This window comes from Lucilia cuprina, chromosome 5, assembly GCF_022045245.1.
Source record: "Lucilia cuprina isolate Lc7/37 chromosome 5, ASM2204524v1, whole genome shotgun sequence".
NCBI classification, from domain to species: domain Eukaryota; kingdom Metazoa; phylum Arthropoda; class Insecta; order Diptera; family Calliphoridae; genus Lucilia; species Lucilia cuprina.
The window spans coordinates 54,692,184-54,764,272 of NC_060953.1; the positions used below are offsets into that span (position 1 = coordinate 54,692,184).

The following is a 72,089-nucleotide window of genomic DNA, read 5'->3' on the forward strand; positions in this document are numbered from 1 at the left end:
TCTATAGTATAGTCTATAATATAGTCTATAGTATAGTCTATAGAATAGTCTAGTCTATAATCTAGTCTATTGTCTAGTATATAGTCTAGTCTATAGTCTAGTCTATAGTCTAGTCTATAGCCTAGTCTATAGTCTAGTCTATAGTCTAGTCTATAGTCTAGTCTATAGTCTAGTCTATAGTCTAGTCTATAGTCTAGTCTATAGTCTAGTCTATAGTCTAGTCTATAGTCTAGTCTATAGTCTAGTATGTAGTCTAAAGTCTGGTCTATAGCCTAGTTAATAGTCTAGTCTAGTCTCTAGTCTAGTATGTAGTCTGGTCTATAGTCTAGTCTATAGTCTGATCTATAATCAAGTCTATAGTCTAGTCTAACATAACAATTATAAGAGATCTCTTGATTATATATTATAGCTGTGAATATCGGTTGCATGGATTCCAAATAACAATTTAGTTTATAACTTTAAGCTAAATTATTAACTATTTTCGTATCTACATCTTAGTCATCATTTATGTGTTGCACAGTAACTATTCATAACAACATTGATAATGCCAGATCACTGATCTGCATCAAGTTTCCTGAAAAATTATGAACAAATTGTTTGAAATTTATATTTTTTTTTTGTTCCTCTAAATGTCACGTTCACAAAGACCCACAAATATGAATATGAACAAGAGCCAATAAATTAATAGAGATTTTTCATTCGCAATTGTCAAACACATGTCAACAATATTGAAAAACCACTACTGTCGCCATCTATGTTTTACAGCAAATTGAAACCAATTTAATAAAGCGAACAAAAAAAGAAATGGCAAAACCATCAAAATGAGTGTGTTTTCTAATGCAGAAGTTTCCTTTTCTTTAACTATATATGCATGTATGGATCTATGCTAAACTCTCTTGTCAAACTATTGCAGTTTTACAGTTTAACATATAAATATGGACATGGATGGGATTTTGCACAAATGCAGCTGTTCAATTGTAGACATCAATAACAGCAAATAGACTATTATAGACATACGTATGTACATATGGTTATGTTATTATTTTGTATGTATTTGTAAGTTTATTTATATTGATAACATGGCGTCAACCGGATGAGCAAGTGTAAAATTGCAATTTGCCTTCATCTTGTTGCAGAGCTTAGTTGCACTGCTGTCCACTTTAACTATGAAATTCTCTAATAAAGAGTGTAGGAATAATTGTAGGCTTGAATAATCAAGAAGAAAAACCCACACGTGCATCATTTGCTTCATTTTTTTTATGGACTCGGATAGCAATTAAAACAAAACCAACTACAAGTAAATTAAAGTATTTTTTCTTAAAACACATACTTGTACTAGTTGACTCCTAAATAAAGTATGGAATGTACAGGGGTCGTTTGATAATGATAATATGAAAGATATGTATCTTATAACATTTAATTCTCAGAACTCCTATGAAATGTTTTTTTAAACTTTCTGATCTTTGAGGATGCAACAGAAAGGTTGTGATCGTGAGTTCTTCTTTCTTAATTTTATCTTATTGAATATCTTCTACTGTTCCTCTCAATCAATAGTGATTCAGCTTAGTATAAACTTGACAGGTGAAATTTTCAATAACTCTTCCAAATTGATCTGAAAGATTTTGAGCGTTTTGTATCACGTCACATTCGCATATCGTGTTATTAAGATTTGAAGCTCTTTTCAAAACCATAGATTTGCAGGGACCCGTCAGGTCGGACGGTAATCAATCTAGAGCGATTCATGTTCCTTAAATGATCATGATGAGTTCCTCTTCCTTAACCTCTACTTATTGAATAGCAACTGTTCCCTCAATGTAAACGTTTAAAATAAAAATGTTTTCCTATTCTCGGGACTCCTTTTCGGAAACATAGATTAAAAAGACGTTTTCAGATGGCACGGTCATCAGTCTGGTGCGAATTTCAATTTTGCCTTGTTGTTGACAGTCAATAAACAAATTTCGGATGGATGTGTATATCTTTCTTAATACATGAATATTACTAAATGTGAATCGAATAGTGCAGTGCCGATCATTAAAACGATTAAGGGATGATAAATTTGCAAGATTTCGATACAAAATGCATTAAGAATGTTTAAAGCAGTGTGAGTGTTATTTCCGGAATAACATCGCTCTTTTGTTGCCGACTACTTCCGAATGGTTTGGTCGAGAGCATTCAGTTGAAGATTACTTTCAGTCCAATGTGGCCTTGGAATGTACTGAAGGCAATTAGGGCGATTCCTTCTGGCTTTTGTGGGCGTAGTATTCTTATTTATTTCTGTTTCTGGACTTTCGATATAGAACTCTATGGCCACAATGTCTCCCAATTAAGAGCCTTCCATGTAGCAACATTATCCTAAGACATTCCATCTGGAATCTGCATTTTAAAGTTTCCGACATATCCTGTGTATGAATGTCGAGTGCTTTGCGTGTGTAGACTTGACTGGGTAGAGTTGAGAAAGGGTCTACTATCGTCACTGAATCCTTCAATGAAGAACTCAGGTGGCAATTTTTGTACATGGATTGAGCCGGTTCATGTACAAGCACTTGCGAGATGATGAAAACATCTCTTCCGTTTACAACCACGAAGCTGAGATGGCCTCTGTTGATTCGGCAACTGCGCCTAGAGAGGTGACCGGTGGACCGAAGTACGAATCCATTAAATAAACCAAGGACTTTGTTCTTACTCACAGGGAAACACTGTGGTAATTCTGATTTGAACAGAGTAGTACCAGATTATGCGTCCCGTAGTACCAGATTATGCGGTGCTCTGGTTTGACCTCTTTTCAATCTATGCAAAGACTAAGCCAGGCAGTAGACCGCATCCAATTTTTTAATCCCGGTCAGACTTGAGGTATTGGCCACCCCTTTATTCCCTGGGATTGCAATAACACCAAGGTGAGGGCATCACCAAGGTAACATACACCCGGGGGGGGGGGGGGGGGGGGGGGGGGGGGGGGGTTATCCTGTGTGCGATCAGGCATGATCGATGATTGTGTATAGTCTTCCAAAGTGACGAGTATAGATTAAAGACGTGTCCTACAATCAACGTCGTATACATAGATCATATATAAACTTTAAATCCCTCGCCTAAGAAATTCCCAATCAACCCACTCATACCAAACATATGCATTTGGTCATTTATTAGCCAAACAAAAAAAATAGTCAATGAAGCAAAGCAAAAAAAATCGTTCACAGATTGTCGTTATTTAAAGCTGGAAATCATTTTCACTTGTGCGTTGTTTTCACACACAACACTTAACCGATCGTTAGACAGACACAGACCAACACACGTGGAAAGACAACATCTCATGAATGTGATCTAGTTTTATGAAAAGAGAGAGAAAAAAAGTTATAGATCGCAGAAAAAAAGCACTAATGAAATGAAACGAATGAAAAGAAAGCAAATGTTATTACTTGTAGATCGTATTAGCAAACGATTTAGTATGTTGCAGCTGTGCATAATGTTGTTGAATGCTGGCGATGCCGTTTTCTGTGTGTTTTTCTAAACGGCTGCCGTTACAAATGCTAATATTTTATTTTTTTTTGCTTTCTTTTGTATTTCATGTTGCATTTTGTATTTGCTGCAAGCATTTGAAAACCACATGCTTTAGTTTTATTTTATTGAAAAAAAAGCACTCACTCACTATTGTTGTACGAGTAGTATGATCGTACAATGATCTTCGGTGTTTATAGACTGTTATTGCAATATGACTTCCAGGTTTTATTAGATGTTCGCTGTTACTGCCTGCCTGGTTATTAACTTCAATAATGCTCTACAATTGTCGTTGAAATATTAGTTTTATTTGTCGACAACACTTTTTAGCTAAAAATTATTTGAAATTGTTGTAAATCTTTTGAATGCAGTACTCACACAAACACTTTCTTTTTAAGAGGTTAGATATTTATATGGCGATTTCAGCAAAATATTTATGGCAAAATACATGTAACTATGAAATTATTTAGACTTTCATATATGTGTGTGTGGTAAAAATTACTTAAATAATAGTTTTCTAAAGATTTCGAACTGAAAATTGTGTATGTTTAGTGAGTAACTCTCAGCTTTTTTGAAATCAAAAACTAACAACATGTATTCGAAAATGACGTAATGATGTAAGTTTATTTAGACAGACAAGCAATATATCGAAAACTTTGTTGATAAATTTGATGTTAACAAATTTATCAAACGTGTATAAGTCGCCGCAGTTATTTCGTCAAAGCAGCGTTATTCCTTTGGCCTGATCTATAGCAAAAACGATATTGATTTGTTTTTCTCTGATCGATGTAAATGTAAATGTTTCAAATGTCACAACAAAAAATCGGCCGATTTGATATCTCTCTTTTACTCTTAAAACAGCCTGGTCAAGCGCAATAACGGATCAAATCCTTAGAGAGTTAACTGTCAACTTTGTGATGATTTTTCTCTCTTTTTTTTAACGGATCTAAACTTAATGTACAGAGTATCGCTATCTTTATGAGCATCGTTACAAAATATGGAACTGCAATAGCAAATGATAATAAGAAAACATCTGTGCAGTTATTCATTACAACTAAGAAGTCCTGATTGAGAGCATTAGCAATAGAGATCAGTGCAATCTAATAAACACTCAATCAATATGAACAAGTTTAAGATGTAGACATTTTTCGATAATCGTTCGCAAACTCAAACTAAGATAACTCTTTCACCAAGATTTTTTATATTTTTCTCTAGTTAGAGCATTATTTTGATCTTACAGCGAATGGTTATATTCAAGGAAAATATATTAATTTACTTATGTCACTATTATTTATGTTACTACATACCAAAAACTATAACATCCTACGATGTCCTTTGAAAACACTTTTTTCCATTTTTCATCAAAAATGATCGATATATGTCAAAATAAAGTGTGTGGTGAAGTAAAATCCACAAAAAGTGCAGCGGTTTAGTTTTGTGACTGAAAGGGTTAAAGAGTGTCAGAAGTTAAGATCATGATTAATGGAAGATTTAGTTGAGCAACAGATTTTGAAAATATTATCGAAACAACAAACTGAATACAAATAGATAGGAAGGAATGCATCGGCTTTATCAACTACTTAAGTATAATCCGAGCAATAGGTACGACTAGAATAGAAATAGTATAGAGTTCGCAAGTTTTTCGGCTATATGTAGTGGTGATATATTTTGAGAGTCATGCTGTCATTATGATCGATTCTTCCAAATATAGAAGTGAATAAAAATAAGTTGGAAAGGATGCATTGAAGACGAACAATTGATATGTTTAAAAGGTGGTGTGTCATAATGTCCATAGACCTTATGACACACTAAATACAGTCATAATGTCCATGGACATAATGACAATTTCAAAAGTGTCACAATGTCCATGAGCAATGCGACAGAAAGTCCATGGATTTCAAAGAGTCCATTTATTAAAAAAGGCTTATTTTAGCGAAGCCGGTATTCGAAATTTCCCAGAGTTTAAAACCTTTGCGCCCGGCAGAATGCCGTCTATCCAGGACACTTTAAAAAAGGAATCTAGAATGCAACATACACCAAATATAGGAGCAATTCTTTTCGGGATAAGTGAGGGACACACTCTTAAAAGTTTATATTTTTAATTGTAGATGATACATGCACTCCACGCCCACAAAGATATTAGAAATTTTAGTTATATATGCAGAAGTGAGATGTGTCGAAACTATGTTAAGAATGTGAAAAAAAACTTCAGTCCAAATATGGAAATTTGGTCAATTTGGATCCTTAATCGGACTTTGTACTACTTCACCCTGAAAGATGTTAGGGATATTAGTTAACTTTTTCTTATAGAGAAATGTGTGGAAACTATGTTATTTTTAGAGTTTGAATAACTTTCGGGTTTCTGGGAACTATTCCTCTCCTATACCTAAAGAAAGGTATTGATATATCCCAGCAATCGGACAACACGACCATACTGAAGTCGGGAGTTTATTTAATTCCATATCTTCATTATTGGATATGTATGATGTTCTTATAAGGGCTCAGTGGTCTGCGTTATAACAGAGGTATCAGTGAGGTTAAATCTGAGGTGATTACAGTCGCTGACAGTATGAAAGTACCGTCTTGATTGACATCAACATTGAGTTAAAGAGTTCTTCGGCTATTGTATTGCATCTTCATCAATGAAAACTGTTTCTGATATTGAAAAAGTTGAATTTTGATTTCAAAGCAAATGCTTTCATAATTTATTCACCAGAAAATACATAGAATATTTTGGAGTATTGATCGTGTATAAGATAACGGGTTTTTAAAGGGTTCTGAAATGTTCGATATGTACATATATAACACAAAGGCTCCACATCTATAATGAAAATATCAGTTAAGAAATCACAAGATCGTTAACCTTAAGTTTATATACATAAAAACATATCTGTACATGATGATCTATACCAATGTAAAACCTCAAATATAGATAATACATAACTTTTCCAAATGTACAGCTAAATACCATACAATAATATAATTTCAGGACACCATGCTAATTTACAAATATCCTTAAAAACCCCTAATGATTAGAGCCTCTTGTAGTTGTAACAGTATAAAATAGTAAAATAAATGTAATAATAACAATATTAATGCGGCATATGTCACCTCTATTGATGGAAATACAAAAAAAAACAAAAGTTAAAATATAAATGTTGCACACATGTCCTTTATCAACAAGCGATCAATGCAGTTGTTATCCTTTATTTTTCCAAAATTAAGTATTTCATTTTTGTTTCCAAATAAAACGCATGTGCGTCTCTTCGTCCAGCCGTATATTGTTGTAAATATGTTTGTGTATATATATTTTTTTTTGCTTAACAACTGCGTTTAATAATCGTAACCCTCTAAATGCCGTAATGCAAGAACCAACTCACAACCATAATAATCCCTAAAATCGTAGTAACACAGCAACTGTGAACTTTGTTGTTCTGCTGTTTTTGTACATTTTTTTTTTAATTCATCACCTGGTTTTGCATTACAAATAAACTCAGAAACACACACTCGCTCACCTTTTATTGCAGCGTTATTTAAACAGCTCGATTAATAGAATACAATTACATTTAGCTGCTACTGCGCCGGCTGCTGTTGTTGCTAGCAAACGGTATGAGTGTGTTTTATTTTGTGGCGGCTGTTTTTTCCTACAACCTAAAAGAATTGATACTTTTTTTCATTTTGGTTATAAGGACTCTCTAAAAAGAGCATGTGTGTGTCTGTGTGTTTTTTTTTTGGTTTACAGAGTTTTATTTGTTTTCAATAATTTTCTTTTCATTTTTATTTATTTGAAGTGCAAATTATCAGGGTTGATTTCGTACAATTATTTGATTGTTGATTTTGTCTGCCTTTTAAAAGGATTCTTTTAAAACAATCATTAGTCGTTTTTTTCTAATGTTTTGTTTAACTATTTTGACATCTATGCGCCGAAAAAACACCCCAGTTTTCAAAAACGTTTAGTAGTTGACATTTGCTGTTCATTACTTTCAATTTGATTTCAGTGTTGAAATATTATTCTTTCAATTCCAAAGATTTTGTTGTCGTTATTTAATCATTTATCTTTCAGTATTTTTACTTTCATTTTCGTTAGTGTTGTTGTTGAAAAGTCGTTATGGGTTTGTTGCTTTTAAGTCATTTTATATGGTTTGTTGTTTACATTTTCATGGTTATTTTAGAGATTTGTTTAATTTTTCAATGTGTGTGTTTGTGTGTTTTTGCACAAATGATCAATTGTTTAAGATTGTTTTATATTTTATTAGATTTAAATTAATATTATTAGGTTTTGTTCGGAATCCTATAGTGTTTAAGGGGTTTAGTTTATGTTCGAAATTTAAGACATACTTTTGATTTTGAAAATATGTAGTTTTGATCTTGGTCAGTATGTATATTAGTTGCGACTTAACTCAAATTATATTATATATATGTTAATTTTTTATTTACATTATAAAACTATTTTGGGGTGTGTTGATTTTGACAGAAGTTGTATAAGTCCTTTCTTGATCTTGCCATGTACGTCCATGTGTCTGTGAAAGATACGCTTATGTTTCAACGATTTTTATTTACTGATAAGCTTTTTTTTGAAATTACATCCGTATTATTGCACAAATTAAAACTTCAATTACTCTTGTCAGATCTTACAGTGTTGTGAGAAAATTTTTCAGAAAATGTCTAATCAACGTGTCAACTTACAATTTTTTCTTGGAAAATCGTCAGAAATGCTCATTCTGAAAACGTTTCAAACCAAACAAGCAAGATATTATAGTCGGGTGAGGCCGACCATAAAATACCCTATATCTGTTACAAAAAGTAAAATGTGAATTAGTTTTCATAATAAAACATTGAAGTTGAATTGTACAAGGTTTACATGGACAGACAGACAGACGGACGGAGATTGCTAAAACGACTCAGAAAATGATTCTGAGCCGATTGGTAAAAGATCATTTGCACAGAAGTTCATATGCCAATTTGTATTGGATTTTATTCAAAATTGCGTCTTGTTTGATTACAAGGTTTATATAGACTGACGGACATAACTAAATCGACTCAGAAAATGATTCTGAGCCTCCCCACTAAAGTGGTGTAGTGTATAACAAATAGGAAAGTATTTTCGGGCATGGCTTATCATATGATCGGTCCTACAACAATCATTATTTTAAAAAATAATAAATGGAGGTAGGGTTAAATATCGACCTATCCTTATACATATTGCTATAGCAATTTACATCTACTTCAAAGTCATTTATATCGAACTTAATTGCGATATATGTGTTTATAGTTGAATTTTGATCTTCGTTTTCTGTTACACGAAAATCGACAGTGTCGTTTAAACTTCTACTTTCTGTGTCGATTTTTTTAACATAATCGACACAGAAAGTGATTGTAAGCCGATTGGTGTACTTAAAGGTTTGCGTATTTTGGATGTTACAAGCCAACCAACTCGAAAGCACAATATCCTCCACACTTAAGTGGTGTAGGGTATAAAATTTTTAAGTCCAAAGACATAGAAATGCCAACGTTGTAAGATCTGACATTCGTGCTTCATTAGCTTAGTTAGTTAGTTTGCTTGTTTATCAGTTAATTCGTTAGTTTGTCAGTTAGTTAGTTTGATTGTTAGTTAGTTAGTAAGTTAATTAGTAAGTTAGTTTGTTAGTTAGTTAGTTTGTTATTTAGTAAGTTAATTAGTTGGTTAGTTAGGTAGTTAGTTATTTTGTCAGTCAGTTCGTTTGTCAGTTAGTTAGCTAGTTAGTTAGTTTGTCAGATAGTTAATATTAGATAAAAGCATAAAAAGGGGGATTTTTTGGTACTTTTTCGTTCTACACAAGGTACTTTTTCCATAATAATAAACTTAGAAATATGAAATTAAGTATGAAGAGTGTGAAATAGGTAAGAATCCATAAAGGGGAACATATGGGTACTTTTTCGTTTTTTAAAAAGTATCTTTTGAATTTATATGGAATTTAGATACATGAAATTAAGCATGTTGACCCCAAGTAAGTGATGTAAAAGAGGACTTTGTTTTTTTTCAACAAACCATGGTGACGGATATATAAGATTGGACGCAGCCAAATAAACTTGTTAAAATAAAATTTTTCGATTTTTTGCATGAAAGAAATTTTCTTTTTTTAATAGTAATTTAAACACTTAATTTAATTTAATACCAATAAAAAACCATCAACAGTCTGACCTTCAATTTTACACATTAACAAAATAACTCTAACATTAAGATTTTGCTAAAAAAATCATCACAGTATAAGTATTTGAAATATAATAAGTAAAGTCTATATATATATGATGGAAATAAATTTCACTAATTACTCAATAAAAATAAATACCTTATTTATCCACACAAAACAAGTTATTGAAGGCACGAAGACAAATTGCAAAGTGCAACCAAGAAGGTGACAATAAATAGACAAATAAAAACACATAAATATGCAAGTAATTAAAATCACATTAACAAATACTTAAGTAGCGGCGACAAAAATATTAAACATTTCATAGAACGCCTTCTGAATTTCAACACACACAAACAAAAACACTTGCTTAGAGACAACCACACATATTAACAACCAACAGAGCCTGGTTATAGATTTGTGGCAAATAAATACACAAGTGTCATTGAGAAAACAGGCTAAAACATATAAAAACCCAAAAATTGGAAGAGAAAAAAAAGAACAATCAAATGAAGACCACCTGCAAGGTAACACACATTTTATGGGCTCTGTTTCTTAGTTGGGCTATAATAAACAACAACATTTTTTTTGTTACCTGTTATTAGCAACCAAAACTATAATTTCCCAACTACTTACCACTTAACAATCATAAACATTTTCTTAAGCCTGTATGTGAATTAAGAACATGTGCATGCATGTCCTTTTTCCTGTCAGACAACCTTAGTTGGTTCCTTTATTTATTTATGAATTTTTTTTAACAACTCAATTCAAAAGTGTTCTGTTGTTTCAAAACAAGGTTACAATTTTCTAAAAACAAAACAATATTTTTAACCTTATTAAGTAATTAGCAAGACTTAGTAAGTAATAGCAACAAAGATCAGTAAGTGAGTATGAAGAGTGCCCGACTAATAACCATGTATAGTCTAAAGAATATGGCAATTTTCTTTTCATAATAATCAAAACTGAATGAATCCTTTTGTTTTGCATTTCACAGAACAATTGCATAAATATTGTGGCGCCTTATAAATGATAATTTATTGGAATTTGAAAGACTTACAAGGTTGTAACTCTTTTGTAATAATATTTTTTTTAAAGGAACTTAATATAGAAATTCTAAGAAGTTTCGACAAGATAAGAAAATTTAACATTTACTGTCTTTTTTAGTAAATAGTTCTTAGAAGATCCGAATATTAAAGCTTAAAATATTCTTTGTAGTCTTGAGTGTTTTGATCAGTCATAACATACATGGGCCGAGATTTGTGTAGTTATAAAAGCACTACATAAAAAACTTCTTTCGATTTTTAGAAATGTTTTGGAAAACCTTCGATATTAATACAGGTTGATCAAATCCATGTACATTTTCTTTTATATCCATATTGCATATTTTTCAAAATCGACTCTCAGCGCTTCCAGTTGTAATCATCACGTCGTCTAATAACACAATTGCTAACGTTTCTAAGCAAATTATTTTGTCCATTAAATACGAAATTACGACACTATTATGACGACACATTAATAAGGACCCAAATCCACACCAAAATCTCACTGTCTCTAGATATATTGACCATTCCACGATGATATACTATATTAACGATTCACATACAAAGCCATATACAAAGGCCCTTTCTAAGTACAGCATTCAAATTCATTTCGAAAATACACCCATATAAATACATATCGGTTTAGAGATTTATCTCAACTACGATGTCAAATATGGATATATTGTCTACGATGATGTACGGTATTAACGATTCACATAGAAAGCCAGCCCATTTTAAAAAGAGGCCTTCAAATTCAAATCGAAATCACATCCATGAATCCAAATCGGTTCAGAAATTTATTTCAACTACGATGTCAAAGTATGTATATGTTCAACATTTTGATAATCAATTCAGAAATAAAGTTTATCCTACAGATTGCGTTCTGCATTGATCGAAGCAAATAGTTGTTTGACTGGGCAATGTCTAGGCTTTAAGGCTGATAAGACAACACTGGACTTTTTTCGTAAAACGTTTATATTAAAATGAACTAGTTGGTTTTAGAAAAGTTTATTTTTGCAACAGTTTAGCTAGATTTCCACACCGCATAATCGATCAATTTAGATCTTTAGTTCGCCGGATATTTTGTGTCGATTCGTATGGTTGTGTGGACTGTACATACGTATCGATCAAATTAGATCTTTAGTCGCATGTAACAATTTGATGCAAACATTGGTGGCGGTTTACCTCTTCCTATCGGGGCTATAATGGTGTTCGGTTGACTTTGGACATTTAAACATCCTCTATCATACCATATGGAGAAGAATCAAAAACTTTTACGAGAAATTTCCCCTGATTCGCAGAAAATAATGTTTGCATCGAATCGTTACATGTGACGATCTAACTAAAGATCTAATTTGGTTGATTAAGAGGTTTTGAAATCTGGCCAAACCGGGCAAAGAAACTGATCTGTAATCAATTAGTTAGTTTTAAAGTGGATATTTACCGGAAAAAGTGTAGTGTTGCCTCATCTGCCTTAAAGTCCAGACATGATTTGTTGGTGGTTGGACTTTAAATAAATGATTAGGAGATGGCATTGCTAAGGTGTTGCTTATAAAAGTGTTGGATTCACTGTCATGCTTGTTAGAGCTTGTATGAATCCTAATCTTGGCAATTATATCAATTTTGTCAAGGTTGGGCTTATGCTGCCTGTTACTCCGTGATAATATGGCTTGATTAGATTGCTTAAGTACTTCAAAGAAATTATGCCTGCAGAGTCGTGTACAAAAAAGTACTGGAGCAGTTAAAGTCCATCCAGTTGAGATAGTCACACTGACTACAAAGCACATTGACATTAATTCTTCATTTATCTTTTAAGGACTCTTGCTTTCAGTAAGTAAAGTATCTAACTATTGTCAGATAGCCTTATTTGATTGTGGTCTTTTCCAACCACTGGGAGAGCTTTCACCACATCGCTTCCTCCACATCCGTCAAATCCATCCAACTAACCTCAGATACTACACAGAATACAACTCAGGTACACCAAGATATCGTATACACAATCTTTGCATGATCAGCAACCTACATTTTATTAAGACACAGTCATGCACTGTAGTCCTAGAATCTAAGAACGATAACAGAAATTTATTATGAAAATCATATTTTACCGTGTATCAATCTTTTAACCAAGCTCCCCCTTTCTGTGAGTTTAGGTTTAAACTACTGCCACTACGTGGATAACGAAAGAACCCTCAACCAACTGATCAGTCAGAACACTGTTCTGCGGGCAACTGATTACCCGTAGTACCAGATTATGTGGTGCTGTGTTTTGACCTCATGTCAAATTATACTAAAGTTTAGACGAGGTTTGAAATGACATCAGCAGTTTATAGTCCCGGCAGATTGGAGATAATAATACTACCACTTTACCCCGGAAATCAAATACACAAAGATGCGAGTTGTACAACATGTTCCGGGGAGACAATTGTCAGACAATAAATTTATCTGCGAACAAAAGTTGTCAGTCCACACTGTCGTCAGGTTATTGACAAACGTTCCTCGATCTTAATTTATCTGGCAATATAAAACAATTGTCTGCCAAGGATTCCATTGTCAGATGCATAAAATTGTCAGAAAATTATCTGGTAATAGCAACGTTACGTGTTATATAATATAACATTTCTAAGAATGTTGCAAAGACTTGGAAGTTAACTTGGGTGTTAAACTTGGAAGTTAACTTGGGTGTTAAACATTATCTGAAATATTTTTTCTTCCATCGTTGTAAGATCTGACAACCTTGTATACATAACTTGACATTACTTTGTTTAAAAAAAGGTTTACCAAAAAACGACTATTAGATTAGATATGTAACCTGTTGTTGTGTTGTACGTTCTTTAAACTGTCTGTTTCTCAATCTATAAATTTGTTTATTGTTACAGCTCATTTGTCATTCTTTTTAAGTACAAGTCGTAAAAATTAAAAAATGAAAAAACGTAAAATAATTCTTAAGAAAAACATTATTTTTTTTTTCATTAAAACAAAAAAGTATTTTACTCTTTTTTTTAAAAAAACCAAGTTTCATTAAGCGTTCTACTCATTCACACATTCGAAAGATTCTTGTCTTGTAACCTGAACCTGGGTGTTTTTTAGTGATTTTTGGAATGAATTTTTTTTTGAACAGAAATATTCTTATTTTTTATGATTTTGGTTTATGTTTTCTGCTGTATTTTTTTAATTTAATTTTTTTTATTAATTGTTGTTGCTGTTTGAAAAAAAGGTGTTGTGTTGAGATTGCTTTCAAGCATATAGACAATTTCTTGAGTTTTTACACGTCTGTACGATTTCATGTTATTGGAATCCAAAATTATTTGCATGTTTCAACAGTTTTTTTCCTTATTTTGTTTTAAGTTTTCAAATTCTTTAATACGTTTCTCAAGTATTTGGATTTGTTTGGGTTTTTACCTTTTTAGTGTTTTCTTTAATTTGAATTTTTTTTAAAAGAATTTTAGTTGTAATTAAAAACCTGTCAAGTTGTCTTGTAGTTTGTACATACATACATATACATGTATGAATAAATACCTAAATACCTTCATATATACATGTACCCAGCAGTTCGACGGGACAATCCTGAACTGACCACTTAACCTACCACTTGTGTTGGCCCCTAGCAACCTGCCTACCCATGTGACCAATTATTTTAACATGGGCTTGTCCTACGAGGAAGTCAATCGTCACTCTACACCCTACAAAGAGACAGTAAAGAGACGATTGCCTCTGCTCTCGCTTACAAAGGTGGCACTAAAATGACGACTATCTTCATTCTCGTTTACAAAGAGTTTTGTGACGAAAGACCAAAAACATACGAATTGGAGTCAGCCAGGTGGTAAGATATAAGTTTGAGTCAACCAGATGGTGGCATATTGGTGGAAAGTAATAATCATTTTTCCAAAAGATGGATAAAATAGTTACGTTCGGAAGTACAACAAAAAAAATACGTTTAAGTTTATAATCTCTAAGTTACTTGAGGACAGTAAAGAGACGACTGCGGTGACGACCCGCTTACAAAGAGGACACTAAAGTGACTGTCTTCATTCTCGATTACAAAGGTACATTCGCGACGAATGACCTAAAATATATGAGTGGAAATTACTGTCTTTTTCGTATGCATTGACTCTTTGTCGAACTGCTGGGCAGTTAAAAGTGAGTACATCGATCAGTTACTTATTAATACAAACGTAAGATTTATTAAAATTTTTATACATTTTTCAACGATTAAATTACGCAATTATTTAACAAAACTCACGTTCGACAACTAGACAATAAATAACAAATGATCATTATCAAACGCAAATATCTAAAACTTAAAAAGACACACGGCAAAAGGTCAAACTTACTGCATTCATTTATAGAAACTGCAAAAAGGCGTTATATGTATAAATATATGTAGTAAAAAATATCTATTACTTTTTACGAAAAAAGTAACATATGCATAAAAATGTCATATTTCTAAATTATTCCCAATTCCTCACTTAGTTCCATTTACTTACAGCAGCTCCCCCGCCTTGAAACAAAGTCTTGAATCTGTTAAACAAATGTTTGCATTTATAACCATCATTTCATTTCAGAACAATGATCTCAACACATACATAGTAATAGTGTGTCTTAAATGTCACATGCACATGAGGGCGGTAATTATTAAAGATGTTTTCAAGTATCAATTGTAAATAGTAGTAGCTAGTTCATATTCAATAAATATTCATTTTCGATACAATTTTTCATAAATGTATTTTTTTTTGCTCTTCACTTCTTCAAGTACTTGTGTGTATCAAATGAAACATGCCACAAAATTGTGTGTGTGTATATGGCTGTGTTGTGTGCAGCAGTCAGACTATCAGTTAGTTTTGCCTTGCATGTGGCCAGTGTGGCATATGCAGGCGTTAAATTAGACCAGATGTATTCCATAATGACTAAATGATGAGTTTCTAACACGACAGTCTGACATTTGTATGAATAAATATGAAAAGAAACCTAATAGAAACGATTAGAATTTCTAATGGCATCTGGATTAAGCAAAAACACAGTGGCATGCTTTTAACTAATTTTAATAAAAGTTGATAACAAATATTATTTGTGTGATAATAGAATCTAAACGATAGTTCGATTGTTGAGATTTTGCTCAAATAATATCGTTTGCTATAAATATATTAAACCACAGAGTTTAGTTCGTAATCAATGCCTGAAAGAGAAATGTGGCCAACAATATAGAATAGACTATAAAGTTGATTATAGACCAGACTACATACTAAATTGAAGACTAGATTATTGACTAGAATATAGACTAGAAAATAGTCTAGACCACATACTACACTACATACTAGACTATAAGCAAGACTGCAGACTAGACTTAGGCCAAACTATAGACTTGATTATAGAGTAGACTAAAGACTAATCTATAAACTAGATAATAGACCAGACTTTCGACTAGACTATAGACTAGACTATAGACTAAACTATAGACTAGACTATAGACTACACTATAGACTAGACTATACACCAGACTATAAACTAGACCATAAACTAGACCATCAACTAGACTATAAACTAGACAATAGACTATAAACTTGACTATATACCAAACTATATACCTGACTATAGACAATAGGCTAGACTATAGACTAGACCATAGACTAGACTATATACTAGACTATATACAAGACTATAGACTAGACTATAGACTAGACTATAGACTAGACTATAGACTAGACTATAGACTAGACTATAGACTAGACTATAGACTAGACTATAGACTAGACTATAAACTAGACTTTAGACTAGACTATAGATTAGACTATAGACTAGACTATAGACTAGACTATAAAGTAGACTATAGAATAGACTCTAGACTAGACTATAAACTAGACTATAGACTAGACTTTAGACTAGACTATAGACTAGACTATAGACTAGATTTTAGACTAGACTATAAACTAGACTATAGACTAGACTATAGACAAGACTATAGACTAGACTATAGACTAGACTATAGACAAGACTATAGACTAGAATATAGACTAGAATATAGACTAGACTATAGACTAGACTATAGACTAGACTATAGACTAGACTATAGACTAGACTATAGACTAGACTATAGACTAGACTATAGACTAGACTATAGACTAGACTATAGACTAGACTATAGACTAGACTATAGACTAGACTATAGACTAGACTATAGACTAGACTATAGACTAGACTATAGACTAGACTATAGACTAGACTATAGACTAGACTATAGACTAGACTATAGACTAGACTATAGACTAGACTATAGACTAGACTATAGACTAGACTATAGACTAGACTATAGACTAGACTGTAGACTAGACTATAGACTAGACTAGACTATAGACTAGACTATAGACTAGACTATAGACTAGAATATAGACTAGACTATAGGCTAGACTATAGACTAGACTATAGACTAGACTATAGACTGGACTATAGACTAGACTATAGACTACACTTTAGACTAGACTATAGACTAGACTATATACTAGACTATAAACTAGACCATAGACTGGACTATAGACTAGACTATAGACTAAACTATAGACTAGACTATAGACTAGACTATAGACTAGACTATAGACTAGACTATAGACTAGACTATAGACTAGACTATAGACTAGACTATAGACTAGACTATAGACTAGACTATAGACTAGACTATAGACTAGACTATAGACTAGACTATAGACTAGACTATAGACTAGACTATAGACTAGACTATAGACTAGACTATAGATTAGACTATAGACTAGACTATAGACTAGACTAAAGACTAGACTATAGACTACACTATAGACTAGACTATAGACTAGACTATAGACTACACTATAGACTAGACTATAGACTACACTATAGACTAGACTATAGACTAGACTATATTATGGATTGAAAATACATACCGTAGTTCTCTTAATACTTTGGCCAAGTGTTAACAACAAGTGTTAAGAAACTGTAAAATCGTTCAACAGTTATTTTTGTAATAATTTATAAATTATTTTTGTAACAATTTAAATTTTTCAAATAATGTAAACAAAAAATCTCTTTTAAAAAATTAGCTCATATTAAGCGCTTACAAATTATTTATTATCTCTTAACAAAAGTAAATGTCAAGAAGAATAAAAGAAGTCAACAAAATTTTAACAAAAAAAACTAACCCCTTATAAAAATTATCCACAACAAACGATAATCAAGCCTAAAAGTAACAACACCTTAAAATACCATTAACAAGAACACACACATAAGGATTTAATAGAAGCGGTTCAATGAATGCTATTCAATTCCTTTTATAATTATAGAAAGAAACCTACTTAAATAAACAATTAACACTCCACATAAGTACAAAACCCCGGATGAACCAGTGTTTGTATGTATCTTTGAGATACAAAAAATAATAAACCATAAAAAATTATAATTAAGAACGTAAAACGTTATACATACAACTAGAAGGACAGACATATATACAAAATAGTTATCATTTAAACAACATCAAGAGACAGAAGTAAATACTAGAATACTATTTAAACAAACAATTGATATAGGAAATCATACATGCTTTCATAGATTCATGTATAATTGATTACAGTCACACATTATATTCACATACATATATATTTTCATTCAGAAAATTGTTCAATCAAAAATATACAAAAACACTAATATAAACAAGGAGAAGATACAAATAAGTAAACTCTGAGATACATTTATTAAGCATATAGGAGATCCAAGAGATACATTTTAAAAAAACCCCTTTATTAGTGTTTATGATAGGAGAGGAAGAGAAAAACTTGTAGATTTTTCTCCTTAACGTTATGAGGGAAATATCTCTTTTTCTACTTTATGGGATTTTATGTTTGTAGAGTTTGTTTTTATTTCCCCAGTTTATGTAGAGTTTTGTTAATTTCCCTTAAAGCGTTGTTTGGATTCTTTTGTAGATTTTTTTCTAAATTTCCCATAATATGAATCATTAAGAGGGGAATTTTTGAAAATATTGAAAATTTTTTTTAAATTATACATTTCCCCTGATTTCCCTGTTCATTTGAAATAGTTGAGTACGAGCAATATGTTCTCTGTGTATAGTGATTATATTGCCAAAAGGAGAATTATTACGTTTTTTGTTTTTACGTGTAGAATTGTAAGGTAGAAAACCGACCAATCAGCTTGTGTTTAACCAACGAATGGTTAATTTACGAAAAGGTGTTTTTATACATTTTCACCCTACAATTGCCCAACATTTACCTAGAGTTTAAAGCACAGCTGTTTACTTTTTCACAGGGATTTTTATTTTTCGCAATGTGAGACATTTTAACAATAACAGCACATATGTTGAATGAATTTCAGAAATTTTGCCTAAATAAGGGATTTTTTAAATTCTTATAGGGAATTTAAACCATAACTGGGTTTTTGGGGAAATATGTTGAAGATTTATTTTAAGGGGAAATGGGTAAAATATGTTTAGGGATTTCAAAAGGTAAAGAGTTAGGATTATTTTTTATGAACGTTACATACCAAATGTGGGGAAGAATAGATTTGTGTTGCTGTGAATTCAAATAAAAAGGGGATATTATTTATAATGGGGAAATTCATAAATGGTGATTTCCTACAGTAAGTGCTGAAATTCGTGGGGAAACATATTAAAGGAGGGGAAAATAAATGGTATATTTTAAATAAACCATTATAAGACATTTATCAATCGGATTAGGGATTTTCTAAGGAGAATATGGATATCTTTTGCAAAAAAAAAAAAACATATTCTCTGGGATTTTGTCCATCTTGATATCAATATAAAAAGGATAAAATGTGTTTATTGTGGGTAATTTGTATAGGATTTTTGAAATATTTCCATAAGTTTGTGTTAAATTCATGCAACATTTTAACAGTTGTTTGGATTAAGTAACTTTATATACAAAATTATACACATTCGGTAGGAAAAACTTAAGGGAAATTTTCTGAATGATGCAACTGATGTGAGAAAACATGAATATGATGGAATTTTGGACTATAAACTAGACTACAGACTAGACTATAAACTAGACTATAAACTAGACTATAAACTAGACTATAGACTAGACTATAGACTACATACTAGACTATAGAATAGTTAATAGACTAGACTTTAGACTAGACTAATAGACTACACTATTGACTAGATTGTGGACTAGATTATAGAATAGACTATATACTGGACTACAGACTATAGACAAGAACATACTGGACTGTAGGCTGGACTATAGACTAAAGTATAGACTAGACTTTAAACTAGACTAAAGACTAGACTATAGACTAGACTTTAGGATAGATTTTAGACTAGACTATAGACTAGGCTATAGACTAGACTATAGACTAGACTATAGACTAGACTATAGACTAGACTATAGACTAGACTATAGACTAGACCACAGACTAGACTATAGACTATAATATAGACTATAATATAGACTAGACTATAGACTACACTATAGATTATAATATAGACTAGACTATAGACTAGACTATAGACTAGACTATAGACTAGACTATATACTAGACTATATACTAGACTATAGACTAGACTAGAGACTACACCATTGACTAGATTATAGATTGGATTATAGACTATAGACTACACTTTAGACTCGACTATATACTAGACTAGAGACTAGACCATACAATAGACTAGACTATAGGGCAGACTATAGACTAGACTATACTATAGACTAGACTATAGACTAGACTATAGACTAGACTATAGACTAGACTATAGACTAGACTATAGACTAGACTATAGACTAGACTATAGACTAGACTATAAACTAGACTATAGACTAGACCACAGACTAGACTATAGACTAGAATATAGACTAGACTATAGACTAGACTATAGACTAGACTATAGACTAGACTATAGACTAGACTATAGACTAGACTATAGACTAGACTATAGACTAGACTATAGACTAGACTATAGACTAGACTATAGACTAGACTATAGACTAGACTATAGACTAGACTATAGACTAGACTATAGACTAGACTATAGACTAGACTATAGACTAGACTATAGACTAGACTATAGACTAGACTAGAGACTAGACCATTGACTAGATTATAGATTGGATTATAGACTATAGACTACACTTTAGACTCAGCTATATACTAGACTAGAGACTAGACCATACAATAGACTAGACTATAGGTCAGACTATAGACTAGACTATAGACTAGACTATAGACTAGACTAGACCATAGTCTAGATTATAGATTGGATTATAGACTAGACTTAAGACTATACTATAGACTAGACTATATACTAGACTATAGACTAGACTATAGACTAAGCTATAGACTAGCCTGTAGACTAGACAATAGATTAGAACGTAGTCAAAACTGTATATTATACTTAGTCCTGTTATTTCATATTTTCTCTAAAATAACCCCTTATTAAAGCAACATGGTGAAATAATTTTGTCAATATACAGATAAATCTCATTGTGGTCCCCCGAGGAATTTGTTATTCAACGCAATTTGATGGTGAGAACAGAAGGTGCTAAATCTTATAAAGGAGAACATTTGGAACTTCCGATATTATTCAAATTTCTCCAATCTTTTGTGTATACTTTGAAACATGTTTCGTGTTGGTAAATAACTATGTTCCCGTTTTTTATTTTTTTTGGTGAGTTGGGCTTTAAGGAGAGAGATCAGGAAAAAATAATGTAATTTCTTTTCATTATATGTCTAAATTCCACTCGAACTAAATAAATTCCTTTCCCTTTTGGGGATAATTTTAACAGGTGTATATATCGTTACTGTGATTAACAATGAGTTATTTTTTTTTTTTTGAGTGTGCGTTGTAAGAATATGTTTTTTGAATAGATTTATATTTAGATATTTTTTTGATAGATATAAATCTAAGATCTATTTCTATTTTACTCTAATCCTTATTTCTGTTCATTCTCATACATTTTAACTATATTCCAAATGATTTATATATTTTTAAGAATAATATGTATGTGATAACTTAGCGTCAATTCCTAAGAAAATCGATCTAATAAATTCCATAATAGTTGGTCCATTTTAAATAATATTTATTAAGATTTTTTAGTATTACTGCTTAGTAAGTAGAACTGTTCTGTATTTTTTGTATGTGCATAAAATATAATATTAACTACAAATATAGAATAAACAATTGTGGTTTGTTTAAAACAATATTTTCTACAATTCAACAATTAAATATGTATAAATAAATAAGTAATTTAACTAAAAGAGCATATATGCGTCAAAACTTAAAATATACAAACTACTAATAGTATGTACCACCTTCTAAAAATAATGTAGAATATAATAATAAAACTAGTTACCTATTTTGTTTAAAAATTTTTATAATTTCGAGAAATTACGAAAAGAATTGATTTCAGTATTAAATAGTCAACAGGAATAAAATGTTAATAAAGAGAAGAGATAGTAAAAGTTTTTTAAAATTAAATTTTCACATGAGTCCAATATATTATTTATTTTATAAAGTCTTAAATTTGAATTTTCGACAACAGTTAAGTGAATAGTCCATTTATTTTAAAGTCTCAAATCTCACTAAACAATCTACGGTAGTTTCGACTTATACTAGCCCAGTGGCCAGTGAGGTCTTATACTTATAGAGTTCATGAAGGTCATTAAGGCTAGTACAGAAATAGTTTTTGCAGCTTTTTGTCGAGGGCTAGGTGAAATAATGGACCGATCTTAACCAGAAGATTATGTACCAAATTTCAATGAATTATCTTTAAAATTGCGACCTGTAGTTTGATTAAAAGGTTTACATGGACGGACGGATGAACATAGCTAAATCGAACCAGAAAATGATTCTGATCCGATTGGTATACTTTAAGGTGGGTATAGGACCATTATTATTATGCGTTACAAACATCAGCACAAACCCAATGTAAAAGACGGTATAGGTCTGTTGGAGAGCGAGAGAGAGACCAAAGACTTTTCAGATGTCCAGTCCATTCGGGGATAATCTTTAACGAACAAGCGAAAGTATGTAAGAAAGGGGATTTCAATTAACACAATGCAAGCAAAAATCGTTCGACGCAAAGTGATATTGATGAAAATTTTTGTCGAGGGAATCCTCTAGGTAGAACCACAAACTTTTATTTTGATTTAATTAAAGGAACAATCCATCAGATCACTATTCCAAAAACAAAAACTATTTGCCTTATTCATAAACATTTATTAAAGGTTTATTGAATAAATTTTGTATGAAAATTTGATTTATAAAACTTTATGAATAAGACCCTTAGGGTCAATATAAACATTTGATAAGTAATTTATAACGTTTTAATAAACTATCAGAATTCTTTTAAGAGTTCAAAATTTAAAAATCTGATCAAAAGTCTCGAGAAATCCTTCAGTATTATCGCTTTTAAAACCCGTCTAAAGGCCTTATTTATAATTTTACAGTTTACAAACACCCCTTATTAGAATTTTAATCGAAATGAAATTTTGTCAACTGCATTTCTTAAAAAATACCAAACTATTACCGATATAAAACATATTATTCCAAAATTCCCCCCATAGCAATTTCTTAATCTCTTTTCTTATATTAAACTCTTTCTTATCTCTTTTAGTAAAACCAAAAACTCTCCAACTAAAACCAAAATTGTATAAAACACTCTCATTACAAAAATACCCTCATTTATTTACAATTGAAGGCAACAGTAACAACAAACACACAAAATATTGAGAAAAACACAAATGAAATACAATTTTTTTAAAAAATATATAATTTCCCACGAAATAAAAATGCATTGATTTTTTCCCATGATGACACACAAACACACGTGTTCCTCCATGGACTTATCAAAGCGAAACCAATGAATTGCTCTCCCCTTGTGCTCACTATTTGCGCTCTTTGCGTTAGGTAGAAGAATAATTATCACTGAGAAACGAAACAAATGTTCAAATATGCTCTGTGATAGGCGGAGTTTGCTGACGCAGGTATAAAAGGCTGTGCTCTGAGCAGTAAGAGCTCATAACGAGTTTGTTACTCAAAGCGTAAAGAAGCTAGAAAAAGCAGAAAAAAATACATCGTGTTAAAATAAATTTGAAAAATTATTAAAAAAACAAGATTTATTTTGAATACAGAAAAAAATCTAAAAAATAAACAAAACCCAAACGCTTAATAAACGGATTACGGTTTAAAACCTTTCGCAGCAATTTAAACACACAGTGGATTACCAAACAGTGTTTTAAAAGAAAAATATTTTAAAGAATTAACAAAAAAAATTAAGTTTTGATAACTTGATCAGAAAATAAGTGCCAAGCAAAGAAAATTAGTAAAAAATTATTTTACTAAAGAAATATTGAAATTAAAAAAATAATTTCAAAAAAAAATTTTTCTCAAACAAAACCTCGCAATACTTTTTGGTATTTTTGAAAATAAATTAAAAATAAAAAACGGTTTCTACACTTGAACGTTTGCAATAAACAGCCTTCAAAATTCTACTAAAAGAACGTAAAGCGATTATTTCTAAAATGAAATCTTTAACGGCCGTCTGTCAAACCGGTGCCTCTATGCCCGCCATCAATCCCAATGGACGCATCAGCCGTCATCCACCACATCGTGGTGATGGCGAAAATGCCGAAATGAAAATGTATTTGTCCAAACTTAAGGACTTAGTACCGTTTATGCCTAAAAATCGTAAACTTTCCAAATTGGAAATCATACAACATGTTATCGATTATATATGCGATTTACAATCGGAATTGGAAACACATCCTGAAATGAGTAATTTTGATGCTGCGGCTGCTTTAAATTTCACCGCAAATTTGGAAAGAGTACATCATAATGGTCAGCAGCAACATCATGATGAAGATGGTGATGGCGGTGAGGAAGATGATGAAATGTATGAGGGTATACAAGAACGTTTAAATGGTTCCATGCAACAGTCTAGTCCGGCACAACGTCAACCTTTGGTTGATCGTCAAACACCAAATACTATTTTACCCGCCACACAACAACAGCAACAACAGCAGCAACAAATGATTGTATCAGCAGTTAATAATACAACAACCTCCAATTCCATAACCAACAGCTCCTCGCCCAACACTTTAACAACTATAAGCTCATCATCATCAACAACAACAGCTGCAGTCACAGCAACAGCTGCTGCCACAAATTTATCATCACATACGGTAGGTTTCCATTGCAAAAAGAATATGGTTTTGTAAAGAAATCACCCCCTACCCCACTCCTCACACATCCTCATACTGAAGAAATATTTTCTAAGGAAAATAGAGATATTTTTTTGTTGTTGTATAAAAAGTATGAATGAGAAAAAACAAACCAAGAGTTTTGCTAAAAACAAACCCTTAACAAGTACTTTCGTGGGCCAGCAGAAGGCCTCGTAAAATTGACTTGTGTTTCTAGCAAGAAATGACTGAAATATTAAGCATCTCTAACTTACTGCAACTACACTTTCGTATACTTAAAGAAATGCTGTCTTTCTATGTATGACGAAAATTTATTAAGAACAAAATTAAGATTTTGTTTTTTTTTTTTTTGTAAAATGTATAAAAAACTTTTTAAAATACCACCAATTTTCTTTTTTTTTAAGATCTAATTATTTTGTTTGATTGTAAAAATTATAATTTTAAAACTTAACGAACAAAGAAAAAAAAAAGAATTTTTTTTATAAGAATCTGTAAAATGTATTTGTTGTTACTTTTTTAAATGAGGGTTGCAACACTTTAAATTAAATTTTGATTTATTATTATTTTTTTATATTTGATCATTTTTAAAATGTGATATTTTCTTTTGTGTAATTAAGCTTTGTTTAAATATTTATAAATATATTAAAAAAAACTCTAAAATTAAGCTAAAACTAAAACAAAAAATTAATTAAATAAAAAACATTTGTTATAAAAAAAATTTGAAAAAAAAACTTTAAAAATCTTTTCATTTCGAATATAAAACCAACAAATATTAGGAAAATCTAATTTTTTAGTTTAGGAGATTTAAGGGCAAATTAGACTGAAATTGTTGATTTATTAAGTTTTTAGAATTGTTTAAACTATTGGAAAACGGGGTTTTATAAAAAACGTTTAAAAGAATCAATGAACATTAAAAATATTTTTAAAAATTTTGTTCAGGGAACAAAATTACAAAATAAATTTCAATTTTTTTTGCGAATATAATTTCAAAATTTATTTCGAAATTTATTTCTTAGTTTCTAAAATCTTTGATAATTAGTAAGGAAAAAGTGTTTTCGAAGGATATCGCAGGATATTGTATTTTTAAGCATGTAGTGACATCAAATTCTATAAAATAATTTATTTTTCTTAATAACCGTTTATTGTAGCTGAGAAATCAAAATGAAATAAACATAAATTATCTTGGGACACCGATGTCCCGTATACGTGAAAGAGTTAATTGATATTTTTTACAAAAATGAGATAAATAAAGCATTTACACGAAATGCTCAATTTTAAAAATCTTAAGATTAAACAAGTTAAAACAATTCTATGTCAACAGGAATTCTAAAGAAGAATTCGAAGGAAGTACTTCCAAAAGAATAACATTTGTAACCACTTCAAAAATAGCACTTCAATAGTGAATTTGTTTTAACCATCTTTGGAAGTGATTGATGTTCATTGACTTACAAAAAAGCAAAAATAATAATTTGTTTTTTAAAATGAAAATATATTTGTTTGTTCTGACATGTTTTATGTTAAATTTATAATTTATGTCTCATTACAATTCCACTTCCCAATAACTTCCAAAAAACCAACGAGTATTAAACATAACTTCTTGAGAAAGATTTCAGAAGTAGTTAATTTGAAATCAAATAAAAAGAACATTTCTTCTAAGACAAGCCGGTGTTAAAATTATCACTTATTCAAGTCTTTTTCAGTACTTCCATGGAGTAAATTCTACTTCTTTTTTAGCATCTTTGGAAGTACTTTTTTGTTGTTGGAAAGTTATTGCTTGTAAAATTATAGCAGTTATTTTATAAATAAATGTCGTTCTTTTTTAAAAGCTGATATCTAACATAAAGCATTCGCTTCTTTTCTCAGTACTTCCATAAAGTAAATTCTACTTCCTTTTATGCTTCTTTTGATGTTGTTTTTTGCCTTTTTGTTGAGAACATTAGTTGTTTTTTGAACTTGGGTCATGAAATTTGAAAAAAAAAACCCTTTTTGGTCGTATTTGATAGGGCAAATATGAGCTTATATATAAAACTTTTATCTCCAATTTGTCGACCTTAACATTGAGTCTTAACCACATTTATATCTTCTTTTTTCTTCGAGATATTTTAACCTGAAACCAAATTCGTATTCAGTACTGCTAAATATACTTTAGAAAAGTATATAGTAAAATGTGTGTAATTCTTATGTTAATGTTAAGATAATTTAAATCTAATTACAATTCCACTTCCCAATAACTTCCATAAAAAAGAGCATTTTAAATTACTTCTTCTGAATGATTTCAGAAGTAGTGAATTTGAAATTAAATAAAAAGAACATCTTTTGTAAGACAGGCCTGTATTATAGTTATTATTGTGTAAGAAAATTTTAGCATTTTAACACTTTACCTCTCAATGCAAAACATATTTTAAAGGAGTTAGTTAATTTAAAAGGAGGATGTACGAAGAAATACACCTAGGCCTCTATAGGGACTGTTGTGTGCTCCTCAAGTAGTGCCTAAGGTGAAAATCGAACCCATTACGTTCAGTGGCCTTCAGGAGGCCACTATTTTAAAAAAAGTTTGAAAAAAGTTCAAATAAACATTTTATAGAAATATACTCGGACCGAAAGTGTATTTAAATAGACTTTATTTAGAACTAAAGTAAACAAATGAGGTACAGATTGAGCCATAGCCATTTTTAGAAGTCAGGAGAAAAGAGCTATTTTACTTTTACATAAACAACGTCAAAGCAATAGAGCTCTTTGCATATACAACTGATTACTAAGTCTTATTCTATCGCTTAAAATATAATAGTTAATACCTTACACTTTGTATAAACTAGTGCTTACTTTTTATACAACAGCAAATCCTTGTTATTTATATATAAATTTATGAGAAAAAAATCTCACTATTTAAATTCCTATAAATGTTAACATTTTCCAAATTACAAATTTTAATAACTCTTAGATAATATTTCTAAATATACTTAAAACTTATTTACAAAAAAAAAACACATCTAATAGACCCTATAAAAATATTTAAATAAAATCCATAAATTATTTATTCCGCACCTGTTTGTGTTCAATAATATTTTAAAGAAAGAAATAAACTTGAGAAGACAGCAGAAGAAAAAAAACTGTATAAATCTCATTTTTAGTAAAAATCCCCCCATCATATATAATTAACACAATAGCAACAACAACACTACGAAAAAACCAGATTTCACCTAAAATATTTACAGAAAAAAATACATATAAATATACAAAATTGTTAAACTTGATTTTTGTGTTAAAATATAAAAAACAAAAAACATTTAAACATTTAAACAATATAAAAATAAGCGGCAAATTTTTATAACAAGAAATAAATAAAATAAAATATTAAAAACAAAATTAACGATAACCTTTAAAAGGGAGGTGAGGGAAAGCAAAAAATATGCAACAGAAAACATGATGAATATATGAAATTAATCTAAAAGAATAAAACAATCAACAAAAATTAAGTTTAAACAAAATAAAAACAATTAACTAGAGAGGCTTTACACAGTTTGGGAGGGAAAAGGGAATTTTAGAAAAAATTTAATTTTAAAGAAGAATAAATGTTTAATTTAAAAAGCTTTTTAGACTAGACTATAGGTTAGACTATAACCTGTCATATAGACTAGTCTATAAACCACATTATATACTATTAACTAGACTACAGACTTGACTGTAGACTACACTGTAGGCTAGTTATTTAATTACATTATAGACTAGAGTATAGATTAGCCCAAAGACTATAGACTAGACTAGACTATAGACTAGACTGCAGACTAGACTACAGACTAGACTATAGACTAGACTATAGACTAGACTATAGACTAGACTATAGACTAAACTATAGACTATATTATAGACTATATTATAGAATAAACTATAGACTAGACTATAGACTAGACTGTAGACTAGAAGAGACTGTAGACTAGACTAGACTGTAGACTAGACTAGACTGTAGACTAGACTAGACTGTAGACTAGACTAGACTGTAGACTAGACTAGACTGTAGACTAGACTAGACTGTAGACTAGACTGTAGACTAGACTAGACTGTAGACTAGACTAGACTGTAGACTAGACTAGACTGTAGACTAGACTCTAGACTAGACTGTAGACTAGACTAGACTGTAGACTAGACTGTAGACTAGACTAGACTGTAGACTAGACTAGACTGTAGACTAGACTAGACTGTAGACTAGACTAGACTGTAGACTAGACTAGACTGTAGCCTAGACTGTAGACTGGACTAGACTGTAGACTAGACTAGACTGTAGACTAGACTATAGACTAGACTATAGACTAGACTATAGACTAGACTAGACTATAGACTAGACTATAGACTAGACTATAGAATAGACTATAGACTAGACTATGGACTAGACTATAGACTAGACTATAGACTAGACTATAGACTAGACTATAGACTAGACTATAGACTAGACTATAGACTAGACTATAGACTAGACTATAGACTATAGACTAGACTATAGACTAGACAATAGACTAGACTATAGACTAGACTATAGACTAGACTATAGACTAGACTATAGACTAGACTATAGACTAGACTATAGACTAGACTATAGACTAGACTATAGACTAGACTATAGACTAGATTATAGACTAGACTATAGACTAGACTATAGACTAGACTATAGACTAGACTATAGACTAGACTATACACTAGACTATAGACTAGACTATAGACTAGACTATAGACTAGACTATACACTAGACTATAGACTAGACTATACACTAGACTATAGACTAGACTATAGACTAGTCTATAGACTAGACTATAGACTAGACTATAGACTAGACTATAGACTAGACTATAGACTAGACTATAGACTAGACTATAGACTAGACTATAGACTAGACTATAGACTAGACTATAGACTAGACTATAGACTAGACTATAGACTAGACTATAGACTAGACTATAGACTAGACTATAGACTAGACTATAGACTAGACTATAGACTAGACTATAGACTAGACTATAGACTAGACTATAGACTAGACTATAGACTAGACTATAGACTAGACTATAGACTAGACTATAGACTAGACTATAGACTAGACTATAGACTAGACTATAGACTAGACTATAGACTAGACTATAGACTAGACTATAGACTAGACTATAGAGTTGACTATAGACAAGACTATAGAGTTGACTATAGACAAGACTATAGACTAGACTATAGACTAGACTAGACTATAGTCTATTGACTAGAGTGTTTACTACACTATATTATATACTAGACTAGAATATAGACATCTTTAGCATTTTGAACTTTTTTGCAACAAACTGTGAACACCCCCTTCCTACAATTTTATTTATTTTATTAAGATTTACTTTAAGTGAGTGAGTGACTGACCAAACAAATTTTTATAATTTTTTTTCATACTAAAAGCGTGTGAATGTCGACAATGAAGTTGATCATTATTTTTCATAAAAAAACACTTTTATTGTGGATGATGATGATGATGATGGTCGTTTGTTGTAGTTTTTCGGTTTCTTTCTAAATAATGATGATAAAAATGTTGTTTTAAACAAAAATTTTAGTCTCGTTTTTTTTTCAAAAAAATTAATTTTTATTGTTGTTGGTTATTTTTTGTGTTTAAGTTGCGTGATGCTTTTTTTTAGTACAATAAACTACTACACAACACAACGAAAAAAAATTATATATAATACTGAATGTATTTAAAAAAAGCGAAAATGAAATAAATTTAAGTATTTGCAGGTGTTCAACATAGAAAGAAGTATATAAAAAATATATACATATATAAAAAAACAAATACGAAAAAAAGCTAAATTATAATTTATTATGAAATTTAACAAAAAAAAAATTAACAAAATTTAAAAAAAAACAAGATATAACACAAGAAAATAAAAAAAAAAAGAAATATGATAAAACAATTTCGCAGCTTTACATAGTATTTATAAAAAACAAAATTTTTTACAAATTTTTGGGAATTTTTCCTTAAAAAAAAAAATTATAAAAAAATTTGTTTTTAAAAAACATTTTTTTTTACAATTCTCTATGTTTCTAGAATCAATATTATAAAAAGTACATTTCTAAGAACGAAAAAGTACTAAAAATTGACCTTCATTAACTCCAGCCTCTATAAGATTAATTTCATGTTTCAAAGTTAATTTTTATAGAAAAATAAAAAAGTACCTTTTGAAAAATGAAAAAAGTACCAAAAAAATTCCTTTTATAAGTTCATATGTATATCTATGTTCAGTGTTATAGAAATTTCAAAAAGTACCTTTTGAAAATTTCATTAAAAGTATATTTCGGGGAATGAAAAAAGTACTAAATATTGATTGGATATAGATTCCCTTTTGCTCCAGGCTTTCCATAATTAATTTCATGTTTCTATGTTTAATATTATAGAAAATTGAAAAAAGTATTTTTTGAAGAACGAAAAAATTCCAAAAATGTCCCCATTTATATGTTTTCACTAACTCCTGGATCTTTATGCTTAATTTCGCACATCTGTGTTCAATATTATAGAAATTTAAAAAAGTGCCTTTCGATGAACGAAAAAGTACCATAAGGTCCTATTTTATAGGTTTTCAATAACTTAGGGAGACCTACATGTTTAATTTCCTGTTTAAACCAATGACAACACATCCATTCGTAAAGAGTTGTTTTTGTTCTGCTTTGTTTTTATAAACAAGCAAGAGTAAAAACAAAATTTACCGTATGATTATATGTTTTGTTCTTGTTGCTTAAAAAATCTCAATTTTAATGACTTTTTTAGAGGTTTTCTCAGATTTTTGCTTAGATCTCCGTTGTTTGCGGATATGGTTTTAAATAACGTACTTCCCTAACGTATGTTTTATAGAATGATTGAAGATTCGGATCTTGCAGATATATAGGGTCTTCTGAAAACTATTTTATTGCAATCCCGGGGAAAAGAGTTACTACCAGTACCTACCTCTAGTCTGTCCGAATTATAAACTTGTGATGTCGTTTTACTTCTCAGCTAGTCCTAGGAATGATTTGAAATGGACCTAACCACAGAACCACATAATCTGGTACTACGGGTAGCCAGCTGCCTGACTGGTCAATTGGTTGAGGTTCCTTCGGCATCCATGTAGTGATGATGCACGGTAAAGTCTATAGTTCAGAATAAGTTCGGTGCTGTTACTGATGACAATAAATACCCCACAGAGGAGTGACTGTGGGACTAGTAAGATGGTTTTATGGTGTTAGGATGAATGTTGTGGTATACACAACTCATCTACCCATATACCTACAGTGAGTCTGTTGCATGTTTTTCTCTTATGAATATATCGGATAAATGGGAAGTATGCTGATCTAAATAGGGATGGATGAATGGTGGTAATTCCATTGAATTTTCCCGTCCTTGTCCCGGTATGTTCGAAGTAAACTCCTACATACCAGATTTTGCACACTGTGTCCCTGTGAGTAAGAACAAAGTCTTGCCTTTTTTGTTAGATTCGTACTTCGGTCTACCGATTTCGTATCATCTTCGTTATTGTAAATGGAAGTGATGTTCTGCATCTCGAAGTTAAGCAAATGGTCAGCAATGGTCAGAGATTAGATAATTGTAGTACTTGAGCAAAATGCACTATATTGGAGCGGAAATTCCGGTCCATATATGTAAATTGCCACTGGTGTGTAAGAAGCACAATGGGGCCGTAGTGAGTCGCAGAGTCAACCATCCAGTGGTTGTAGAAGACCACCGTGAAATAAGGCCGCCAAGGCAGGTGTTCACGAAAAGCTTCATCGACATTTATACAAAGACATACAAACAGATATTTGAACACAAACATAACTATGTCTGGGTGTTGTTTAAACGGACAAAAGGACATCGCTAAACCCACTACGATAACTACACGAACGTGAAGATTATAACAGGCTATGAAAAATCTCGATTTAGTATTAACTATGATATCAAAAGTATTTTATAAAAATACAATTTAACAAAATTTTCTTATCACCTTTTGCACTGTCCCAAAAAAAAAAAAACAAATAAATATTCTTACTAAAATGACCTCATTTCATGCATTGTTAAATTTGTATTTACTCGTAGCGGACATGTAAATTAAACAAAAAGAAAAAAATTAAAATAATTTAAAATAAAATACAAATCAAAAATAAATTATACATGTGTAGACTTAAAAAATGTACATACATGTGTTAAATTTATTTCAAACTACTGTATAAATGTATTGTAATTTAAATTATATATGTATATGTTTATATATATATATCTTTTATTTTCAATGTATTATTGTGTTGATCATCTGTGAACAATACCTTACAGTGCGTTTACATACGTTGTTTGTCTGTTAGACTGACAACTCATAAAAATATATATTTTTTTACACAAAATCAACCATAAATTTAAATTTTATGACAAAAAGTAAATGAAAAAAAAAAAAAAAAAAACAAAAACTTGAAACACAAAAAATTCAGCATCATTGTCTCACTCTCTGACTGTGTCAATGTGCAAAATTATTCTGATTTTTTTTGGCATTTATTTTTTAAACTCATTAGTAAGGCAGACTAGGGCGATCGCATTTTTATATCCAACACCACTGTAGTGAGGAGGGTATTATGCGCTTGTGCTGATGTTTGTAACACCCAAAAATATTGGTCCTACAACCAGATTAATGTATACCAATCAGATCAGAATCACTTTGAGAATCGATATAGCAATGTCCGTCTGTCTGTGTGTCTGATTTTTTGCCATTTTTTTCAAACTCATTAGTAAGGCAGACTAGGGCGATTGTATTTTTATACCCTACACCACTATATTGCGGAGGGTATTATTTGTTTGATTGTAACACCCAAAAAGATTGGTCCTTAAGTACACCAATCGGATCCGAATCACTTTGTGAGTAGATGTAGCAATGTCTGTCTCTCTATGTGTCAATGTAAACCTTGTGCGCACGCTACATTTTGTTTTGGTTTTAACAAAAACCTAATCTCGGTTAAAATAATGTAAAAATTATAGTCTAGTCTATAGTCCAGTCTAAGGTGTAGTCTATAGTCTAGTCTAGTCTAGTCTATAGTCTAGTCTATAGTCCAGCCTAAGGTCTAGTTTATAGTCTAGTCTAGTCTATAGTCTAGTTTATAGTCTAGAATATATTCTAGTCTATAGTCTACTCTATAGTCTACTCTATAGTCTAGTCTATAGTCTACTCTATAGTCTAGTCTATAGTCTAGTCTATAGTCTAGTCTATAGTCTACTCTATAGTCTATAGTCTAGTCTATAGTCTAGTCTATAGTCTATAGTCTATAGTCTAGTCTATAGTCTAGCCTATAGTCTAGTCTATAGTCTACTCTATAGTCTACTCTATAGTCTAGTCTATAGTCTAGTCTATAGTCTACTCTATAGTCTAGTCTATAGTCTAGACTATAGTCTACTTTATAGTCTAGTCTATAGTCTAGTCTATAGTCCACTCTATAGTCTAGTCTATAGTCTAGTCTATAGTCCAGTCTACAGTCTAGTCTATAGTCTAGTTTATAGTCTAGTCTATAGTCTAGTTTATAGTCTAGTCTATAGTCTAGTCTATGGTCTAGTCAATAGTCTAGTCTATAGTATAGTCTATATAGTCCAGTCTAAGGTCTAGTCTATAGTCTAGTTTACAGTCTAGTATATATAGTCTAGTCTAGTCTATAGTCTAGTCTATAGTCTAGTCTATAGTCTACTCTATAGTCTATAGTCTAGTCTATAGTCTACTCTAAAGTCTAGTCTATAGTCTACTCTATAGTCTAGTCTATAGTCTACTCTATAGTCTAGTCTATAGTCTAGTCTATAGTCTACTCTGTAGTCTAGTCTATAGTCTAGTCTATAGTCTACTCTATAGTCTAGTCTATAGTCTAGACTATAGTCTACTCTATAGTCTAGTCTATAGTCTAGTCTATAGTCTAGTCTATAGTCCACTCTATAGTCTAGTCTATAGTCCACTCTATAGTCTAGTCTATAGTCCACTCTATAGTCTAGTCTATAGTCTAGTCTATAGTCTAGTCTATAGTCCAGTCTATAGTCCAGACTCTATAGTCTAGTCTATAGTCTACTCTACAGTCTAGTCTATAGTCTAGTTTATAGTCTAGTCTATAGTCTAGTTTATAGTCTAGTCTATAGTCTAGTCTATGGTCTAGTCAATAGTCTAGTCTATAGTATAGTCTATAGTTGAGTCTATAGTCTAGCCTACAGTCTAGCCTATAGTCTAGTCTATAGTCTAGTCTATAGTCTAGTCTATAGTCTAGTCTATAGTCTAGTCTATAGTCTAGTCTATAGTCTAGTCTATAGTCTAGTCTATAGTCTAGTCTATAGTCTAGCCTATAGTCTACAGTCTAGCCTATAGTCTAGTCTACAGTTGAGTCAATAGTCTAGTCTATAGTTCACATGGACTTAGAAAATGATTCTAAACCTATATTTTTGGGTGTTGCAAACAAACGCATAATAACCTCCCCACTATAGTGGTGTAGGGTGTATATTTGACTAAGAAAAATCTCATTATGTTATCAGTTTTACCGTTTTCGTTAATACTCATACTATTTTCGTTAATTTTTTTTTATTTCTTTGCAAATTGTTCAAACGCCATTTATTTTTATACGTAATTTTGTTTCTATTAGTTTAAGCGCCATTTTTTTTGTAATAGCAGAACTTTGCACTTTTGTTTGTTGCTAATGTTTTTTTTTTGTTTTGTTTTCTTATGTGTAGTATTTAAAAATAATTTGTTTTTGAACTGCAAAATAACTAACTGCAACAACAATAATAAATAAATTAAAATAATTTTTTATATTTGAAAAAAAAAAACAATACAATCATATTAAAGATTCACTTAAACTAGAGTTAATATTATGAAATTGTATAAAAATGAACACGTGCATTATTATAGGAAATTGTTATTTAATGAAAAATTTTTTTAGAAAAAAAAACAGCAACAAATTTTACAAAGTTTTTTTTTCTAATAATAATTTATATTTTTCTTAACTTTTCTTTGCAGTTAATTAATGAAAAAGTTTTGGACAGCAGCAGCAGCAGGCAGTCATGTTAGATTTTAACAATAAAAGTAAATAAATAAAATAAATAATATTTTTAATAATTTTAATTAAAAACCAAGAATTCCTCATTTAATTAAACAAAAGCAAATACTTTATAGAAATGAAAAAATAAGCCGGCAAAGATGGGGTTTAAAAAAAAACTAAAACTGAAAACAAAACTCGAATTTTTAAAAACACCCTACAAAGCAGCCTTGTTTTTTAATAAAAAAATTTATTTAGTTTTTAAACTATTTTTTTAAAACTTAATTATATTTATAGTCTTAGTTTAGAATAAAAAACAAAAAAACATTGCAGACCTTAATTACAAAAAAAAAAAAAACTAATTTTATGCTTAATTATTTATAATTTCATGATTAATAATAAAACTAATTTATTGCAAAATTTAATTTAAATGAAAAAAATTAAACAAAAATTAGTTTTTGCAATAAAAATATTAAAAAAACTTGGCACAGCTTTAATAATTAAAAAAAAAGTTTTTTAAATTTTAATTTTTTATTTCTTTAAATTTTTATATAATTTTAAGTTTTTTTTAAGCAAAGCAATAATTTACTATTAAATCCATTTTAAATCCTATTAATTTTAAAAAATTTTTGTTTAACTAAAAATGCAATTTTATTTTAATCCTTTTTTTAAGACAAAAATTCCTATTATTATTTTTAAAAACTTAAAATAAAAATTGCTTTAATATATTTTCCTTCCCTTTTTTTGTAACTAAAACTTTGTTTATTTTTTTATTTAATATACATTTTTTTAATTTTTATATGTTCTGTGATCTGTAGCATACATTAACTTTATAATAATTATTATTGATTTTTTTTTTGTAATTTTCTTTTATGTACAAAGTGTATAATAAAGTTTTTATATTATAAATTTCTTCTTAAAAAAAACTTCTTGTTCTTTTAATAAAATTTTTTTAAAACAAATATTAAAAACTCCTTTAATAATAATTAAAATACTGGAAAAGAAAATACATATTAAAAAAAATAAAATAAAACAAAACGAACAAAAAAATATATTATTTAATAAATAAAAATAAAATAAATATCTAAAATATTATTGAAAATAAAAAACAACATTTGTTTTTCTTTAAAATACACGGGGATCTTGAGTTCGCATCAAAAACACAAAACGAGCAATTCTGAAAAATCTGCAATACATTCGGTATTGAGATATTGTGTCCTGACAATGAAGAAAACGCCTATTTTGGTTCAAGAGAACAAAAAGTAAAAATCTTCACTTAACTTACAATATTTTAATCAACTCGAAATAACTTTCGGATTTGAATGAACATTGTCTGTCCGTCTGTCTACTATCAACCGATGATATATCAGCAACTACAATACTTTTTAAAACAATTCAAAATGTTTTTTTATAGGAAAAATGTGAAAAATTAGAATATGCAAAGAGGAGAAAAGACATTCTAATAATTATACACGATTGGTATCAAATTGACACCAAAATGTTTATAGTTTTTCAATAAAATCCGTTATCAAATTATGTATGTATGGATAGTTGTCAAATCAACAACAAAAATATAAAAAAATACAAAACGTTATCAAATCAACAAAAAAATAATAATGTGTTATCAAAGTGATAACGCTATGTTGTCAAACAGAACATTGCTTTGTCGAAATGACAACGAAATCACAACAATGCGTTGCCGCAATGATTTAAAGCGATTGACAGAAATATATTGTTGCAATGAGAACGATGCGTTGTCAAAATAGCAATGATGGCTGTAAAAATTATAATCGTTGTCTAAATGTTAACAGACGTGACAAGCTCACATTTAACAAAGGATTACGTAGTGGTACTTTTCTGTTTTTTGCTCTGTCTATAAAAAATATAGTTTTTAAACTTCAGGACACTTTATCTCAAATACCAAATTGATGGAGAAATTCTCCGAAACTTGGTGAGTCACCTCTCCTTTGTGTAACTCTAGCGCTGCAACACTTTACTCAAGTACTCAAGCTATCTAGTCTCTGACAATTGCTAACCCCTTGCTTAACATTCGAGATTCAGAAACATCACTTCCGTTTACAAACACGCAGATTAAATAGTCGCCGTTGTGTCGGCACAATTAGCTAGAGACGTATTCGTCAGATCGAAACACTTAAACCGAGGACTTTGCTCTTACTTATATAGAATACACTGTGGTAAATCTGGTATAAACTGAGTTTTATCTGGAAGAAAAAGTCGTAGAAGATACCTTTTCTTCTCGTTCATTCGATACTTCGATATATAGAACAACATTCGACACACTCACTCTAGATAGACGGAGGGCAAGATATACATACAGACATTTATACTGTATCATATACACTTAACTCCAACTCATACCCAACATACTAATCTATGGGGTATCTGGTGACTTTGGCAACCGAACTTATAGTGAATTATATCTTCCCCGATGACACTTCTCAAATAACCTTGTTCTCGTGGTACATGATTATGTGATATTCCGGTTATGTTGAATAATTCCAAGTAAAGGCCAACGTTATATTTAAGTATTACCAGTTCATAGTTCCGGCAAACTATAAGTACTAGTACTGGATACACACCAAGATGGGGTATTTCATCAAGTTACCATGAACCAGGGGGGGGGGGCCTTTTGGTGCAAAAACTGTTATAAAGTCTCTCTAAATGGAATGGCGATTTACAAACAACAACACACGATATTTCAAATTCCAGATGTATTAAAGAAAATCTGTGAAAATTCATACTTTATAAAAAGATTTCTTGGTCTCAGGATTACGAGTGAAAAAATAGGTAAACGTTTAGAAATATATAACTAAAACTATTTTCTTTGACTTAGTAAGTTGTAAGACAATAGTTCACTTCAAACCTATTCCAATTTTTTTTTCAAATCGTGCAGTTTTTAAATTCATTTTTTTGAAATTATCTAAAATTCTCAAGAATCACAAGCAGTTAATTACATAGTTGGTAAATACATACTAATGAATAATTTTACAGTTATAAATCTCTGTTCTGCTTTTATCTTAAATCTTTAAACCTTAAAAACGTTTTTACCATAATTGCCAGACCACCTTCTTTGATTTTTTTCACTTTTTTTGCTTTTTTTGTTTTGTTTTTCTGTTTATGTTTTTTTTACTCAACAATTTCATAGAATTTTCGTAAGAGAATATTAATTAGTGGTAATTAATATTCAACCTAGATAAAAAAGGAATACAAGAGAAAATACAACAACAACAATAAAAAATTGATGTGAAAAGCAAAAAACACAGCAACCAAAATGATGACCAACCCACATACGGAAAGTAATTTACACCTGACCTTACAATGCAATAGAAACGAGAACACCACATGAGCAATAGTCAGTCACACCAGTCAACTAACTTAACTACCTACATATTTCTAATACATACAACAACATATTATTGGACACTTAGTTAGAACAGCAATAGACAACAACAACAACAGCTAATAACAAACTTAACGGTCTCATAGTAAATTTCATTACCTTTTATCGAAACGTGTCTCTAATAAAACAAAAAAACCGAGAGAGAAATGAAACATAATAATAAACAAAACTGATGACGACGCAAAAGAAAGTTTTTAGAACAACGATTGATCTCAAACACACAAGTGTTCAGTCACAGCCGTTCACAGAGTTAAGCAACTAACACATAGATAAATGTGGACATTTTTAGGTTGTTTGTTGTTAACAAAACTAAACACAAATCCACACATTCATACCGACAACTTACATTCATACTGAGAAATATAAATTCTCACGAAGATCTTGCCACCATTGTACAGGTAGAATGAAGAATGTTAGTAGTTGTAGTAGTGGTGGTTTATGTTGTTGCTAGTTACATGTGGTATGTTTGTATCTTAAGACATAACTAGTACTATGAATTACCTGTTGTTGTTATAGTTATTGCTGTTTGTTGTTATTATAACAATGATAACATTTTAAGTATACAAACGATTGTTGTTGTTGCTGCTACTTAATTTTATTTGTGTTGCACGTGTGCGAAAAAATACTTAAAACCAGAAATGAAAAAAGAATGTAAGAAACCCAGAAAGACACAAGTTTAAATACTCTCGACACTTTTTCATCAGCCAAAACAAACAACAAAAATAACAGCGAGGAAAAATCATCTTCAATGTTAGAATGGAAAAGTCCCAAAAGTTGACGAGTTCAAAGATTAAAGGAAATAAACAAAATAATTAAGTAAAAGAAAATCAATGGCAAATATATCAAAAAGATTTCATTATGTTACATTGTTTGTGTAGAGTGTTTTAACAGGAGGTGGAATTTCCAAATGTTATAATAACATGTTGTTAAGGGATTTACCCGAACTTTGGCCTATGGCCACATGTTAAGATTTTAAACCGAATTATATTTATGTGGCTTAATATATGGTCCATTTTTTGGGTCATCGTTATGTTGATGGGTAAATACCCGATTCTATCTTAAGTAACTAGTCCGCTTTATATAAATTATATCTTGTCTTTACCCAAAAATCCGACGATTATGATGGTCTTCGTACGGACTTCGTACTCATCCTCATCTTAGGAGGCTATTCATTTATATGCAATACACAGATATGGATTTCATTTATATTTTAATTGGACTTCGTAAAGACTTTGTACTCATCGTCATCTAAAGAGGCCACATCACGATCAAAGCTTTTGTACTGGATAGATAAAGATCGTTCGCGTACGGACTTAGTACTCATCCTCATATTAGGAGGCCATTCATTTATATGCAATACGCAGATATGGATTTCGTTTATATTTTAATTGGACTTCGTACTCATCCTCATCTAAGGAGGCCACATCACGATCAAAGATTTTGTACTGGATATATTAAGATCGTCCTCGTACGGACTTCGTACTCATCCTCATATTATATGGATTTCTTTTATATTTTAATTGGACTTCGTAAAGACTTTGTACTCATCCTCATCTAAGGAGGCCACATCACGATCAAAGCTTTTGTACTGGATAGATTAAGATCGTTCGCGTACGGACTTCGTACTCATCCTCATATTAGGAGGCCATTCATTTATATGCAATACGCAGATATGGATTTCTTTTATATTTTAATTGGACTTCGTACTCATCCTCATCTAAGGAGGCCACATCACGATCAAAGCTTTTGTACTGGATAGATTAAAATCGTCCTCGTACGGACTTCGTACTCATCCTCATATTAGGAGGCCATTCATTTATATGCAATACGCAGATATGGATTTCTTTTATATTTTAATTGGACTTCGTACTCATCCTCATCTAAGGAGGCCACATCACGATCAAAGCTTTTCTACCGGATCGATTATGATCGTCCTCGTACGGACTTCGTACTCATCCTCATCTTAGGAAGCCATTCATTTATATGCAGTACACAGATATGGATTTCTTTTATATTTTAATTGGATTTCGTATAGAGTTCGTACTCATCCTCATCTTAGGAGGCCACGATCAAAGATGATGAAAAATGTGTGTGACAAGATCATTAAAAGGCTATTAAAGATCTTCCTACAAGGAACTACTAAATATAAAGAGACAAAGATCAAGTCAATATGTTTGCTTTTAAAAGAGAAGAAATAGATAATAACATTTGATGGCACTCAGACATGGATCCATGGAGCAAAGGGAAATTTCCCCCCAAAACCGAAAATTTTTAATACAAAATATAGAGTTTTGTAACTTCATCCAAAAAGGTAAATTTAAAATAACGAACTTCCAGAAACTATTGCAGATCTTTGGTTTCTGAAGTGTTCTGTCATGAATCTTTCGTTTTTCGCATTTATTGCCTCCTGGCCTGACGATAAGTCAATATTTAATTCCTTCTTTAGCGCTAATTTCTCGAACTAAGTGCCTCGCCTTTAGAAAAAATAAACTAATCTCTAGCGGGATTATGTAACTTCGTCCAAAAAAGGAAATTTCAAATAACGTGATCTATTACGTAAGGAAGTTAAAGTTTAATCATCGAGTTGTTTGTTTATATAATAGAGAACTAGGCTATTACTGAATATTTATAAAAAGCACAGAGGGAGGATCGGTTTGAAGCTATGTTACAACCAACAACCGTTGGTTGTAACATAGCTGAAAGAGCGTGGGCATATGTCTCTTTACATTTTAATGTTTATAGGACGAAAAGACCAAGTATGAATTTCAAAATCAAAAATTTTTTAAAGGACAACTTCTATTTAGAAATTTTCAATTATAAATTGTTCAAAACTACACCTCCAACAGAGAAACTCTATGATAGAAAAACAAATTAAAGCCAAGAGTATAACATTACTTTAAGTCATGTGTGAGTCCGCTGTTGATCGGTCGTAAGCATGTGTGATTTCTATGAATAACTCTATTATTTATTTATTTGTTGCTATTTTTATATACTTTTCTTAGTAAAGTTGTTGTTGTTGTTGGGTATTTGCAAAAATCACTTAATACCAAAAATATATAAATAAAAACTACAAATACTTCTATTGTAACTAATTGTTTTTGGACACCTGTATACCGAGAAATAACGTACAAAATACCCAAACGTTTTTTTTTGACGTTCACACACACACACATGCACTCATAACATTCAACGACTAATAGATCTGTTTAGAGATCTATCTATCTAACTGCTAAAGATCATAGAAAAAAGCTAAAAAAAAACAAGTGTTTAAAGTCAATCTGACATTAAAGCGTAGACATTCAGAAATAAAACACATACACACACAGATAAAAAGCACATAATTTAACATAATTTTATACATATTCATTCAGCCCGTTTTAATTCTCGTTTATATTTCAGTGATCGGCATTTAAACAGATCTTAAACAGCTGATCGACTGTGTTTTTTTTATAAATTACACATTTGTCATTGGGCTTGATCGATCTAGACACTGATTTCAATAGCATTTAAGATAATTTACAATAAGTGAGTGTTTAGAACATAGTTAAGTTGAGTAAATAACTATTTTAATAGTTCATTGATCTTCTTGATTGCTAAAAGTTGTTGTGATCAAAAATTGTTACGTTTTTTTTACTTGGAATTTAACCCGGATTTAATGAACGCGTTGAAATTTGTTGCGTGTTTAAAGTATTTTCTATCTTAAAGTAAAATTTAATTTTTAATGGCAACCTCATATATATTTATATGGATTTAGGTCTTTATGGATCGAACGATACCGACAGAATTTTATTAGGGAGATTTTAGTTCTTGGCAACGTTGTTGGGTTATGTCCAGAACTATTATTATCTACCCGCTCGGACGTTATCGTCGTCGGATAGACAAGGCTAAATAGTTTAGAAATTAATAAGAACCCAGGAAATACATACTTTTCGATGTGTTACAAAGAACACATTTCAGCCCTCTAGATCCTATTTTTTTTTGAAACAACTTGATTTAAACAGGCGTTAAAAATTGTACAGCGGGTAGTCACTTGAATGGAGGTTTAGATAAACCTCATCAGTAGAAAAGGAACCAAAACATATATACATAATTATGTGGGTCTACGGAAAACTCTAATCCCATAAGATTTGAATCGAAAATTCAATTATAAATAGATTTTTGTCAAATTGGGTCTACATTTAGAAAGTTTAAGGAAGTAATCATATTATTTAGTAAATTTATATTTGAGACGATTTTGTGAATCCTTCGGATCTCAAAAAATAACAACAATTAGTTTTAAAATTTATATTTATTTATTTGGATGCTGAGATTACAAGCCTTCGGGACATATTGGAACATGATAGATGATTTTACTAAGTTATCAGAGTCTGGTCTTGCGTAGGTATGGGAAATCTCATACAAATTCTAATTAGTAAAGCATTAGTCAGCAAATTCAAATTCTTCGATACTCTTAAATCCTACAACCAATATGAAACCACTATCAAAAAGATGTTTGACAATGAATTCAACAGTGAAAACATTGCGAGTTCAAAATAGACTTGAGATTCTCGATAGTTGAGAGTCCTTACGTGCCGACATATTGATTTGTATTATTGAATTCTTATAGCGATCGTTTCATGCGCGTAAATGTTATGTTGAAAAACGTTGCAAACTTTAAGTAACCTGAAGAAAAATATTAAGATTATGTGTTTAAATTGGGGGACAAAGATTTTATATATATTTTATATTGAAGATCCCGAAACAGAAATATACCATCGTTTATCTAATCACAATACAAGCTTTCAGACAGAAGTTCGAGCAATAACGGAATGCGTAAATTGAATTACAATAAATATGGCTCAAACATTGCTTCTGGCTGTCGGTAAATATGGATTGTAAGAAAGCTTTAAATAAATACTCTCACAGAAGTAAGGTTTACATGATATGGAAACCACGTCACTCTTAAGTAGCCAGCATTGAAAGTTTTAATGTATAAGCTTTAAAGGGAAGATAACTCAAAGTAGTTAACCTGACGAATGCGAAGCTATTCGATGCTACGAAAGCTAACCTTAAACATATGAGTAAGAGAATCCCATAAGACATAATTAAACGAATTATATAACCACAAAGATCCTGTGAGAAGACTCTGATGAAAGCATGACGAAAAATCTTCTAAAAATAAACAAGTCTGAGCTTAGTATGCTGGTACGTTTTTTGAGTGGACACACAGGATTAAAGCTACAGCTTTATAAAATTGATCGTACGAATTCAGACGAATGTCTGAATGGAGAATGTCATGTGGAGAGGAGAGTGAAACTCTGCAGAGCTTTATTTTCTACTGTCAGGTATTCGTCGAAGTTAGTTCCAATTATCTTAGGAAACGGAGTTTTTAAAAATACATTCAGTGATCAATTTTTCCTACCAACTAACATTACTTCTTCCTTGAAAAGGAGCACACAACAGGCCCGATAGTGGCCGAACCAGTGCTCGTTTTAGTGTGTCATGACCTAAGTGATCGTGCATGAGATCGCTATATGATTCCATGTATTCAAGATATAAATAGTGGGAATACATTTAATATTGTTGTAAAGTTTCATAGCGATCTTTAATAGATTTCGATCGGGAAGTAGTGTGATCGGCAATAGATTATAATAATGTTTATTTTACTTTTTCCCACTTTTCGTTATGCTATTTTCTTACTTAATTTTGTGTCAGAGTACAGTTATTTAAAAGATTTACTATAAAACACATCTGTACAGTTATTCATCTCGGAATGTTGTTACTATATTTTTATTAAGGTTTCCTAACAGGCGTGGAAAATTGAGATTTTGAAATGTTGTCTTTTACCAACAAAATATATTGTTCTTTTGTGGAGTTTTTAGAGAACCCTTTTGGGAACAGGTAAGAGTGTTATATTCGACTACGCCGAATCTTATATAGCTACCATCAAATTATATGCCGTAAATGGAATGCTTCCCTATAAACAGTAATGTGTGTTAAATTAGTTTTCTGAAAGGGGTCTTATGTGGGGGGAAAGATCAATTATGCCCCTATTCTCATAAGATTCGGTAGAGAGATTTATGTTCATAAAAAACTTACTTTGTCGAATTTTAGAGTTATACTGCTGCTTTAGAGCTATACTGGTGCTTTAGTGCTATACTCGTGCGTTAAAGTCATTTTCTGAGGGGGACTTTACATGGGGCATATGTTTAATTATGGATCGATCTTCATAAAATTAGGTAAATAGATTTTTGTTCGTAAGAATCTTAATTAAACTTGAATTTTTAATTTTTTTCAGTAATGGGCGTTAAAGTCATTTTTTAGAGCGGACCATATATGAGAGGTAGGATCAATTATAGACCGATTCTCAAAAAAATTGGTACAGAGAATTTGTCTCATATAAGACCAATTTATGTCGAATTTTTTTGCTATACTCGCATAAAATAGATATGACTGTTAAGGCCATATGGAGCTATGCGAAAACGTGGAACGATATTGCCCATTTTTATGCCGAAACCAACTTTATCTATATTTGTGGAAATGTTCAACTCTCTAGCTCTCTCCGTTCGGACTCTATCGTGCTTTCAACAGACAGACGGACGGACAGACTTTGCTAGATCGTTTTAGAATTTAATAAGGACCCCAAAATAGATATACTTTTGTGGATCTATGATCAATATTTCGTTGCGTTACAAAGGGAATGACAAAACCAATATATCGTCTTTTTTGATGGTGAGTATAAAATTATATAATTCGATTAACCCCCAATATCACAATGTCTAGTTATTTTTTATCTTAAGGTTAAATTGACAGTTTTCATACAAAAAATGTTTTAATCGACAGAATAACTTTCGGGCTAAAAGAGAAAAGCTTTTTTTTTTCATTACATACATACTGAAGAACATTTAGAATAAATTATATAATTTTCGATTAAAGGATTTCCATCCCTGTTTTCTATAGAAGAACATACACCAAACTTGCATGATCATTTAACTCGCATTAAAAATAATTGTGGGTATTTTTTTTTCCTATAATTTTATTGTCATTTATTTAGCTGTAACTGACTGGTACGACACGATTCTTTCTTATAAAAAAAATACAAAAATCTCTAGTTCATAAGAGAGGAAAACAAAAAACTTAAACGCAATGACAATTGTTTACTGCAAAAAAGTGCAATAAAAAAAAAACACTCATATTCTTGCAAAATATTTAATTTAATTTAAAATTCATTCATTCATGATTTTATTTCTCGTATTGTGTCACATAACTCGCATCAAGATTGAAATAAATATACTTTTTTAGGATTTTTTTTCATAAATTGTTTTAAACACAAAATATGGTTATTAAAATATGAAAATGTTCGTTACGTTTCACACACTATTTGAAAATATAAAATAAAATAAAATAATCCCCCGCTCTTTTGTCTAAATGTTTAGATCAAAATCTTTTTACTATTGTTTTTCTATAAAATATTTTTTTGTCAAAAATTTATTTATTTCAAAATTTATTTATTTTTTCTCACTAATGATCACACATGTAGTATTATATTGTAGTTTTCAATGTATACTAAGTCCATGTGTTGAAATACTGTGAATATGTTTTTTTTTCACTCCTGATCTTGGTTGTGTGTTTTTTTCTTTCTCAAAATATTTTCCTTTTTGATTCCATTCAAATGTCAATTTTATTGTGTTGTTGGGCTTTAATATTCGTTTTTTTTTTGTTTAAGGTGCGGATCAATAATTTTTTTTCTTATTGGTTTTATTTTTCTGTGGCTTTAGGTCTTTCTCTGCATTTTTTTTCTATTTTGGGGGCTTTTGTCATTTTGGGTTACAAATATTTTTTGGTTGTCATAAATGTTCAAATAAATATTTGTACATTTTGTTTATTGTCTTGTTGTAATGACACTCAATTAGTTTTATTGTATGTTTTAAATAATTGGCTAAAAATGTTGGTTTGTCACAAAAAAAAAAAAAAAGAAAAATAGGAAAAAGTTATAGCAAGTTTGTATGTATTTGCTTTAAGGAAATTGAAATATTAGAATATTAACTTCAAATATGGAGATCAAAGAGAACAAAATTGTAAAAAATGTAAACAAATTGCAGTTTAATTAAATGTTTATAAATATTCCAAATTTTTTGAAAATGAAAACAATTGTATGATACACTACACCATTCAGTATGTTAAAAATGTAAACAAAAACAGAGATTTCCTTCAAAAGGGCTCATAGGGTGGCAGGACCTACCCCCTAATGCACTATTAGGGGGATTCGGTTGTATGGGGACTAGGAGAAATAATGGTCCTTGGATCAAAAGAAGAGTATATGCCATATTTCATCAAATTATCTTGAAAATTTGCAAGCTGTAGCGTGTGCAGAATGTTTACATAGACGCACAGACAGATAGACGGACATAACTAAATCGACTTACAAAGTGATTTTGATCCGATTGGTATTATTTGAAGTGAGTGTAAGACCAATATTTTTGGGTGTTACAAACATCAGCACAAACGCATAATATCCTCCCCACTGGGTATAAAAAGTGAAATTTCGCCAAAAAAAAATTTTATAAAAAGAAAATTTATTTAAATTTTTTTTATAAAAAGAGAGAATTTAACAAAAATAAAAAAATAGAAAATATACTGAAAAGTTTTCTAAGAAAAGAACATTTTATCGAAAAGTTTTGTATAAAAAGAAAATTTTATCGAAAATTTTGTATAACATTTTATCTACAATTTTCTCTAAGAGAATATGTATCAAAAAGTTGTCTTTCAAAAAAAAAATTCTCGATAATTTTCTATAAAAAGAACATACTATCGAAAATCTTTTAAAATAAAATTTATGGAAAAGTTTTCTAAAAAAGGAAAATTTTAACGAAAATTTTCTATAAAAAGGAACCAAAATCTGATGAATACAATCATCCATGACTGACCGTATCAATAGTACATAGCAAATTTTGGAACGGTAGTCTTCGACCAATGTAACGTCCTTCAGGCTGAATTGTCAGCCATAAAACAGGCTGCAAACTGGACCAGGTGTAAATATTAGAATATATACCGATAGCCAGACAGCCTTTAAGGTTTTAAGTGGTCTCTAAACAACATCAAATTTAGTCCTATAATGACGGGCATTTCTTAATCAGATGGCAAAACATTCCACAATAGGATTGTACAGGATTCCAGGACATCATAAAATTCTTGTTAATACCATTGCGTACTCTTTTGCCGAGATAGTTTCCTCACTTGCAAGAGAGTAAACCGACCCTTTTGTCGACGTGCAAAAACCTTATGGGTGCCAAACTATATGATTTTGCGCAATGCAGATGGTCGTCTAAGACCACTTGCATACGATGATCATGTGAACATCATTCAACCCACAAAGATTCCAATCCTTTCTTGACCGAACACTAGCCTTTAGAGTTCATTGCATGAAGACTTACCCAGTAATGACTTCTGCAGGAGCTGCCAGGATGAAAAAGTATAAAGTATAAGCAGATCAATAGAATGAGTCTTCTAGGTAGCTACTTCTTGCATGACTAAGTGGATCTATGGTGGTCATCGTGCTAGAAACTGGTTTGATTTACGAACACCAGAGTAATTACTTAGAAGTGTGCTAATACGCTGACATTATTCTCTCGTTTCAGACATTACAAAGGGCGCAATATACTGGATCCAAGAGCAGACGCGGAAATTTCCCGCCATAACCGAAAATTTTTCATACAAAATGTAAAAATGTGGAAAATTTAAAAAAATATAAGTAAAAAAACGTAAAATTTCACCACTTCTCCCCAAAAGTTGGAACTGGAACCGCGGTTGCCCAAGAGTGTCCCCAGTGAAGACATCGCGAGCACGATTTGCTAACATTTTATAGAATGAAAATGTTATTGAAAAATGTTAATAAAATGTTTCTATAAAAAAAGGAAAATTTTATAAAAATTTCTATAAAAAGAAAATTTTATAGAAAATTTTCTATAAAAATAAAAATTTATCAAACATTTTATAAAAATGACAATTATATTGAAAATTTTCTATTTTTTTCTATCTAGAGAAAATATTTTGAAAAATTTTTTTAAGAAGAAAATTTTCTATAAAAAGAACATTATATTTAAAATTTTCTAAAAAAAGGAAAAAACTAACGATAATTTATCAAAAAGTTTTCTATAAGAAGAAAATTTGATCAAAAATGTTCAAAAAAGAAAATTATTGAAAAAAGTTGTTTTTCTGCTGCCAATAATTAATCATTCTCTGCCCTTCTGCAGTCTAATTTCTATATAAAAACTTCTTGCACTTTGAATCATATTCAATCATTATGAAATATTTTCTATATTTTATTAATCGCTTTCATATGTATACACTTGCATCCGGTATTAAAGGCAATTATACGGTACTTTTTTCTTTATTTTTGTATTATTCACATCAGATATCAAATGGTACAAATGATTTTCATTAGAATTGTATTTAAATAAAATTAAATTGAAAATTAAAAAAAAAATTATTAAAATTACAAATTGAAAACAAAAACAAAAGTTTTAAAAAGAAATGTATGTTTGAACTGTTAGTTCGTTCATTGGTTGGCTGTTAAGTCTAGTGCAATAAGAAAAACAAATGGATTGTATTACAAACTTACATACAAAATACTATAGTACATACAACTTCATACATACGAGTATGAAGTTGTATATGAAGAAAAAAAAACTAAACTAAAATGTATAAATGAAATGTATATTAAAGCGTCGGCGTTTTACAGGTGCGTTTGCAGGTGTTTCCCATTGCAACAAACATCAGCATTAAATAGTTGACTGCAAACAGCAGAAACAACAACCAAACATACAAACATACACTGCATTCAACTGCAGTCGTCATTCATACAGTTAGTTGTTACTCATTCAAAGAAACTAAAAAAAAAACAAAAACTGGCTAAAAATAGTTAGACTGGCTGGTTGGTCGATCGTTTGGTTGAATATGAATGCGACAACATATTTAAACAGCCACAGAAAGCTGCAACATACAGTGGACTAGTTAAGTTTATATAGTCAATATTAGAGACTAGTATATATGATATACTCTAGTCTATAGTCCGAACTCTAGAATAGCCTGGACTATAGTACTGGTTACAGACCCGTCTAAACTCTTGTTTGTAATATCGACCATTATCCATTTTATAGTGTATAGTCTAGTTTGCACTCTGCACTAGCTTCTTCTCTATAAAGTGGATTAGTGTTGACATTAGTTTTGGCTCACTGTGCCACCTTTGTATTAACCACATGTAAAATTACATACACTTTTAAACAAACAGTTACACTGACGACAGTTATGTTAAACATTAGAAATATTCATTCATACCCTGAACTCATACTCATAAAGCTATCAGCTGTCATTCCTGCAGTTCGGAGTGGTTGAATAAACTTAATCTTAAACCTATAAAGTCTGAAATGTTATGCAAACTAAAGTGACGAAAGACTCCTTGATAGATTGCGTTGGAACCAAAAAAATTATAAATTCGAATAAATAATGTAACAGAACACATACAAAAGAGACACATTGACGCTTTACAAAACTGCTGGGGTTTTTTTGTTGTTGTTCAAAAGTAGTGGTGTTACACAAATTATCAAACTGTTAATAGATACAACAATAACAACATCAAATGCAATTGTACAACTGCATTTGTTACTATTGCTGGAATAATTATTGTGAGGAATAACAAAAAATGTTTAAAACAATTTTGTAATTGTCTGTATTTTTTAATGGTGTGAAAATTATAATTAAGTGTTTAAGTTTTATCTCTTCTCTCTCACTCTTTCCTTCGTTTTTTTTGTTTTTGGTATTTGAAAATTAAAAATGTAAGAAATGCGGTTATGAACAACATTTCCGTTAGCTGATACCCTACAGCAAAATGTAACCACTACACAACAAATTTGTTTAAATAGTGACTATAGACTTGTGAAGACTATACTCTAGTCTATAATCTAGTCTATAGTCTATTTCATAGTTTAGTCTAAAGTCTAGTATTAGTCTTATCTATAGTCTAGTCTATATTGTAGTATATAGTCTAATTAATAGTCTAGTCTATAACCTAGTCTATAGTCTAGTCTATAGTCTAGTCTATAGTCTAGTCTATAGTCTAGTCTATAGTCTAGTCTATAGTCTAGTCTATAGTCTAGTCTATAGTCTAGTCTATAGTCTAGTCTATAGTCTAGTCTATAGTCTAGTCTATTGTCTAGTCTATTGTCTAGTCTATAGTCTAGTCTATAGTCTAGTCTATAGTCTAGTCTATAGTCTAGTCTATAGTCTATTCTATAGTCCAGTCTATAGTTTATTATATAATTTAGTCTATAGTGTAGTCCAAAGTGTAGTCTATTGTATAGGCACCAATCTATAGTGAAGTCTGTAGACTTGAGTATACTAAAGTCTATAGTCTGGTCTATTGATTGGACTGTAGTCTAATTCATAGTCTGGATTGCTATAGTATATATGGTGGACGCAGTTTGACTTCAAATAGCCGTCTTTCATACAGAACTATCCTTATTTGAAATTGGATTGCCATTGCTCTGCTATTTGTAGTAATTTTTACATTGATTTTAGAAACAGAAAATAGAAACAATAGATCATTTTAAATCGTATAATGTTAAAAGTTAAAAACTGTATGAATCAAATAAAATACTTTACCACACCTCTTGTTTACATCAATTGTTTTAATATTTCTCTTTTTAATTTTTTTTTACAAACGTTCCTTTATAATTATAACTATAGTTTAAACTTGAGATATAAAAATAAAATATATATATTTTCCGTTACAGCTGTCTGTCAGTTATGCTGTTGCAAATGTCAGCTTGACGATTATTACGTCAAAGTGCTGGTTTGTTTAATTTTTTTTGTCTTCGTACCGTCAAGATAATTGAAAACTTAATTATATGAAATGACAATAGTAGGAGGTTATATTAGGTGTTAGTTACAGATGGGGATTGCAAAAAAGCGATATATAAGTTTTTATATTATTCTACAGAAATATGAATGAAAATGTAACTTAACTGCTTACACCTGCAGTCACAAACCAGTTGATCTGATTTTCTTCTCACATTCTTAATCTTACTTAGAAATCCTTTGAAATTAATCTTCTTTTTATATTTTCTTTTAATAAAATTATTTCTTTTTCTATTACTTTATGTAGCATTTCATTGTGTAAACAAACATGTTTCCCTCTTTACCCTTAACTGTAAGTTACCACCTTTATTCCCACATTAATCACAATTTGGCAAAACAATGCCCAAAATGAGAAGAAAACAAACTGTAAACAACAAATCAATATAACAATAGTTGTAAAATTAAAAAAACAAAATAGAGAGGACCTAGTAAAAAACCTCTTGAATTTTCAAGGAATTCGACTTGAATCAAACAATTGCAATAAAATATGAACATAATGCAGTTCATTGTGGTGGAAGTACAGGAGGCAAAAAAGAAGAATGAAAGAACCCGCATTGAGAATGTATTAGGTTGATGAATATTATGGCAGCGCACAGAAGGAAATAGTCGGTAGGCATACTACTACTTATGATGTAAGTAGTTTTTTTTTTAGGGTAGATATGAGTAAGTAAAGGAATATGTTACTTCCTGAAGATTAATAGTCGAAAATCTTTCAAAATATGATTACATTTTTATTCCGAAATTTGTACCGTGATCTATTGTACAATTTTGGCATTCAATCTTTAGCTTCGGATCAATAATAATTCAGATTAGTCTATAGTACAGGCTGGACTGTAATATAGTATATAATCAGGACTTTAGTTAAGTTTACTTTAGTCTATAGTATGTGATATAGTCTCATCTATAGTCTGGACTTTAATCTGACCTATAGTCTGGATTATAGTCTAGTCTTTAGTCTGATTTATAATCTAGTCTTTAGTCTGACTTATAATCAGACTATAGTCTAATTTATAGTCTGTTATATATTTTAGTATTTTGTGTAAATACTTTAGTCTATACTGCATTATACTTTAGTCTATATTATGTGATATAGTTTTATCTTTAGTCTAAATTACAATCTTACCTATAGTCATAAACTGAACTAAAGACTAGACTATAGTCCAGTCTAGTCTTTAGTTAGGTTTATGACTTGAGTAGGAGTTTAGTCTATAATCTGAACTTAAGTTTAGTCTATAGTCTATTTATAGTCTGGACTATAGTTGAGTGTTTTTTGTGGACTGTAGTCAAGGCTTTGGTGTGGACTATAGTTTAGTCAAGAGTCTGGACGATTGTTTCGTCTTTTGTCTGGAACATATTATAGTCTTGTCTATACTGGTGTGTTCTAGTCGATAAAATTGGGGTATAGTCTAGCTTTTCATATGGACTAAAGTATAATCTTTAGTCTAGACAGTAGTCTAGTATATAGTCTACACTATTCTCTACTATATGGTCTAGTCTTTTATCTAAACATACTATAGTCAATAGTCTAGCCTATACTGGACTAAACTCTAGTCTGTAGTATGGGCTATAGTCTAGTTCATAATCTGGACTATTGCGCAGGTCTTTAGTATGGAGTATAGTCCAGGTAACTAGTGTAAACTATAGTGTAGTATTTGGTATGGACTATAGTTGGACTGTAGCTCAGTAACTATAGTATGGACTACCGTCAAGACAAGACAATTGTCTAGTCTAAACTTTGGATTATAGCCTTGTCTACAGTCTGGATTATAGTCTTTAGACTGGACTTTAGTCCAGTCTGGTTTATAGTCTATATTATAGTCAAGTCTTTTGTCTAGTATATGATTTCAATTAGATTTTAGTCTATAATCTGGACTGTAGTCGAGTCTTTATTCTGGACTATAGCCCAATCAATTGTCTGGATAATAGTCTAGTATATAGTGTCGACTCTATTCTAAAAAACAGTTTGTACTATTGTCCAGTCAACATTCTGGACTCTTGTCTAGTCTATAGCCTGCGCTATAGTTTAGTATGAATTATAATCAGAGCAATACTATACTTTATATCATTAGTCTATTACAGTGTGGATAGATAAGCGAAAATCATATTTAAAGTGAAAACAGTTCACAATTTTTAAGAATACTTATGACTTGCTTCGGCTCTTGATATCGGTGATAAATGATTATGATTAATATAGTTCTATTACTACCTTATTCATAACAATTTATCAAAGGTTTATTGAACAAATTTTGTATAATAAATTGAATAAGAACCTTAATCTTTAATCAATTCACATATTTTCTAATGTTAAATTACTAGGAATTATAGTTGCGACACTTTTATAAACTCACCTTAAAATCAAATCACGTTCTCATCTCCGATTCGAATAAACAAAAAACAAATAAAATTTTTGAAAACAATAGAAATATAAAAAAAAACAAAGAAGTGCAAACTACCAAACCTTAAATAACATAAATAAAATTTTAACAAATATTGTGAAAACAATAAAATACTTCAACGAAACTAACAGATTCTTGGACTTAAAAACATATAAAACGAAATTCATTGAACGAACAAGTCATGACCTCCTAATAGGGCATGAGAATAAATACTCTAAGACAATGTCTATGGAAGAAAAGGAAATGTTACACACAACACTAAAGTGGAAAAAAATTATTGTTAAAAAGGATATAAAGACATTTTTTAGGAAAAAATCGCAAGTTTTTGATGTTTTCAATTCTGAGAATTTTTACACAAAAATTACGGTTTCAATAATGTTAAAAAATGTTTATGATTTGTTTTTAAATATTTTATACAATAAAAATTACAAAAAATAAATATATTTTAAATTCATGTTAAGAAACAATGTCAATGGCTTAACATTCCATCATATACAATATTTTGTTTTTGTAACAAAAACAACAAGAATACAACAAAAAAAAAAGCATTTCCTTTCAGGTGTTCATTGGTGTGGTTGTGTCGATAAAACATCATTGTCGTCATCATCGTCATCACAATATCCACATTATCATGGATGGTTGATGGTTTGTTGCTGCTGCCTGACTGCCTGCCTCTGTGTTGTTGGTGGTGTTGGATGCGGTTCTTCTTTTAATTTTTTCTTTTCTTAGTTCTTTTTTTATATACTGTTTATTTGTCTTGGGTTTTTTTCTTTTTGATTAAAAACTTTTCTTTTTATAAAATATTAAGTAAAACAAGAAGAAAAAAAAATCACAAACAAATGCATGTTAAAGTAGGTGCAGCTGAGCAGATTAAAACCAACAACCATTTCATCTTGTTTCATACATTAAAAAACGACATGTATAACGACCGTAGATTTTCTTAAAGTATTTAAAGTAGTAACAATACAACAACAACAAATGATAAACTAAAAAAAAGTTTAACAATGTAAGTGTGACTTACAGGGGCTGACAACCTTTAATCAAGTTTATTACTATAATGGAATTATGTATGCAAGATCTTTTAAGATTTCGGGTTTAAAAAATTTTAATTCTAATGGGTCGATTATGTAAGGCAATGGATCTCGAAAACAATAAAACGTATTTAGGCTCGAAATGACTTTAGTCTAAAAAGTAATGGCTAATTTAAGCAAGGCAACTGATGTGACAACCGAGATACATAATCGGCCTATGAATATAACCAATATAATCGCATACTTCAATATGAAATTTGTAAAAATTTCCAAATTGGGTGAAGATCGTGAGAGATTAACAAAAGACAATCTTACGTTTCGTTTAATTCAATGGTGAGTTCGATTCACACCTGAAGCACGGGTTAAGGAGCTCACAACACTACTATGTATAACTCTATCTATCTATCTATCTATCTATCTATCTATCTATCTATCTATCTATCTATCTATCTATCTATCTATCTATCTATCTATCTATCTATCTATCTATCTATCTATCTATCTATCTATCTATCTATCTATCTATCTATCTATCTATCTATCTATCTATCTATCTATCTATCTATCTATCTATCTATCTATCTATCTATCTATCTATCTATCTATCTATCTATCTATCTATCTATCTATCTATCTATCTATCTATCTATCTATCTATCTATCTATCTATCTATCTATCTATCTATCTATCTATCTATCTATCTATCTATCTATCTATCTATCTATCTATCTATCTATCTATCTATCTATCTATCTATCTATCTATCTATCTATCTATCTATCTATCTATCTATCTATCTATCTATATCTATCTATCTATCTATCTATCTATCTATCTATCTATCTATCTATCTATCTATCTATCTATCTATCTATCTATCTATCTATCTATCTATCTATCTATCTATCTATCTATCTATCTATCTATCTATCTATCTATCTATCTATCTATCTTCTATCTATCTATCTATCTATCTATCTATCTATCTATCTATCTATCTATCTATCTATCTATCTATCTATCTATCTATCTATCTATCTATCTATCTATCTATCTATCTATCTATCTATCTATCTATCTATCTATCTATCTATCTATCTATCTATCTATCTATCTATCTATCTATCTATCTATCTATCTATCTATCTATCTATCTATCTATCTATCTATCTATCTATCTTTCTAACTATCTATATGATCGTGGTTCTAATTGATCGAAGATCGTGTCATATTATTTCAAAACCAAACACCAGTCGTCATTTTTGTTTATATGCCTGACGAGTCAATAATAGTTCCTGCATACCGATATTTAGAAAATAATTCGACTTCCTCATATTTAGATAACTCTACAATGTATGAGTCGACTTTTATCCAGTCACTTCATCATATGAAATGATGTGTGAACTGTTTCTATAGTAAGATTATAAGTAAAACTTGTTTTCCAAATGAGAACAATTCCCGGTTTATTACAATAATTGTCATTTTTACAGAGTTTAATATTAGAAAATTATTCTATTAAACGATACAAAACATTTCGTATATCGTTTGAATATCCGGAAGATATTGGAAGATAGTTGAAAATTTCTGAATTTTTACGATTGTGAATGTCTCTGAGCATCTCTCATGGATATTCGGAAGATATTGACAGACTGTCGATAGTTTAACGTGAGCACCTGCCGTGTCGGCCTATCTCACGGTGGTCTTTTTCATCCACTGGGTAGACTTGAGAACGGCCTACCATCGCCCCTTTGTCTTCAATGAAGACGCAGGTGGCAATTTTTGCACATTGGATATGACCGGTACCATGCGCAAGTACTTTGCTGGAGTACTCGAGCTATCTAATCTCTTGCCAAGGTAGTCACGTTGTAAAACAACCACACTACTATGGCTCTGTTGAGTCGGCAACAGCACCTAGAGACGTAACCGGTGGACCGAAGCACGATCCATCAATATGCCGTAGACATTGTTCTTACTCACAGTGACACGCTGTGGCAAGTCGAATATGAACAGAGTAAACTCTGAAACATATCTGGACAAGGAAGGAAACTTAATCGGTATCTCTTGTATATGATAACTTTCATTCATAATCATTCAACCCAGCACACAACTCATTCATTCGACACATTCATAGAGAAAAACATACGACACATTCATTTAGGTATACGGGTGGATGAGTCCCGTATACCTCTACATTCATTCTTTATCATATACAATTGATACCAACTCATTTCCAACGCTTAGTCCCACAGTCACTCCTCTGTGGGGTATCTGTTGATTTCGGCAACAGCACCGAACCTTATCCCGAAATATTGACTATTATCATGCATCAGTCTTTTAACCGCCACTTATTCTCTTCCCGCGAATTTGGGTTCAACCAACAGCCACTACGTGGATCCCGAAGGAACCTCAACCAACTGACCAGCCAGGACATAGTCCTGCGGGCAACTGGCCACCCGTAGTACCAGATTGTGCGGTGCTCTGGTCAGACCTCTGGCAATCTATGCAAGGACTAAGCCAAGCAGTAGACTGAAATCACCAATTTTTCAATCCCGGTCAGATTGGAGGTATTGGGCCCTCTTTATACCCCGGGAATGCAATAACACCAAGGCGGAGGTCTTCGCCAAGGTAACATGCCCCCGGGGGAGGAAGATATTGACAGTAAAAAATTGTTATAATCAATATGCGATTCTGATTACTTAATGAAGTTTGTATAACTCCATCTTACACGATTATAATCTTGGAAGCCAAAGAAAACAATGGACTTTAAAAACAGTTTTAATAGTTCTGACCCTTATGTATCAAGTTGGCATTGTTTTTCGCAACATCATATTAAATTTCATCTTCTATGTAACGAAGACTGGCCAGCTCTGCTTTACAATAGTTTATTTTTCATTACAATTCTCATAACTTTTCTTAAACATGGCTTTGTGACAAAATTGTAACTCTGCTGTTTTTGTTCCCCTCATTGAATATGGTGTAAATTGAAACGCACCTTAAGTAGAGTTGTTACGTTTTTATATTCCACTTTCAGCATTGAAAACCTTATTTTAGTTGAGATTTCTTTTTCTTTCCAGTTTAAAATTGCTTGAAATGTGTTTTTTTAACATTTCGAAGCAAATAATCTTTTTTTGTACTCAACAAAGTATTTTTTACATTTCACCATCATTTGTATAACATTTCTTTATTGTAAATATGTATGAATGTTTGAATGTAGTGTTTGTTTTTATAGTTTTATTTTATTTATTCGTGATGAACGGAAGCATTTTATTATAAAGTCAGTTAAGTTGGGTTTTGTTTGCAACAGAAGTTTGCTTCCGTCTTAAGCCATGTTTAGAGAAGTGATTATGTATATTTAAATAATTGTAAAGTTTTGAGAAAAGGGGTTTTGGTTTATTTCATGATCTTTTCAAACTTGGGAGGTCGTGGCATTAAAAGCATTAAAATAAACAAAGATTTAACCTTTTTCATAATAGGCATACATATTTAGAATATCATTTGTAAAAATGATATTAAAACATGTATGAGAATAATTTTAGGAAATGAGATCAGCAACAATTTAGAGGTAAACTAGAAACGAGGAACAAGCAATATATAAAAATTAAACAAGATCTAGTATTAAAAACATAACCAAACAACAGCAGATATACAAAATAAGATCAGTCCAAACCTTAAAAAAACATTCTTTTAATAATCGTCTGAAAGAAAAATTATATTATATACCGATATCAAATGCTTTATTACCATAAATTGTGTTATTCGTTTTCGTAAACAAATGCGAAGGTCACCTTGAAAAAAAACTAATACTTGACCTGTATTTTTTTAAGAACACAAATCTTTTTAAAAACATCAACTCTATCAAATTTCTAAAAACGCACATTTAAAAATAAAATCTTATATTATTCTACCAAAAACAAGATTTAAGGTTCTCATCAAAGAACACAAATTCTAAGAATTGATTCTTTACAATCAAGACACCACCACCGGCGGGCAGAATCAACAATAACAACAGCAACAACAAATCATCATCTTCAACACAACAACTTTGAAAACACAGAAAAAAATAGTGTAACAGCAAAAAAACCCAAAAATAACTTAACAAATGCAAAACATTCTCAACTAGGCAACAAACTAACTTCATTCATTCTACACAAGTGTTCAACACCATCGTCGTCGTCATAATCATCATCTACATAACATCAGCCGTACAACAACAACAGCACAGCAACATCGTGATCACCATCATCAATGAGGTAAAAATGTACCAAAAACAAAAAACAACAAACAAACTCACACACAATGAAAAATTATATTTTAGGATCATCAAGCCCACCTAGTCAGTGAGGAAAAAGAATGAAATCATGCTACGACTATAAATTAGAATACAGAGCAGAATATTGACTAGACTATAGGCTAGACCACAGACTAGACTATGGACTAGACTATAGACTAGACTATATACTAGGCTATAGACTAGACTATAGACTAGACTATAGACTAGACTATAGACTAGACTATAGACTAGACTATAGACTAGACTATAGACTAGACTATAGACTAGACTATAGACTAGACTATAGACTAGACTATAGACTAGACTATAGACTAGACTATAGACTAGACTATAGACTAGACTATAGACTAGACTATAGACTAGACTATAGACTAGACTAGTCTATAGATTAGTGTATGCTAGTCATGATAACCAAAATCCATTTAATAAATGCGACTTGTGATCACTGAGTTAGATCCTTTAAATCTCTGTCAAACCATATAAAAAACAACCTTAAGAAAATCAAACACATTTACTGAAAATAAAATATTTGTTTGCCGTTGTTGTTAAAAGTTGCCTCAAAGATGCACGTGCAACGACAAATACCAACCAAAAAAAGAAAACAAAACAACAAGAAAGATATTTTTAATGAAACACACTTGCACACAAATATTCTCTCACAGGATCTTTTTTGATTTTGTTTTTGTTTTCGATATTGTGGGGGACATGGTGGAAGAACAGCAAAAAGTATTAGTCATCATTCTTAACAAAATGATGAAAAAAGAGTATATAATAAAAGAACTCCTGGCAAGATCGTTTTGGTTTGATATTGATGATCATAAATACCCAGGTTTTTAAGAAACAATAACAACAACAGCAACTAAAATGAAATAAAAACTCAATCGCTTTATTTGGTGAGGTTTTTTAATGTAAATCTTAAGGTTTTAAAGTTTTTTGCATCTTCTCTTATTTAAAGTGTGTGTCTGTGTGTGGTTCCTACTTTGGTTCTTGGCAAGCTAATGGTAGTTATTTTTGGTTGTATGATGATGATAATATTCTTTCATAAAAAGAAACAGAACAGAACTAAAATACAAGACTTCCAGCTAAATACACATACACACTTGCTTTGAAAAGCCAGCTTTTAGTATAGGAAAAAAAGTAATTTTTATGTATATTTTTTGGCGGTTTTTTTCTCTGGGTTTCTTTGGGCTGATTTGAATTTCAGATTGAGTATTAAAAGGCCACACCTGCATTTCATTGTTTTCATACTTACACCCTACAGCTCTATAAAAAGATGAAACAAAGAGTTTGTGTTTCGGTTGAGTTTTTTTTTCTGTTTCTTGCGCCATTTAAAATTCAAAACTTTCAAAAAGTGGGATCTGTATGGATGACTGACTGCATTGCCTTTCGGTTTATCTTTTTAATGCAATTTTATTGCATTATGTATAATTAGTCTCATTGTTTTTGAGAAAAAGTTAAATATTAAAACGAAAAGTTTTGCAAGATTTCCCAAAGAAGTGAAGTTTAGATTGTTTAGCAAAATGACATGAAGGAAATTATTTTCTTGACATTTTTTTTGTTTAAAGAGGTTTTAAATTAGATCCATCTGCTAAGAATATTTATTTCCGATCATGCAGTTTGATGTTTTTAAACAATATGAACAACTTATTGAACCGAATACTCTGTACGATCAGAGAGAAGAATCTCGATCAGGTGCCATTTATATATTTATGTAAGGCAAGGAGTATACGATCAGTGATCACTAATATTGTATATGATCTAAATCCAAATGACATTTTAATAAATAACTTTCTGATCACGTTTTTAGAGCGAGAATATTTTGATTAAAGATTTTATACTTGATAAAGAAAAGAGGATCTTTATTCTCTGATCACTTGCTTGATTTTATATTTGGATCAAGAAAATGATCTAGATTTTATTACCATTTACTTCTATTCATAAATAGGTATTAATGCAGAGTAGAAAGTCGATCTGTGAATATCAAGGAAATTAACTAAACTCTATGATCACTTATTTTAAATTGTAGAACTTAAAAGTGAATCTCATCCATAATTTTCGAAGAATCTAAAATTTTAATGACAAAAGCAAACAGCGAACTGTGATCAGTGAATTGAAGAAGTGACCTGTTCTATATTCACAGAAAACTAATTTATTTATGTTGAATTGAAAAGATAAACTAGATCATTAATCGGCCATATTATATTAGGAGAATTTAGAAGAGGAACTTCGATCAATAATAATCGATAATTTCAATGCCAGAGATGTGAATTGATAACAATTTAGCGCTGTTTTCATGAAAGGAAAAATGATTAATGATCGTTATGGATCAAAGTTTCGAAATCAATTATTTATTTTTGGAGCAGAGAAAATAAAATTTCGATCTGCGATATTAAGCGATCATTTCAATATCATTAATACAATTGCAGCGCTTTAATAAGATAATAAAAGCGATAAGTGATCATTGAATTGAATTAAAAATATCACTTATTTAGTTTTAGTTTATTGAGAAGAGACGTTCGATATGCGATCACTCGTAGTTTTTAAAAATACCAACTATTTAATGCTGAAGTAAGGAAGAGCGATAAGTTCTCATTGACTGGAATAAGAAAAATGATCTACATTCTGTGATCTCACTTGATCTCACAAAATTGAGAAGAGGAACTTTACACGGAACTGTATTAATAACAGAAAGGAAAGAGTGATGAATGATTTTGAGATCATCTATAGAGTTTTTGTAAACTCAAAAGAGAAACAAGATCTTTAAATATGATCTTTAAAGTGAAACTGTCGATCCCGTAGAAGAGTATTTATAACAACTTCTTACCTAAGGAAATAAGAATAAACTTGAAATAAAAAGTTAACTAGATTTAATTAATTGTTCAATGATCTTGATCAGCGATCACTCATTAAAAAAACAGTTTATTTAATGCCAGAAAGAATAACCATTATTTCGCCTTATTAAGAAATATATGGCGATCAATTATCTTTGGCTTGAACTAGAAGTCATTTAAAATTCATGATCATTATTTTATTTCTGAAGAACTAAGAAGAGAAACTAGCAGGACACTAGTAGAGGAACTACTTGACTTAGTTTTATATAAAATATTTTGAAAAGTTCATCAAATTTGTATTAGATTAGTTTAGAGTAGGGTCTTCTACATTTCTCGTTCACCACTAACAATTTCTTTAATCTCTTCACTTAAATTTCCCTTTTAATCATAAACATAAAAAAGGGATAAGTAAAAATCCTCAATGAGCACAGTTTATTTCTCCCTTTGATCATTTCAAAAAAAAAACACGAAAACAGATTTCATCACAAAAGTTTTGATATTTTTATTGGGCTACAAAGAAGAAGTTTCTTACCTTTCTTTTAGTTGTTTAAAATTTGAGATTTTAGTTAATCTGTTTATATTTTTTTATTCCTGCTAAAAGTGAGATATTCTTTGGCAGTCAAAAAATAAAAACTGAAATATTCAATTTCATGGTGATTTGTTAATTATACATGGTTTATTATAGATTTTTAATGAGATTTCTTTTTGAGATTCTTCTCATTATTTTTAACAAAAGAGTTGTTGTTTTTTTGTGGCTTAAAGCTTTAATGTTCTGGTTTATTAGGAAAAAAAGCTTTAATCTTGTGAAATATGTTAAGTAGTAAGAGTTTGATTGAAAAAAAAAACTAATTTTTTGGTAAGTTTAATCATTTAAGAAAAAATTTAGCAAATTTCACAAGTTACGTAAACAGTTTAAAGACAATTTGAAATTTCTCCGAAGAAGGTTCCTTAAAAAATCTCGGATTACTTATCCTTTTGCGTAAAAAAGTAAGTAAGTAAGTAAGTAAGCAAGTAAGTAAGTAAGTAAGTAAGTAAGTAAGTAAGTAAGTAAGTTAGTAAGTAAGTAAGTAAGTAAGTAAGTAAGTAAGTAAGTAAGTAAGTAAGTAAGTAAGTTAGTAAGTTAGTAAGTAAGTAAGTAAGTAAGTAAGTAAGTAAGTAAGTAAGTAAGTAAGTAAGTAAGTAAGTAAGTAAGTAAGTAAGTAAGTAAGTAAGTAAGTAAGTAAGTAAGTAAGTAAGTAAGTAAGTAAGTAAGTAAGTAAGTAAGTAAGTAAGTAAGTAAGTAAGTAAGTAAGTAAGTAAGTAAGTAAGTAAGTAAGTAAGTAAGTAAGTAAGTAAGTAAGTAAGTAAGTAAGTAAGTAAGTAGTGTAAGTAAGTAAGTAAGTAAGTAAGTAAGTAAGTAAGTAAGTAAGTAAGTAAGTAAGTAAGTAAGTAAGTAAGTAAGTAAGTAAGTAAGTAAGTAAGTAAGTAAGTAAGTAAGTAAGTAAGTAAGTAAGTAAGTAAGTAAATAAGTAAGTAAGTAAGTAAGTAAGTAAGTAAGTAAGTAAGTAAGTAAGTAAGTAAGTAAGTAAGTAAGTAAGTAAGTAAGTAAGCAAGTAAGTAAGTAAGTAAGTAAGTAATTGCCAATTACTGGCCTGGTACCCATATGATGAATGTCAAAGTTCTTTACGTGAATACCTGGCATAATGCCCTTCGCCGGGGTGTTTTTTTCATCCACTGGGTAGACTTGATTGAATCCTTCAATGGAGAACTCAGGTGGCAATTTTTGTACATTGATTTGACAGGATGGGGTGAGGCCCGCCGTACCTTACATTCATCCCGTACCATATACAATTAATACTAACTCATTTCCAGCGCTTAGTCCTACAGTCACTCCTCTGTGGGGTATCTGTTGTTTTAGCAGCAGCAGAGAACTTATCCCGAAATATTGACTTTACCTTCTAACATCAATCTTTTAACCGCAACTTACTCGTCCTCTTTGGGTTTAAACAACTGACACTACGTGAATCCCGAAGGAGCCTCAACAAACTGACCAGCCAGGACATATTCCTGCGGGCAACTGGCCACCCGTAGTACCAGATTATGCGGTGCTCTGGTCTGACCTCATTTCAATCTATGCAAGGACTAAGCCAAGCAGTAGACTGTAACCTACTTTTTTATTCCCGGCCAGACTAAAGGTATTGACCACTATTTTATTCCCCGGTGAAGGCTTCACCAAGGTAACATGACCCCGAGAGGAAAGTATTATGTAAATCTTGCCTCTTATAGAGTACCTATTGCGTTGCAGCTTTCTTGAGTGCTATTGTCCTAACTGCCTTTAAGACCAAGTGGCGCCATATTTATTCTAATCCAGTTTATACTTTTCCTTACTACTTTGACTTCTTCCCGAAAGCTTGTGCTATGACGGTGGTAAATTTCTGTTTTTGAGTGTTTTTGAGTTTCCCAAAATATCGCGTACTATATATTTCCTAATATTTATACTGTATTTATATTGTACATCAGTTAAGTAATTGAATGATATTTTCAATTATAGATGGCGCCACTTTATATGTTATTTTGGTTCGGAAACCTTGGTATTTAACTATTCAATTCAGTTTTTCTTTAATAAAAAAAATTCTCTTGTTAAGTGATTATTTCCATTACTTCCGTCCAATCAATTTATTAAATTAAAAAAAAAAAAACAAAAAAATCCACACAAAACAAGATAGAAAAAAACCTATCAGTTTGCAAATAAAAACGTATTATTAAACACTTGTATTTAATTAAAATATACTACATATATATTTCTTATACAATTGTTTGTTCAGTTATTCTGGTCACAAATCTCTGGGTAGTAGTTAAAATACATGTCAATTTAGAAAATTACAACAAAATATTTTTATTTTTCATTTTGATAAAACTAAATTGTACAGAATTTTTGGTCTATTGATACAAATGACCAGCAGTCGTTGCAATGTTTCATTCTCACTATCTGGTATAACGAAACCGAACAAAACAAAACATGGGCGTGCAATTTTAATAAACAATACAATATTTTCTATTCTTTACTTAAAGACAAGATATCAGAGAAGAAAGGACAGACGGATGTTGTGGACGGACACATAGACAGACAGACATACAATAAGACAGAAATACGACATGTAAGCATAAAATTGGCAAAAAATATATACATACAAAAAAATGTCTTTTTGAGTGGCAACACTTGAGTTGCAACAATCGCGTTAAGAAAACAACAAAACAAATACCGCCACCATACGCCAGCTGTCCGTGTAAACAACAGCGTAAACAAACCAAGAAAAAATATTAGAAAAATAAAGACGGAATTAAATAGTAATAAAGAAAAACAGCAGCCGCTGCAGCAGTCGACACTGCTGCCTTACAGACAGACAACAGCTAACTGACCATCTAGCCACTGAGACAGTCATCAAGCCACCAGCCACCAAACACCACCAGTAAACACCACCAGTAAACAGTACCAACCAGTACCACCAACTGCCCAATTGATATCTCCTTCAAGATCAATGAATCAATTAACAAAATGAACAAGAGACCGCCTTTGTAGCGCTCGTTACACTACAAAAGAGTCGTCGAAAACGAAGTCAAATGCGAATTTTGAATTGTGAATTTCGAAAACGAATGTGAATGTGAATATGTACCCAATAACTTTGGACACAATAAACTACATGCATAAAGAAAAAATAAAGAAAAGCTTAAAAAAATACAACTGAAAAAGTAAAATGTGCAATATTTTATTTAAGTCTGTAATAATTCTAACTTGTATTTTATTTATTTTGAATTAAATTTTTTTTGGTTTTATTTTGTTTTGTATTGTGCGCGATTATGTTATTTTTGACCACGACCAAGGTGTGGGATGGTATTTATCAATGTCTTAAAAGATTTGAAATGTTTTCCGTTACAGCAACAACAACAACAAAAATCGTACATAAACAAAATAATTACAAGTTAAAAGAACAGACACACTTTCGTACCAACATACGTGTTAAAAGAGTGTGCACGACATAAATGCAACAAAGAAATTTTATCTAAGAAAATGTGCGGCAATCCGAAAATTTCGTCAAAAGGAAGACATTCTCCCAATGAAAATGTTTTAGATTTGAAAAATGATCTCTAAAGAATATAACTGAAAAATTAAAACATTTTTCCTAGAGGAAAAGGGTTCAAAAAAAATAAAATATTCTTTAAAGAAGATATACTAAACTGCTCTCTAAAGAAAATATCTGAAAATATCTGGGAAAATTGGATAAAAGTAATTGTCTTACAATATAAAAGGATGAAAATAATTGAGATGTTTCTATGATAAGAGAAAACTGATTGATTATTTTTTGTAAAACAAGAAAATTTATCGAAAATGAAAAAAAAGGAATATATGGAATATTTTTTGGAATAATAGAAAATTTATCGAACATTTTTTATAAAAAAGAAAATTTATTAAACATTTTTGTACGAAAAGAAAATATTTATCGACAATTGTGTATAAAATTAGAAAATTATGGATAAATTTTTATTAAAAGAGAAAAGTTTCTCTAAAAACGAAAATTTATCGAAAATAATCTATAAAAAAGCAAAATTTTCTATAAAAAGAAAACTTATCGATAATTTTCTATAAACAGTAAAATTTATCGAAAATTTTCTAAAAACAGAAAAATTTATTGTAAATTTTCTAAAAACAGGAAAATTTATAGAAAATTTTCTAAAGGAGGAAAACTTATCGAAAATTTTCTAAAAAAAGGAAAACTTATCGAAAATTTTCTATAAAAAGAAATTTTATCGAAAATTTTCTGTAAAAAAGAAAATTTATCGAAAATTTTCTATAAACGGGAAAATTTATCGAAAATTTTCTATAAAAAAGAAAATTTATCGAACATTTTCTATAAAAAAGAAAATTTATCGAACATTTTCTATAAAAAGGTAAATTTAGCAAAAATTTTCTATAAAAATGAAGATTTATCGAACATTTTCTATAAAAAGAAAGATTTATCGAACATTTTCTATAAAAAGGAAAATTTATCGAAAACTTTCTATAAAAAGGAAAATTTATCGAAAACTTTCTATAAAAAAAAATTTATCAAAAATTTTTTATAAAAAGGAACATTTTCTATAAAAAGGAAAATTTATCGAAAATTTTCTATAAACAGGAAAATTTATCAAAAATTTTTTCTAAACAGAAAATGTATTGAAAATTTTCTATAAACAGGGAAATTTATCGAAAATTTTCTATAAAAAGATAATTTAGCAAAAATTTTCTCTAAAAAGGAAATTTTATGAAAAATTTTCTATAAAAAGGTAAATTTAGCAAAAATTTTCTATAAAAAGAAAATTGATCGAAATTTTTCTATAAAAAAGAAAAGAAAATTAATCGAAAATTTTCTGTAAAGAAAATTCATCGAATATTTTCTTTAAAATATCAAAAATTTTCTATAGAAAGAAAATTTAATGATAATTTTCAACAAAAATAAAACTTGACAAAAATTTTCTATAAAAAAAGAGAAATATTATCGAACATTTTCCATTAAAAATACATGTCTTCAAAAATTTTGTATAAAAGTAGTATGTTATCGACAATTTTCTATAATTAGCAATTATACTGAAAATTTTCTATAAAATAGAGAAAATTTAGCGAAAATTTTCTATAAATAAGAAGAAAATTATTGAAAATTTTGTAAAGGAATAAAAAGTTATCGACAATTTATACCGAAAATTTTCTATAAAACGAAAATTTACTTTAAAAAAATATCAAAAATTTTCTATAAAAAGAACAAATTTTTGAACATTTTATTTAAAAGAAAAATTTATTGAAAATTTTCTATGAAAAGAAATATTTATCGACAATTTTCTATAAAAAGGAAAATGTATCGAAAATTTTCTATAAAAAGGAAAATTTATCGAAAATTCTCTATAAAAAAGAAAATTCATCGAAATGTTTTATAAAAAGGAAACTTTTTCGAAAATTTTCCATACAAAAGGAATATTTATCGACCATTTTCTATAGAAAAAGAAAATTGATCGAAAATTGTCTATAAAGAAAATTTATCAAACCTTTTAAAAAAAGAAATAGGCAAAACTTTCGATAGAAATTAAATTTACCGAAAATTTTCTACAAAACAAAATTTTACAAAAATTTAAAAGAGAGAAAATTTATCGATTTTTTTTATAAAAATAAACGTTTTCTAAAAAATAAAATTTCTTAAAAATTATCTGCAAGAAAAAAATTTATCGCAAAATGTCCATAAACAATTTTTCAAAATTGTTCAATAAAAATAGAAGTTTTTCTGTAAAAAGAAAATTAAAAAAAAAAATTATATAAAAAAATAATTGTGTTTTCGTGTTTAACCTTTACATATATTTAAAAAAAACACTCGAATTTTTAAAAGTCAGTTTCAGTTTAAAACAAAAAATCAATTTAAAATTAAAATCAATCATATATTGCATGCATGCATGTGTTTTTCGTTCACTCATTTATTCATTCATCCATTTATTTGGTCGATCGTTCAATCACTCAATCATTTGTTAAAAAAACATATATAATAAAAACTTTATATTTTTAAATAATTGTTTTACGATTAGTCACAAAAACAATTTTTAATAGATTTAAATTTTTAAACAGTTTCTAAACCTGACCGAAATCAGTTAAGTTTTCAGATCGGTAAGTATACTGGCCAAGAAAAATCTATATTATTTTAACTATATCATTCTGTGTGTTTTCTAAACTGATATTAGAATAGTTATTCGATATCTAGATACTATAAATATGTACTTATATATGATATAAACTTATGGTATTTGTTAAGGATCAAATTACCTAATAAACCCACTAAACAAGCTACCGAGTAGGAAATTGCAGTTAAACGATACTATAATGTAAATCTTTATTGAACTCGTAAATATCTGTACGATTACGTTTAAAATTCATTTTCAAACCGTTTAACTACCGTTTTTGTTTTAATCTCGTATGTCTGTATAAACAATTTACAATTTGCTAGATTTGAATTAATGTTCAATAAAAAGAAAAATCAAATTTAATCGTTTATTGTAAATTTATGTATAAGTTGCCGCTGTAGTGGTTGCTATGTTATTGTTTTTTTACGATTTTGCTACAGTTGCAATTAGACTTTTTTTGACACTTATTGTAGTCTGACAAATTTATTTAAATCAGTTTTATATTTCGCTATTTTTTTACATAAAATAAAAACTATTGTTTTGTAAATTTTATTAAAGTTGTTAATCGCTCTAAAGACAGAACAATAGATGATTTTAAGTCTAGATATGAACGGAACTACTAATTATTTGTTAGGAAATAGTGATTAGTAAGAAAACAAGGGTACAGGGTTTTTTGTAAATCAATTAGTATTTAGATAAATTTTCAGATTTTTGAAAATAAAAAGAATTAAATAGAAAATTCATACTCAAACTCTTTATTAATCTAGTTTACTAGATGCTCACTTCTTAAAACGATCAAAATGACTCATTATGTAAAACAAACCACAACTCCTTCTAATACGATTTACTCAACCCAAGTATCTTAAACTAAGCAATTTTAAATTATCACAAAACAATTTTCAAATTATCAACAAGAAAATTAACTAAATTTTGTACACACACAAATCTAAGAAAATAATATTACTACAAAAAAGAAACTAAAACTCTCAAACACATGCATATGTCCCGGAAAAAAAATCTTTCGTAAATCACAAGACAATGACAAATACGCTGAAATGTGCAATGAGAAAACCTACGCCAATAATTTATTTTCAAATTTTAGCTTTCAATCAAAATTTCCAACAACATCAACAAAGTTAAGAGTAGGGTTTTAAGTTTTTCTTTTAACTCCAGATTTTTGGTTGACAAAAAACAAATTTTTTTTGTAGAAAAAGCTCCATTTTTCTAGGTCCGGATGAAAAAAGTTACTTTAAACTAGAAAATTTTTCTATAGACTAGACAACTTTTTTATAGAAAAAGTTGCTCTAGACTAGACAACTTTTCTATAGAAAAAGTTGCTCTAGACTAGACAACTTTTCTATAGAAAAAGTTGCTCTAGACTAGACAACTTTTCTATAGAAAAAGTTGCTCTAGACTAGACAACTTTTCTATAGAAAAAGTTGCTCTAGACTAGACAACTTTTCTATAGAAAAAGTTGCTCTAGACTAGACAACTTTTCTATAGAAAAAGTTGCTCTAGACTAGACAACTTTTCTATAGAAAAAGTTGCTCTAGACTAGACAACTTTTCTATAGAAAAAGTTGCTCTAGACTAGACAACTTTTCTATAGAAAAAGTTGCTCTAGACTAGACAACTTTTCTATAGAAAAAGTTGCTCTAGACTAGACAACTTTTCTATAGAAAAAGTTGCTCTAGACTAGACAACTTTTCTATAGAAAAAGTTGCTCTAGACTAGACAAAGTTGCTCTAGACTAGACAACTTTTCTATAGAAAAAGTTGCTCTAGACTAGACAACTTTTCTATAGAAAAAGTTGCTCTAGACTAGACAAAGTTGCTCTAGACTAGACAACTTTTCTATAGAAAAAGTTGCTCTAGACTAGACAAAGTTGCTCTAGACTAGACAACTTTTCTATAGAAAAAGTTGCTCTAGTCTAGACAACTTTTCTATAGAAAAAGTTGCTCTAGTCTAGACAACTTTTCTATAGAAAAAGTTGCTCTAGTCTAGACAACTTTTCTATAGAAAAAGTTGCTCTAGTCTAGACAACTTTTCTATAGAAAAAGTTGCTCTAGTCTAGACAACTTTTCTATAGAAAAAGTTGACAACTTTTCTATAGAAAAAGTTGCTCTAGACTAGACAAAGTTGCTCTAGACTAGACAACTTTTCTATAGAAAAAGTTGCTCTAGACTAGACAAAGTTGCTCTAGACTAGACAACTTTTCTATAGAAAAAGTTGCTCTAGTCTAGACAACTTTTCTATAGAAAAAGTTGCTCTAGTCTAGACAACTTTTCTATAGAAAAAGTTGCTCTAGTCTAGACAACTTTTCTATAGAAAAAGTTGCTCTAGTCTAGACAACTTTTCTATAGAAAAAGTTGCTCTAGTCTAGACAACTTTTCTATAGAAAAAGTTGCTCTAGTCTAGACAACTTTTCTATAGAAAAAGTTGCTCTAGTCTAGACAACTTTTCTATAGAAAAAGTTGCTCTAGTCTAGACAACTTATCTAGTTGCTGTGGACTAGATAACTATTTTATAGACAAAATTGGTTTAGACTGCACTTTCTAGAAAAAGTTGCTCTAATCTATATAACTTTTCTATAGAAAGATTTGCTCTAGTCTAGAGACAACTTTTC

The 72,089-nt window shown here is 30.2% G+C and overlaps 1 protein-coding gene across 1 annotated transcript; it reads left to right on the plus strand.

The window, feature by feature from the left end:
* The first annotated feature begins 23,703 nt into the window (after nt 1-23,703).
* On the plus strand, nt 23,704-35,968 carry LOC111678597 (protein extra-macrochaetae). The gene is made up of 2 exons (XM_046952849.1): nt 23,704-24,874; nt 35,906-35,968. Exons 1-2 carry the CDS (start codon nt 24,215-24,217, stop codon nt 35,954-35,956), a joined length of 711 nt encoding a protein of 236 aa, XP_046808805.1. The 5' UTR covers nt 23,704-24,214; the 3' UTR covers nt 35,957-35,968.
* Nucleotides 35,969-72,089: the final 36,121 nt, after the last annotated feature.

Bases quoted from the DNA above. Each gene is read 5' to 3' on its own strand.
- LOC111678597 (XM_046952849.1), top strand. From the start codon at position 24,215: ATGAAATCTTTAACGGCCGTCTGTCAAACCGGTGCCTCTATGCCCGCC. The intron at 24,875-35,905 runs GTAGGTTTCCAT...TTTTCTTTGCAG, and splicing joins CAAATTTATCATCACATACG to TTAATTAATGAAAAAGTTTT.